Source organism: Tenebrio molitor, chromosome 4 (assembly GCF_963966145.1).
Source record: "Tenebrio molitor chromosome 4, icTenMoli1.1, whole genome shotgun sequence".
Lineage (NCBI taxonomy): Eukaryota > Metazoa > Arthropoda > Insecta > Coleoptera > Tenebrionidae > Tenebrio > Tenebrio molitor.
The window spans coordinates 24,672,029-24,740,183 of NC_091049.1; the positions used below are offsets into that span (position 1 = coordinate 24,672,029).

The following is a 68,155-nucleotide window of genomic DNA, read 5'->3' on the forward strand; positions in this document are numbered from 1 at the left end:
TTGGCAGTGAGTGCAACCGACCCCAGGAGAGGCACTTGCGACAAATTCAAGACGCATCAATCCCGCGAACTAAGAAGCAGCTCCAGAGCTTCTTAGGGCTCGCCAACTGGGTGCGAGAGTATGTGCCGCGATTTGCGGAAATCGCAGCACCATTGACCGACCTCCTTCACAAGGGAAAAACATTTAAATGCACCCCAGCGGTTCAGGAGGCGTTCGATAATTTAAAGGCTGCCATCGATAAACCTCTCATGCTGCACCGCCCGAATCCCGAACTCAACTTCGTCCTCCAGACCGACGCCAGTGGCGTGGGAATCGCGGCCGTGTTGTACCAGGAACAGCAGCATACACGCCGCATTATCTCGTATGCTAGTGCCCGCCTGAACGAGGCGCAGCGTCGATACCACATTAACGAACAAGAGTGTCTCGCCATCGTATGGGCCGTCAAGAAATAATGGCCGTATTTGGAAGAGGGGCCTTTTGTTCTAAGAACTGACAACAAAGCGCTTCTGTGGCTAAACACGGCCAAAGAGTCTAACGCCAAACTCACCCGCTGGGCACTTCATCTCCAAGAATTCAGTTTCACGGTAGAGCATTGCCCCGGGAAAGAGAATGAGCTTCCCGACCTGCTGTCGCGTCAACCCGACGAGAACGTCGTCGACACAGAAGATGAAGACGATGAGCGGATGTTGGTACCAAAGACGTGTCGGCTCCCCACTGAGGCCATCAACACCATCGACGTCCCAACACTCGTAGACGAAGTAAAGTCCGCCCAGTTGACCGACCCCGACTTCCCGGGAATCCTACAGCGGCTCAATCGAATCCAACGAGAAGGGGCCCGAGAACGAGGTGAGAAGACTTTCGCTGAAGTTTACTTCGTGGAATGTGGACATCTTTTCAAGAGGAATGGTCAAAAGAAACTTCTGTGGGTACCGGAGACTGTCAGGCCACGGATCCTTCATATATTTCACGATTCACCAGAAGCGGGACACCCCGGACAAGAAGAAACGTACCGATCTCTAAAAAAATTTTACGCCTGGCCCACGGCACAGAGAGACGTGAAGGCACATGTTCGCAATTGTCTGGTTTGTGCAACAACAAAGAGAGGATCCATACAAGCGGCGGCACCGCTGTGATGTCACAACCCCCAGCAGTCTTGGCAGACGATCGCACTGGATTACATGGGCCCATATGAGGGCCGGATGGTAACCGCTACCTGCTGGTCGTAACCGACCTATTTTCCAGGTGGGTTGAAGCGTTCCCTGTCAAATCGGCGACGGCCCGTGTGACGACCACCATCTTGGAAAAGGAGGTATTTAGCAGGTGGGGGTACCCGAGAGCCGTCATAACAGACAACGGGAGTCAGTTCAGAAGCGGCGTCTTCAGGCGGGCGTGTCACCGTTGGCAGGTGAATGATTGGCCGACCGCAAACTACCACCCTCGGGCCTCAGGAGATTAAGAAGATCCTCCGCATAACTCGTCAGACGTTCCCTGAACTACCCTGGGATCACCGGCTGACGAAGGGGCTCTTCAATCTCCGACGACGCAGTAACGCCGCCACCGGTCAAACACCCAGTCACCTACTCCTAGGCTTCGACCTCCGCGGCCCCGGCGAGTGGGAATGGGATGATGGTCCCGTCCAGGAGTCGACCAGCGAGCGTCACGAACAGGCCCGAAATCAACAAAAGCGATATCGGGAGCGGTACATCCGACCAGGCCCGCCACTCACAAAATTTCAACTGGGGGATCTGGTGCTAGTCCGGCACCACACGAGGCGCGGGTTCGAGCCCAAATGGGTAGGTCCCGTGAGGGTCATCGCCGATGCTCGTGGTAATTGTTACTGGGTCGAGCGAGGAACCTATGCAACTCGAGAGCACTTGGACAACCTGCGACTCGCACCCGGACAAGTCACACCTGATACCGAGACACCACAAGAGCCAGACGAAACCGGGGATGAAGAGGAAGCCCAGGAGCCCATCACTGTGGGACAATTTCTGCCGGATAAACCTCCTCCTAAGCAACCGAAATTGCGAAGACACCGACGCCGATAAATCGTCCGTCGACGAGCCAAGCGCTCCCGCCTGCCGACGCACCAACATTATCATCCTCTATTGGTGCCGATCCTGATGGCCAACAGGTCGGAGTCAGAGGCGTTTCGGACCTACAAGGGGATATAGAGTCCGAAGACGCCCAAGAGCAGGAGAGGGCTTTGTAGTGAATATTTGTATAGTGTTTTCTGATTTATTAACCGGTTATGTTTTGTTTTACTTTTGTTTAAATTTTAAATATATGTAACGGCTGAAGCCGGCGGTGGCCATAACGGAAGTTGGGCCTTCGGGCCGGGGGAGAGTGTTACTTCCGGACCGAGATAATTTGATCGGTTTTGATTTAAAAAAAAAAATAAAAAAATAAAAAGAGTGGGCGAAAAGGGAATGAGTGACGGAAGTTTTTTTTGGAGTTGTTGACTGAACGGTCCCAACTTACGGAAAATTGGCACCACCGTCCGCAAATCGGCCTTGTCTTGTGTTCGTTGTACCTAACCATTTAACTGATTTCCCCTCTAACAAGTAAGTGCACGACTTTTCAACCGCGTCAGTGTCCCCGAGCCGGGAACGATAAGAGACATCGCACCTATCACCGGTACCCACAGTGGTCCTAGCTCGACCACCAGAAGCCCCGGTGGTGATGTCCACGTCCCGGATGACACCGGGAGCCGTTCCCGTCGACCGAAGAGCGAAGCCGAAAAGAAGACGTCGTGGGTCAGCCGCTGCCCACAGTCGGTGCAGCCAGCTACCCATCGTATCCAGCTCCAGCTCGGAGCCAAGTCAGTCGCCCAAAGGGAGAGGAGGACCAACCACAACATCGGCATCACCGCCACACCAGCACCAGCAGGAGTCCAGGCAGCGTCCATCGCTGTCTCCGGTCGCCGTTCGTCCCGACAGCCAGCCCAGACATTCCCATCTAGGAGTTGGTGAGTCGCCGGACCACCGTCGAGACGCCTGGCTCCCTCAACCCCCAGCCTGCACGTCGAGGGAGGATCCGTGAGGACGCCACCGTCCCCCAGCCGTCGGTCATCCCCACAAGGACGTCTCCGGGACGGCTGAGTCCCCGAGCCCCCACAGCGTCACCGGATTCCACGTCCGCCCGAAGGAGCCAACGGTTGGAACCAAACGCCCACGGACATCGACTTTGACGTGACAGAGACAGGTGGGTGCCCAGTTTGTGCGCGAGTCGCGGTTCGTGTCGGTTTTCACGTGCCGTCCGGGCACAGCGACAGCCTCTCGACAAAAGCACCGAGCCGACGATCGGGGGGCCCGATCACGAGGAACCCTGTCGCTGCGCTTCCCGCATCGTCGCCCAACGCCATCGAGGAGGTTGTCCACCAGGCCAGCTCCAGCTCCCGGGACCTAGAGAGGCCCGTCGTGATGTCGGACAACCTGCAGCCCGCGACAGGCCCCACAAGATCGAGGACGACATGCCGCGACGCCCGAAGAATATCAGGGGCGCCAACGGGCCGGACGAAAAACATCGCGTCTGTGTTGTGTGTGCGTGAGTGTTGTTCCGTTGTTGTGTTAGTTGTAAGTTAGCTGTAAGTTCGTTCATTGTTTGTTCTAGTTTTAAGTTATTCATTAGTTTTAGGTTGTCATTTCATTTGTTTTTGTTGGTTTCGAGTTGTTGTCTTTTTGTATTTTGTGTGTGAAAATAAAAAAAGAGACGGCTGAAGCCGGCGTCACCGATTAGGGAAGTTGGGCCTCCGGAAGGTGGGAGAGTGTCACCGGGCACCGTTTGCGTTTCGGTTTTGCTAGTGAAGCTTAGTCCCAACTTCTCTAAAAAAATAGGCGGCGCCGGCCGAGAAAAGTCAAGTGGGTTTTTACACGCAAAAAAGTGCGTGTCATTTCACTCCTCTCCCCAAAAAAAACGAGACTGCGGTTCTTTTCAGAGCCTGGCTCTGGTAAAAGTGAGCTGGGCTACGAGACGGCGATCTTCTTCGACGGAAGAAGGCTTCGAGAGACGGGACGAATCGGCTCTTGTGGGAGTCGTTTCGACGAAACAGAGACATCGGTCAACAAAACGACACCGGTCCCGATCACACCTCGAGGGCCGGTGGTAACACGGTTAATGTAGCCTGCCATTCTCTTGCAAGATTGTCATCTAATTTGTCCACAATTATTACGACTAGAAGAGCGTGCCAAGTATCAATCGGTACTTCTAGCTGTCTTAACGCGGCAACATTTGAATCTAAAAAACACCTAAAAAACACCTAAGTGACGAATGCGAGGCTTTAATTACTTGAGGTGCTTTTGTGATGGCTATTATGTGATCGTGAACGATCAGCCGTTTGTTGCAGAACCGTTTCTTTAAGATATCCCACGCTACATTATAATTTTCTGATGACACCGTTAATGACTCGACTGCTCGCAAAGCTTCACCAGATAAACATGATGATCGCAAATATTAGAAACGTTGACAGTTGTTTAGCATGTTGTTTTCGTCTTCAATAATGGATTTAAATGAATTTTAAAATGACAACCATTCCTTATAGCAACCAGTGAAAGATTTTAAATTTAAAGTTGGCAGATTCAGTTTGATTGATTGATCACGATTAGAGCAATGTGAATTAGCACTGGAACAACTACCGTTACCGTTCGTCGTGGCCGCAGTGTGCGGTGGAGGCGTCATTTGTTCAATTTTTGTTTGAATTGATGATAATACATCGAAATATTTTGACTCAATTTCGACGCGGTCCTGAGTCTGTATTTCAACAGCTGTCGTTGAAGAATCAAGTAATTCAATTTCAGTCTATACCTCTTCATAATCTTTGAATGTCTGTTCGATGAATGTTTTTCTAAATTTTAGCGGATTTACATCGTTATCATTTGATTGAAAGTTAGCAACAAAGTTTTGAATACGCGTAATTTTTGTTTTTAATGAGGTTCTTTTCTTTTTTAAAGCCTCTAATTTGGCAATTGATTCGTCTAATAAGGATGTCTCGGGCATAATGATTGATTTGATTTACGTGGTCGAGATGAAAATTGGCGAAATTAGGAACAATAGAAAAAGTCGTACGTAGTAATGTAGTTTGGAAGGGAAATCGAATGGATTGAGAGCCACTAACCTTTGTTGATGTCTTAAATGATGATCGCTTCGCTGCTACCCAATTCGGTGACTATTCGTGCTGCCCTTTTGCCCTTGCTGAAGGTGACGAAATTGTTGCTGCCCTCTGGGTGTCGAAACTGCTTCTTGAATTGTTGATGTATGTATGTATTACACTTGTTATTGTTATTACACCAGACGACCGTCGTGTGATATGGATTTAATCATCCGGCTCGAAGGACCAAAATTATGTACGATTAATCACTGTTGGGTGGTGATATTAGCCGTACAAATGATATGGTCGTCTTTGTATAAATACTTAAAAACTTTATGGTATAAATGTATGCTAATGTATAAGTGTTAAGTACCAAGGATAGTGGTAGACTCTGGTTTTTACCGCTATATTCCGACTTAAATAAGGGTGTGTGATTTCACCCCTCTCACAAGAGAAAGTAGGCAGAACTACCTGCTACAGTACCTGTTTCTAACAATAACGTTCAAAACTACATTATTTTGTACAACAACTCTTTGGAAGGATTCAGTAGTAAACCCTGTTTGCAAAAATGTTTGTTCCTTGATGTATATCAATTCATTGTTCGGTTAACCCTATTTGTGCTATTTTGTTGTATATTTCAGCTAGTGTTGTGTTTAATGCCTTGTGCCTTTTCATCTCTTATAATAGTATATTAAAGAACGAGTTTTATAAGGCCAATGGCCTTATAAGACCAGTTTTTTATGTTATTTTTTAGAATTTGCACCCTTGTTTTAATTTTTAAATAAAAAAATTAAATTTTCAAATTCTAGAGAATTTTGTATTAATTGATAATTCAAGGTAACGGATGCAACTACATCTGCAACATATGTTAAAAAGTAGAGTTTGAACATTAATATTGGAAGTTTTTTGGTGGTCAGAATTTGAGAATTTTCTCCTACGTGAACGGATTTTGATAAATGTCACCACTTGTCCAAACGAAACGTCAAGCTAATTTTAAAGATTTTAAGCGATTTGCAACCTTTAAGGGACTTGTCCAACAAAAAAACGTTGTATTCAATTCGTTCGTGTGTAAATTGGGCTTTTTTGGCACGCGTGGGCCTTTAAAACGCTCGTTTCACTCGCATTTTAAACAATTTACACAGGAACTCGTCAAATAAACTACTATTTCTGAACTTCATGTTTCTTGCTGTCCCATTAGTTTTTATCTGAAAATATTTGTATCAATGTAATTAATTGAAAGGTCTGATTACCACTAGTTATCCCCAGGTATTTTACGCGTTTCTCTTACTGCCAAATGACCATTTCCTTCATTCTTCATTTCTATTGAGAATTGCATGAAGTGATTTTGAGGTTTTGACATCTGTACCTGTACCCACTTTTCAACAGACGTGATCACAGCATGAGACAGACGTTTTTAGTTTCTCCGACTATAAATATTAATTTCCGTTATTAATATTGATAAATACATTGAGATCATTGCTTTACCATCATTGTCAGTTTTGACATTTTCACATCAGGTTCACACCACACCAAATGGTCAACATCGGGAGCAAAAATTAAAAAATAAATCCAAATACTTGCCTTCTACAATTACTGCCGTCTTCTCAGCATTCAATCTTGGTTACCTTAGGCTCACTTATATGAATTAAATTTACTAACACTGACAAATATGAAATTAATGCTCAGTGCGCAAGCGCTAGGGCTCTTTCACAATCAACGATTCATAACAATAATTTTACCATTTTTTAGTCTGAAGTTACAGAACAGCAAATTTGTCTCCCAGATTTAAAGGCCTGTTAAAATCCGATCTATTAACGTACCTGTTACTTTTAACGTTCTCGATACAGAACCTAATAAACATCAAAAGTCTGTATTTTTCGATAGAAACTGCTGATACGTTCGCTTTTAGAGGTAAACAGACTGGCAAAATTTGTGAGGTTAGGTCAGGTCAGGTCAGGTCAGGTCAGGTCAGGTTTCGATGTTAAGTTTGATTTTCTTGAAGATGGTTTATTATATTGAACAAAAGGGAGATCAGACCATCATTTATACCCTGTATTATGATAATTTGTCCATTTTCTGCTTCAGATTTTGCTACTCAAATTTTTCTAATAGATGAAGTGTTGAAGCCATATAATTGAGAATTACTTACTAAATCCTACACTAATCTGTGAACTCACAATATTTGTCGTGTCTTTATCGTTTTTATATATGACTACTCCTGCAGCTCTGCACTGAGGTCACTTAAATTTGGCAACACAATGAAAACACAATGAACAATCAAAATTTGGAAGTGACAAGTGACACACAGTTGACGGTTTCTCGCTCGCTCCGCTAAACTCGACTCCCGAGATTTTAGCTTGTCGCGAACGTATCGTGCTACGACCGTGTCGTGCTGCTAACGATTTTAGCGTGTCGCATGGGACTAATTCACTGTCCGGGAATAAAATGTATGTGGTGCGCCTAAAGAAGTTTTCACTTCAAAAAATGACAATTAATGTCATACAACATGATGATTGGTTATACGAGTGTTTTACAATGGAGCATTTTAGATTGCGTCAAAGAATGACTTTGACGACCAAAATTTATTGCTCGCGACTGTACGTGAACTAAATTACCTTGCTAAAATATCCCGATCGTGTTTTAGTCCTTTATGGAAGTTTTAAACCATCCAGTATAATAAATTACATCCAAATGTTGTCTTTAACTTTGTAAGTGTTTGTAAGGTTAGAAAGATAAACGTCAAATATGTCACCTGCATTTGTGCGATGATAGTGCGCGTTTGTTTCATACGCGTCTACGTTTTTACATCTGCAGTCACCTTTAACACAGTTTTTTTTCTTTTTTCTTGCAAACCAGACGTCTTTGTAGGACGAGTTTCTCCTTACAGCAATTTTTATTGACGATAAATTTTTTGATATAAATCTTAAGTGATTCAACATTTTAAAAAGGCATGTAAATATTACGTTTTTAACTGTTTCACCGTCTAAAATATCTGCATTTTAAATTTCACAAAAATCCGTTGGAAAATAACTGAGATATTAGCCTCGAAAGTTTTAGCTGAGACACCCTGTATATTTACTAAAGAGAATACAAATATTTAAAAATTATTCAAATGTTAAAAATATAGAGATGTAGATAACGAAAATTATTGCACTTGAAATTACTACCATCATAAAGTGATATTTTTCAAAATAGATTTGAAAATATTATTTTCTACAGAAGCTACGACGTATCTCTTTATAAAAGTACTAGCTGACCCGGCGAACTTCGTACCGCCTCAGAATCAATAAATGTTGTGTTAACTTATTAGGTGAATTAAATTAAGTTTTTTTATTAAGATAAAATGAATAATTAAAATGAATAGAAATTTAATGATTTAATGCATACACAAACAAATTTAATACAGTTGGTTGCAAAAAAAAACAGGAAACGAAAATTTGTCTAATGTAAATTTGGTTTTGTCCATTTGTCAATTAATTGTCTACTCGATAATACCTATCAAATAATTTCTAAAAATGTCTGAATTTTGACTCTAATTCTAACCTATCTCTCGTAAAAATGTGTCAATTTTATTCTGACAGTTCCCGTTTTTTTTTCTTGCAACCAACTGTACCATAATTTAATGCTAAGCACTACGCCCTCAGACGGAGATTATTCATTCGTATTCACGTCACGTGATGTGCAATTTCTGCACGGATGTTGGCCTTCAGGTCTTGTAGGGTCCTTAGATGGTTGATATAAACGCGAGATTTCAAAAAAAACCCATAAACAAAATCGCAAGGGGCCAAATCTGAATGGCGCGCATTTCAAAAAAGGAAGTTATGTTGTTGCACCCTGTACAATGCAAAAATAGATAAGAGTAATACGTGTTGATCACCATTGATCACACTTGGTATCAAAACTCAGCTAACGTTAAATCTCAATTAAGTTCAAATTGTCAATGCGCGCACAATGACAGATGACATAACCTTTCAAAATGAATTTTCTTCATAATTTTTTTTTTTCGTTAGTTATTCGATGTTTTAATAGTTATTCTGCTAATCGGGGCGGAGACAAATCCAACAATGTGTAACACAATAAAAATGTGTGAGCTCGTGACACATGTCGAGTACTTTTGAGGTTATATGAAATCACTGAATTAACTGAACGATCAAGATATCGACCGGGGTTGAAAATTATTGAATTACTAATATCGCTATTAAAAAATAGGAGTTGATGGTAGAAGGGTGAAAATTTAAGGTTGTATGTATTTTTTAATGCCACAATATAAAAAAATAAAAATAAACAATTTTGTCCAAAAAATAAAAAAAATTTTTTTGGGGTGGACCACCCTTATTACTTAGGGGTATAAAAAATAGATAAAAACTTATTTTCAGACCTACTGAATATACATATAAAATTTCATCAAAATCGGTCGAGGCGTTTCGGAGGAGTATGATAACTAAAACTGTGACACGAGAATTTTATATATTAGAAGATATAAAAAAAAAAAATACCATAATATGCTTCCACTTAAGATAAGATAATCTGGCAGTTATTTGTAATTATTTATTTTTACATCATTTAGTACAATTTTACAATGAACACGCAACGCGAAAAAATGTTATTTTGGCTAATTATATATTGTTATTTATTTGTAAAATTAGTGTCGGCTGAAGTGATTACATTAATTAATGATTCAAATGTCACATGTGTAATAACTGAAAATTCAATTGCCTATTACAGTACATCACCGGATATTATAGGTAAATTTTTTTATTTCATCTTGTGTCAAATTTCAATATTTTACGTCATCAGTTTGAATCCGGGAAAACGCAAAAAACGGCCGGACGCCGGTTAAGTATTGCTATTGGAAACACAAAAGTAACAATCGCAATAACAATTATTCAGGTTTAAGAAATGTTTTATTCAAAACTAGATCTAAATACAAATTAACAATTTAACTATTTCGGCCACAAAGAAGATGATGCACTTACTTTCTCAGACCAAAAACATTAGTTTACAACCATTTAAACCAAATCTAAAAAATAGGCCAGCCAGCATAACTTCTTCCGTAATTTTCTTCACATTATTTTCTGATTTCCATTTACAAAAATGGCTGAATTGTTTTTGATATAGTGAAACCAGAAATACAGTGTTTTTATGGACTCTGGTCGATAATTTCTTTTACAATTTTGGGGTCACTTTTATTACCAACTTGAAGAGAGTTATAAATCTTCTATGACAGATGTTTTTGAGCCGTCTGAAAATGGACCATCGGAGACAAAGGTAGCTAGAGCCCAGTCGCGCGACAAATGCCAGAAGTTTATTGCCCTGCCATAACTGACCCTCTCAAGTTAATGCACTCCATCCCTCATAAAAACACTCTATTTCTGGTTCCACTTTACCTTTCACCAGACTTGCTACTCTTGCTAGGTATTAATTCAGCACAGGCTTCTGCAGATTTTCTTACAATTTCTGGAGGATTTGTTTTAGAAGTCATTTTGACGCACCAAATTATTTCAACAAAATCAACAAAATCAACAAAATAAACAATTGCCAAACAGCCGTTGCTAATCATGTTCCAAAAATGTGACTAGATTTGGAGCATTTGTTGAATTATTTTGAAATTAATTTCAATGTTTCTTTCAAACGAAATTTGAGGCAGGATGAAATAATAGTTATTTACACAATTAGTGGGATAAAAGCAATATTACAGGATTCGAGTGTGAAGATTGCAGATGACGAGGGCGTTAGCCCGAGTTCATCTGTAATCACACGAGTTTCCTGTAATATGCTTTAGCCCACGTGTTATGTACAAAATTTTATCTAAGACCGCCCCGAATTAAAAAAAGAGGTAAATCTTATTTATTTCCGCCAGTTTCATTACACCACTCAGTGGAATAATGACTTACTTATCCCACTGAGTGGGGTAATGAAGCTCACTTATGCCACTGAGTGGAGTAATGAAATGCGTCCAGTAATGAAGTTCCTTATTCCACTCAAATGAGTGGGATAAGTGTCATTTATCCCACGGGATTAGATAAAATACATAACGACATTCGTCCGTGAATTCTTTTTACAGTACTCGTTTCGAGTTTCAAGAGTCGGCTCCTTCGTCGCCTCGTTCTTAAACGTCTCACTTGTACTGTAAACTATGAGTTCCCGGACTTATAACGTTAATTACTATTCTTTAATCTCAAAATGTCGTTTAATTTACTATTCCTTATAAAAGTTAATCGCCAATCGAGTGACATTAACGTAACTTGGATTGATGATGACTGGAGAAATATATCTTCGAAACATTCCTCACATGGCCCTGTTACAGATAGGCGATGGAAGGGTAAGTAGCAGTCGCTTGTTATACAACAATTTTAGGATTCTAATTTTATCTGAAAGGATTTAGCACATGGAAACACGATGGAGTTAGATTGAATAAAAATGTGCATTGCTTTTCAATATATCCGAATGATGACAGTGGTAACGTGACACTTAAATTCATTTCTTCAGATAGAAAGGACAACTTCATCACATCAATTAATATAAAAGATGATGATGGTATCGATGCAAGTTTTAGATGAGGCTATATCTATACTAATATTATAAGTTTTTAATTTTTAGGAAAATATCAGAAAATCTTATTTTCATTGGTTGCATTACGCATTAATACGAGAAAACAATAGTATTAACATATCAACCAACGATAATGTAATTCGAAGGATTAATTTGAAATTTGTTCCACGTTTTCTCGTAATTTACAGTAATTATTTAATATTTCATGACTGTAAGTTGAATTTTTATGCTGGAACGATTAATATTCTTATATTTTTATATCAGTCTATATTAGGGTCTATAAATTCTGCACTTTGGTATAGCTTGCTAAACATTAATGCGATGTAATGCGTGATAAAATATAGATATTATTATTATGCTCCATCACTGCCGTCTTTATTTACAAGCCATGAACACGTAAAACTGGCAACAATGCGAAGTAGTCCGACTGGTAGTCTGTGGCTGGTAGAGTTCTTATGACCGATGTTGTGTAAGTGCTTGTTGGTTGTAATTTTTGAATTGATATTTCCATTCTCAGTGAATTTTGTTTGTATATTTGTTTCTGATTATTTAGAAATCTGCAAAATCAGTAAAGGAGTTACTCTTTATGTATGCGGTGTGCTAATTGCCACAGTATGGTAATAGTATATTAAAGAACGAGTTTTATAAGGGTTGATTTGGCGCACGAGTCCCAGGTGTAGAAAACGACCCGTAGGTGAGTTTTCTATGGGACGAGCGCGCCAGTACCCTTATAAATACGGTTTTTTATGTTATTTTTTAGAATTTGCACCCTTGTTTTAATTTAAAAAAAAAAACAATTTCAAATTCTAGTAATCTAATTGGTAATTCAAGGTAACGGACGCAATTACATCTGCAACAGATGTTAAAAAGTAGAGTTTGAACATTAATATTGGAAGTTTTTTGGTGTAATACACTGAAATATTGATAAAAATTTCATTAAAGTAGAGTGTACTTTCATAAAGCCATAAACGACTCCTACTGACTGACGTTTATAGACGTAATATAAACGCAAATTTTAAAAAGGACTTTAAAGTTGACAATTCTGGAGATACTTACTTTGCTAGTTTGCAAAGAGTTGGTTTATGTTTACCGTCAGATTTTGTTATACTTATCTTTCTTCATATGTACACATTTTTCAATATATTATTACATACTTAGTAACAGCGACCTACAAAATGTTTTTTCTACAACCGTAAAAAAAACGCGACATTTATGTATCATTATCAAGTCACTTTTTGATAGATCAAAAATAGTTGTCAAAAATTTTCCTTGGATATTTTAATATTTTTTTTCTATAATTGATTCAAAAAATTGAAATTCACGCATAGTTATCTGTGCCTGAAGTGGGTCATTTTCTAACGTGTATTTTTTTTTGCATTGTTAGTAAGATCGAAACCATAGAAACCACACAAAACAGGGTGTGAAATGCAATTTCACGCATACGACTATTTCTGTTTTTCATTTTAACGCACTGTTTTTTATTAGTTACCTAGCAACATGGTCACTGCATTGAAACTTCAGAGTTCCTTTAAAAATTTGAATTTTTAATTTCAATTTTTTGAATCAATTATAGAAAAAATATTGTTTATATTTCGTGCGCGAAGATGTTTTTGTGCATTCAAAGGCTTATACTGCCTCGACCTTCGTCTCGGCGTAAAAGACCTTTTCATGCACAAAAAACACTCTCTTCGCGCACTTAATATAGAAATAACTATTTTTTGTTCGACGCTGTCAGAATTTGAAAATTTTCTCCTGTGTGAACGGATTTTGATAAATGTCGCAACTTGTCAAAACAAAACGTCAAGCTAATTTTAAAGATTTTAAACGATTTGGAGCTTTTAAGGGGCTCGTCGAACCAAAAAACGTTGTATTCAACTCGTTCGTGTGTAAATTGGGCTCTCGTTTCACTCGCGTTTTAAAATGGCCCACTCGTACCAAAAAAGACCCAATTTACGCACGAACTCATTAAATAAACTACTATTTTCACTGTTCTTACGGTGAAAAAATAAATAAATAAAAACGCTGATTTGTTAATTGGACAAAATACTAAATGTAAAAAGAGAAAAATTTAAACTTATTCAAGATAAATATTTTATGTCTATTTTATCTTTATTTATTTTCTGCTCCACATGCGTAATTTTCTATCTGATGTAAGTAAGTAATTTCCAATGTAAGGCAAAGTAAGCGATGTCAAGATATAACAACTACATGGAAGACTAAAGTTACAAATCAGGTAGGTATATCTATACCTATTATCTTACTATCCCACCTCCACCCGGCGGCACGGCAATTTTGCCGGAGTACATACACTATTACGGATATTACTATCAAGTAATAGTGCAGTGCTTATCAACATAATTACCGGCGTCTCGCCTCCGCATTTTGACTTTGTTGTGTATTATGTTCTGTGTCAATGTTGAGGAACTTCCTCACGATGTGACATGAGTATAATAATATACCTTTTTGAATTTCAACTACCAATGTGTTATCTAAATCCAGAATTTTTAAATTTTTAAAAAGAGATTGCGGTACTATTCCCGTTGCTGAAATTACAAGTGGTAAAATCGAAATTTTTTCTAAACACCAAAGATTTCTCATAGCAACGGATAGCTCTAAATATTTATTAATTTTTGTGTTATATGTCTGTGTTATATTATGTGAATTTGGAACAGCTATATCTAAAAGATATGCTTGCTTTTGTTGTTTATTTAAAATTATAATGTCTGGTCTGTTATGTTTAATATGAATGTCAGTTAAAATTGTTCTATCAAAATATAACTTGTAACTGTCATTTTCCAAACAACTTTCTGGTGTATAACTATAATGTGGTTGTGTATTCTAAAATTTGTTACACAATCTAGGACTGGTTTACAAATCTATGAGGGGCATGGTGACCAACTCAATAGACCGGGACCAATGGCTTAACGTGACTTCCGAATCACGAGACAGAATATAGCCTTTTTTTATTATTTTAAATTTCTTATTAATAAATTGAGCTTTCGCTTGCCTCCTCGCAAATATTATCGGACTACTTCTAAAGTCTATTTTTTCCTGGTAGGCGCGTGCGTGCGCATCTCCGAAAGGTAGAATCACATAGCTAAGATTTTTAGCAGGATGCAGGAATTGTTAGTATTTTTGGTTGCATATTATCTAGGGGGATCAGTATTTGTGGTTGCATATTAAAATTCATGTTCATGATTTAATTTTTGTATAATATGTAAAATGTAAACAAAAAAGTTTATGAATAAACTCGTGGAAAAATTGATAACAAATATTAAATGTACATTTTTTATTTTTATTTAATACATACAGGAGTTAAATTGGGTACAAAACAACTCCATACTTTTGGATTCAATCGTTAATTTCAAATAAAATAAAATAAAAAAATCCACCGCACTTTTCACCTAAAAATAATTACAGTGACATCGACAAAAATTGACAGTTCACATGAAAGCGGCAAAAATTTCATAACATGGACATGGGCTGCTTCGACTACAATCATTTATAATAACCATGTATCTTGCAAGAGAAAAGGAAAAGGCTTAATTTACACAGTATCAATTGTAGGAATTCTGTTTGCAGAGAAAAATGAGTGCACTGTTTTTCGAATGAGATATTTTTGATGTTCATCCAATTGAATCATACATTTCCTATCAGGTTTCTTCGGTGCCTGTAATTGCCCACACTTCTTTTCTTCCGCCAAGTATCGTTGAATGGTTCTAAATCCACAACCTTCAACACAAAGTAATTAAGCTGTGATACAACAAAAAAAAAATCAGAAAACAATACCAGTATAATCTGCAGTTTTTTCCATTTGAGCCGTCTTGGTTAACTCGGCAAAATCCTTGGAAATCCCACGAAATACTTTAACGATCATTTCTTTCTCGGCTTGTGAGAAATTTGCTATAAATACGCATTAATAAAAAACTGTTACTTGCTGTTAGCATAAATCCAACTTACGCCGTTTATTTGGTGATCGAAATTGACACATCTTGTTGACATATAAGAACTTCTTAACCTCTAAGAACTGTTTTTTTAATAAATAAATGGACACAACACAAAATAAACAAAAAAACACACACAAAACACGAAAGGAAAATTAAGACACGATGAAACAAAAATGGCAGCTTGGACCTGATTGACAGTACAGAACACTGCAATATTGCACATTTCTCTAGTGTAAGTAGAAAAATAAAATAGCCAATAGGAAAGTCGCATTTCGTTGCAGGATTTTGTAAATGCGCACGCACGCGCCTACCAGGAAAAAATAGACTATAGTGGAAGATGCGGTGTTGCCGATGTGCATGGCACGGCTTGTTAAATAGAGACGGCAGTGGCTCCATCCAAAATATTTTTAAAGTGTAAACTGTTTTAGCATCAAATTCCCAAGTTTATTCTATATTGATTTTTGACATTTTTAGAGATTAAATTGTAGAAAATTAACCGTTCTAGTGTTTTCTAAGTTGCAAAAATTCTGGGTGATACCTGACATGTATTACAGATTATTTCAAATATTCTGACACAATCACCACCACCAAAAATCTTTCAAGTTATTTAATTTTTGATACTGCTAAAAATATGTGTCTATCTTTCTTTACATCTGTGGATAAAAACTGTTATCTGGATGTAATTGTTTATGTCAACAAAAGGAATGTTTTTAACCAAACAGTTAAAGGTTTTAATGAAGATAATTTGAAGAGTTGGAAAGAAATTGAAATAAAAACTAATTTAACTGGAAAGGGAAAAATGATATTTTTTCGGAGGCGGTTAGATAATCATACCACAGGGTATTGGGCAATAGATGATATCCGTTTCTGTAATAAAAACATAGGTAATACACGCAATTTGTGTACTGTATTTGGTGGTTGTACAATAATTTTCAGAAATTATTTCCAACGATTTTTCTCATAAAAGTGACAATAAAGTTTTATGTAAAAGTCTAAACGCAGAATATCAACCAGGTGTTAACACGTTTTGTAATAAGATTGGATATTTAGGAAAAAACTGCAGTTTAAGCTGTGAACAATTGCTAGGAAAATCATACTCGAACTGTGAAAATCATACAGTATGTTTAGAAAATGAATTATGTTATTGTGCTTCGGGATATACCGGCGCATCTTGTGAAAGAAGTAGGTATTGTAAGGGTTAAAAGTAGAAATTAAACGTAATTACACATTTTTAGCTTGTAATCCGGGCTACTGGGGAATAAATTGTAGTTCATTGTGTAGTTCTGGATGTGAAATTTGTGATCAGACGAATCATTGCACAAAATGTAAAAGCAAATTTTTTGGAAAAGAATGCTCAGGTTCGGGATCTTTGTTATGTTAATATTTCCTAAAAAGCAAATTTTTAGAAAAACTGCCAGTTGTATTGGAACCTCCCAAACTTACTTCTATAACAGACGAATCAGTAACTATTGAAATTACGAACTTGAAATATAATGATGATGAAGCACAACTGGACCATTATCAAATCCAATATAAGCAGGTAGGATATCTTGATAGAACATATAAAAGTAATTAATATTATTGATGTTTTAGGTTGACGAAGAAATTTACAAGAACTTTTCAGATCCAAAATTGGCTACATTGAGTACCATTTACAGAAGTCATATTTATAAGATTAGTAATTTGACAACAAAAACACATGCGTACAACATAAGAGTGATATTGATGGTTCAAAATAAATCCTTCACAGTTGGTATACCGGAGTTAACAACATTTAGAAGTATGTAGCAATAATTTTTAAATCCACGAGAATAATGCATTATATTTACTTATGGTGCTTAAGTAATTGAAAGTTTTTTAAAATATAAATTAAATATTTTTCTATTTACTACATAAAATGGAAATTTTGTATTTTCTCATCATTCATCTGCTTTAGAAACTCTGCAAGCAACTAGGAATAATTCTGGTGTGTTATTAAGATGGATAAGCATCGAAGAAGGAAGATCCTTTAATTATTTCATAAATCATAACGTAAGTATTAAAAAAAAAAATCCGAAACGCTTGATGCAGCTTCCTTTTAAGTAATGTAAAAAATTAACGGCTCGTCTGTTGAAGCGAACGAAACCCTGCATCAGCTAGAATTTCTTATTAAATATTTTTCCACTATAAATACTGATACTGATTAATAAATAAAAATTACATTTCAAATGAAGTAAATTCGATGAAGAAGACATTTTTTACACTAAATTAAAGAAAACATCAGATTTTGCGGCTCCGGGATACCCTTTCTTTCCATCATGGATAGAATCTGATTCACCCGTTCACCGGCCGCCTGTGTTTTAACCTGAATAAATATTCACAAAACTTCGTAATTAACAATTATAATTTGACTTTTATTTTGTCAAGTTTAACTAAAAAATTATTTGTCTTTTTGCAACAACTTATCTTTACTTTTTAGTGCACTGGAAAATATCATTCAAACGAAATAATGATAAACTATAAATCAACAAACGAAGTAACAGCCAGAATTGAAAATAAATTAACGCTCCAAACTTGTGAGATACAATTATGGGTCAGAATAAGAAACAGCACCGAACTAATTGACAGTATTTTAATTGAACCATCGAAGCTTCCTGAAGCGACAACAACGGAACATGATTTTTCAAAAGAACCAGAATCCAAAGAGTTTGCAAAAGTTGTGGTCCCCGAATTGAAAAATAGTACTCAATTGGAATCTTCAACCGTTGAAGTACCGTTAACTACAGAAAATGTAGATACAATTTTAAAGAAATATGGAACTCACTACAAACAAATAACTCTGACTTCGAAGTTGAAAACGACACTTAAAGGTGAGTGTGTATGTTTTAATCTCTAATAAATAATAAACAGACTTTATAGGAAAGCGTCACATCCAACATCACGAAGTTAAAAGCAATCTTACCAATAAGAGCATCTTATTTCTTATATCAGGATTAATTTTAATATTGGCAATAATTATAATTTCCTTATTAAGTATTTATGCATTGAGAAAAGGTGACCCCCAAGAGACTGTTATGCTGGAGGAAATAGTGCCTATAACTAGTGAACATGATCAAGCACATAACACAAACATAAAAGTAGCTGATTTTGAAGATGCTGTAAGAAAAATAATTTTCACAAATAAACTGGAAAATGAGCTTCACGTATGTATTGTAAAATTCGTGATATATAGCAACTAATTAAAATTTTCTAGTCCATACCTCACACAACAAGGACAACATGTCACATTGGCTTAGAAAGTAAGAATATTAATAGGAACAAAGATCGGTTTCACATTCCATGTGCGAAAGAAAATTTATTAATAAGGTTACCTTTAAAATTGATATAAATGCATTTTTCAGATGACTGTACTCGGGTTGTACTAAAGCCATTACCGGGGCTAGGAACTCATGATTATATAAACGCCAGTTACATAAACGTAAGAAGATAATGGAGCAAGTATGATTTGTTTAATTCGTTGTTTCAGGGTTACGACAAACCTAAAGCTTATATTGCTTGTCAGGGACCTAAATTTTATACGGTGAAAGATTTTTGGAGGTTAATTTGGCAAGAGAAAGTCGAAACAATCGTAATGGCCACTAACTTGTTGGAAAATAAAAAAGTCAGTTACCTACTAACCATACAACCAAAAAAATGTGCATATTTTACTTTTCATTTCTAGAGAATGTGCGCCGAATACTGGCCACAAAAACTCAATGCTTTGTACGAATGTGGGAATATGACAATTAAACTAATTAAAGAAGAAAACTTCGAGTACCATGACATTCGGGTACTTGAAATATGTTACGATATCTACACAAGAAAAATTCAACATCTCCATCTGAAATGGCATTCCAGTGACGAAATTCCATTTTATCCAAACGCTTTGGTACCAGTAGTAAAACACATAAGAAAAATTAACAGAAACAGTGAAGTCCCAATTGTGATTCATTCAGGGTATATACAGGGTGTTCCAGAGTTGCGAAAAAGCTCCATAACTTCTATATTATTAGAGATATTAACTTTTTCTTTTTACTATGATAGCTACACTTCTACTGCACATTCGAAAAATATTGCGGTATGTATACAGAGTGTCCCAATACATATTAAAAAAACACAAAAATTATGTTTTTTTAAATGAAACCTACCCAGTTTGATTTCATTTTTGGTTTCTATGCTAAATTGTGAATCAAATATATACAGGTCATTTTTACTTATCTGCCATCGTTTTTGATCTGTGGCGCTTTTTTTACTAGAATTTCGAATTACAGGGGTCCGTTGGAAAATTCGTACCTTTCAAATCGTTGCACATAAATTAAAATAATTGACGCTGTTTGATTTCTGAATGTTTCCCGTATCTGCTGAGTGTTTACTCAACAACCTACTCAGTCGCATATGCCTACTGCGATTTTTTAAACATAACAAACTAAAAATGTCAAACACTCATTTCTTTCAAATGGTACCCCGTATTTATATTGCTCAGGTCGAAAGTTTTTTGACAAGGTTTCCAACGGTATAGGGTTTGTATAGTCGAATGTGAAAATCTAGGGTAGGTACTATCCTAAAATCACTAAATTGGAGCAACTTTTCCGTTAAAGACAATACAAAAATCTAAGAGGCCCAACAAAAGATAATCACATAATATGGTCACTCCATAAAGATAAATCAACCAATAAAACAATGTTTAGTGATTTTGGGATAGCACCCTAGATTTTCACATTCGACTATACAAACCATACATCGTTGGAAAGCCTGTCAAAAAAGCTTTGGACCAGTGTAATAATAAATACGAGGTGCTATTTGAAAAAAATTAGTTTTCGACATTTTTAATTTGTTATCTTTAACAAATCGCAGTAGGCATATGCTACTGAGCAAGTTGTTGAGTAAACACTCAGCAGATGCGGCAAACATTATTATTTTAATTAATTAATTAATAGGTACGAATTTTCGAATGGATCCCTGGAATTAAAAATTCTGGTAAAAAAGCGCCACTGATCAAAAACGATGGCAGATAAGTAAAAACCACTTCTATAGATTTGATTCATAATTTAGCATAGAATCCAAAAATTAAATCAAACTGGATAGGTTCCATTTAAAAAAACATAACTTTAGTTGTTTGTACAATATTGGGACACTCTGTATATATACCGCAATATTTTTCGAATGGGCAGTAGAAGCGTAGCTCTCATCTAAAAAAAACGAAAAGTTGATATCTTTAATAACAAGCAAATTATGGAGCCTTTTCGCAACTCTGGGACACCTGTATGTATACACATACCTTTGCGTAACAGATTTGTAAGTATCACTTTATCGACTCTATTTTTCCAGATTTGGGGTAAATAGAACAGGAACTTTAATTTTATGCGATCTAGCTTTAGCAATGTCTAAATCAACAAGTGAAATTGACATTTATAATTTAACAAAAAGTTTAAGAGAGCAAAGACCTTGTGTGGTAAACAAAATGGTAAAATTTAATGTTTTCCCTGAAACTACATTTATGAAACATAAAATTCTAGAAGAACTATGTACTAGCACATCTGGTTGTTTTGGAAGTTTTGTTAGAAATGGAAAATCCATTTAAAAAACGTCTCCAGGAAAATTTAGATAAAAATATTATCAATCAGCAACTTAGCTATCTAAAAAGGTTATGTTGGAATGACAGGGCTATTGAATCCCGGATATCTCAATGTGCAACTACTACCAGTGGACTGCACCCTAGTTTTGGTTGGTTTAACTAAAATTCAAAGCTAACTATTTGTAACAATGACATGTTTTTAAGTGGACGGTTATGGAACAAGAAAAAACTACATTATTATACAACAACCAAACGAGCAAACTGTTGCAAAATTTTGGAAATTAATTGTAACAGAAAAAATTACTCATATTTTATTTTTGAAAAACCTTAATGTAAGTTGTACAAAATTTTAAACTCACTTTCATTTATGATGCTTAAAAAACGTATGATCTCAACTAATATTTATTCGGCGTTCTAATAAGGGTTGCACTGTCTCTTTGATGTTTCGGAAATTAAACAAACTCATGCTGATTTTTATGTTAGCCGGAAATAAATAATTTATTTCAATATTTAGAAAAAAATTCCGCTGTGGCCCCACAGGAATGTTGGTTCTACTGAGATAATTTTAGTGAGATTCTTGGAGAAAATCAGAAAATCCTATGGCACGATAAATTACTTACACGTGCGAAGATTCAATAAGACGACTGGACAAGTAAGTTTTACATTATTTTAAACTAATTGGTGACAAATATAATGTTATATTTGCAGATCATTTACGATACCAATATTTGTTTGTTTATGCTGAAGAGTTGGAATGAGCAAAAACAATCACCAAATTCTGTTGACAACTTCCTAGAAATTACATTAGAATTTAATAAGCTTGGTAAAGGCCAAGAACCTTGTTTAATCGCGTGTAAGTAAGTCCTACAAATTGTATAGTGAATTTTATTTTCTAAGTCGTTGATTTTGTTGAAAGTGATGGAATCGGCGCTTCTGGTTTATTTGTGGTTTTGTCTTATATTTTAAATAAGTACGAAATGGAATTGAAAATCGATGTGTGCAACGCTATACGTACTGCCAGGAGAAATGGAACACAGTTTATACACAATTCGGTAAGAAAATAAAAAGAGTTAAGGTAACTCTTCTCAAAACAGAATTTAAAAAACTCAAATATTTACAACAAAATAATCCAGATAAATTACGAATCCTATTAATTTGTACTTTGGCGTCCAATATTAATTATAAATAATAGTTATTTATGGTATAAGTGGGTAATACTTAACAACCCACAACGTTTTATCTAATATTCCAAAATTTTTAGATAATAACATTAGGTATTAATGAAAATCTGCTCCCGATGAGTTATGGATGTTAATAACCCACGGTGCTAATGGCAACGTGGGTTATAACAACAGACTAGTTATAGTACAGTTTACTTAATTAAAACTAACTATCGGGTGTTCATTTATATTCTGGTAGCATTACCTATGGAAATATTTTGTTTTTGTTAAGGCATGTCGTAAAATTAGAGTAGAACTGTCATATTTTGACATTTGCGTTCAGACCCAGAGATGTTTACTGTTTGCTGGTGTTCCCGTTGTAGCAGAAAACGTTTTTGTTTTTGATTGAAAGTTATTATTTTCGCAATGGTTTGAAAGTGAATAGTTCATGGACCTACTACATACAAAACTGCTTAGAAGAGTTTATCGCCGAATTTCCCAATGTTATTGTTGACCGTAAAACCTTCGCAGACAACCTGAGCCGGTGTATAAAGTTGTTTACCGAAGAAAAACCACAGGCGGCCTCTAAAACCCACTGCTGCAGTTATTGAAACTGCAAGAGAAATAATGCAAAATGCTCGCCACACTCCACACTTCAATACGCCAGTTATCGCCACGCAACAGACTGAACCTTGTGTAGGAATGTAGGAACGTGCCACAAATTGTTACGAAAAGAAGAAGGTAGACATTTCCAGCACCTCATTTAATAAATTGATTAATTTGTGCGTGAATTGTAATTGTGTTACTTTTTTATCATAATTCTTGTCATGCTGTTAGTTTATAGTGAGGTTATGTCGTATTTTAACGCTGCGACATCCGTTTTTCAAAACAAAAGATTTCCATAGGTGATTGCACCAGACTATTAAATGAACACCCATTAGTAAAACACGATATTACTATTGAAAATCGCATTCATGAATCTACCGAGGGACTATAAATGATTGAAAATTATTTTGTTATGTTGGTAACACGTTTGAAATCTTTAGTTGACAACATCGTTGGCATGACACACGCAATTTTAAAAATTGAAATAAACGTCAAAAAAAATCTAAACCGACAGTTGCAAACTTTATTTTAAAAAATGGTTTTTACAATAGAGCACAACACATTTAATTAGTGCGATTCTATTTCAAAATTTAGCAATATTGTTATTGAACAACATTGATTTTTCATAGATACAACCAATCAACAGCTTCATATCATAGCAACTACAACCTTGTTATATAGCCATATTGGTAAATTTTAAAACAGAATCGCACCAATTGTAATGGCCTATTTTCGCAGTGGATTGCAAAATGAAAATGGCCATTGGCTGTATTCACAGCAGTCAGCTTATGAACAATTTGTTGAAACCTATCCCGAAGAACAAATCGAATATCCTAATTTTGCACAACATTGTGAGCGAATAGTTGAACGCTTTATAAGCACTAGTAATGTGGGAAAAGGCAAATCTACTGGTCGTCCCACTGTTGCTACACCTGATGTGCAAAATGTTGAAGAAATTGTCGAGGAACATCCTCACATTTCGATACGTCGTTTATCCTAACAAATAGGTTCCCATTGACAAATGACCTGTCCTCTTAACATTTCCTACATTTTCCCTCTTTTTAGGACTTTGTTATGAATCCTCTCGAAAGATCCTGAAAAAATCCTTGCATTTACGCCCATACAGATTTACAATGGTCCAACAACTTCACCCTCCTGATTATCTCCAAAGAATCCAGTTTTATAATTGGTATAACAACAATTTGCTTGATAATATTGACGAGCAAGATATCACTTTCTTTTCCGATGAGGCATGGTTCCATTTGTCTGGGTTCATAAACTCACAAAATTACAGAACATGTCTGCTCACAATCTACATAATGTAATTCAAGTGCCACTGCACCCACTTAAAATCGAGCGTATGGGTTGCAATGTCGCGAAGGCGAATTATTGGGCCGATATTTTTTCACGAAACAATTAATGCGGAAAAATACCAAAGACTTCTTGTAGACCAATTTTTAAATCAACTGGACGACATCGAACTCACAAACGGCTATTATCAGCAAGACTCTGCCACTGCATATACTGCACGGGGCACAATAAATTATTTAGAAGAATTTTTCCCAGGACGTTTAATTAGCTCAGGTTTGTGGCCAAGTAGGTCACCCGACATGACCCCATTGGACTTCTTTTTGTTTCCATATCTAAAGGATGTTGTGTTTCGCAATCCCATTAGGAATTTGGAAGAATTGCAATATGCGATTGAAGAAGCAATAGGAAACGTGGGGTCTGAAATGTTAATTAATGTTTCCAATAATTTATCAAACAGAGTTCAACGTTGCTTACAGCAAGGAGGTCAACACTTTGAACATCTTCTTTAGCTGCATTTTTGTAATATCTAGTAAAGTTTGTTGATTGTTTTGTAATCTTTTTTTCAACGCCAATGTACAGTTAATTTCAAAATTATAGAGTACCTACACCTAATTTTCTACAGTGTGAAATGCACTTACATTTTTTGTCAATGATCAATGTCAATTTTGACAAACAAAATGCTTAATCTAACAGAAAACGCGAAGGTGCTCATTCTTTCCAAGTTAGAAGAAGGGTGGTCGATCCGGAGGGTAGCCCAGTATTATAACATCGCGAAGAGCACCGTGCAGAGGATAAAACAGACAATGTTATGGTGTTTTAAAATATCAGCGACATCTTATGTTGTCAAACTTACCTAACTTATATAAACAAGATGACGCTCAAATTTCAAAAAGGCATCTTTACATGGGGAAAAAGCTGTAATAAATCGACTTCTTGATTTTTGAGGTATGCTCGATAATTTTGAAATTAACTGTAGTTCGTGACTTAACCTAACATAAATAGAAATGATTGTCAGATTCATCAGTGTTGCCAATCCACTATTTTCCTTTAATCATTTATGATTACTCGGTACTATCCAATGAGAAAGCTACGTTTATTGTTATTACCGTGGATACATAAAATATTTCCGGAAAGTGGAAAGAAAAATATTAATATAATTGCAACATTTTTATTTAAATTACTACATTTTTATAAATAGAAGTTTAATTTGTTGAGGAGTTAAAATTCTACAGTCTTGGTATGTATTTATAAAAAACTTTAGAAAAAATTTTTGTCGTTCACTGATGGTTAATGTATTTATGTGATTTTCTTGCCGAATATTCTTCTGCATAGATTCATATCCTGAAAATTTTATTTTCGTGCATTGCTGGCCAAGCTATTAATCGCCCGAGTCGAAGACGGGGGCGATTAATAACTTTGTCAGCAATGCACTCAAAAAAATTTCGGAAAGATTCCATGCATCGGGATATTATAAGTGAATATTGGATAAACAAAATTAAAAGTGTTTTCAGAAGTTAAATTTAAGTTCATCTAAATTTGCAACACTGCAACTACATTTATATGCTTGCATTAGATATAATTGCGTCATATGAAAAATACTTACTTTAGTACTTTAAATTTCATGTTTGCAAACCACGTTCTCATTTGAGGTTTTCGATATTGGACACACTTTGATAGCATTGTATGTAAACTAAATTAGGGTCAAGATGTAATCCATCGAGGCGAAGCTGGTGAACAGTTAGTATTAGATACATTTTTGGATATGTTTTAATATTAATCACCTATCACGACTTTCCAACTATCTAAATTTCTAATTTACTATTTCGTTAAAGCAGTATTTTTTTTCAGAAACAGTTGAAAATGGTGTATACGTACATTCTGTCTTATCTCCGCAACCATGCAAATTATCAGCATGTCGAGGAATAAACGAGGAAAGAATATTTTTCACGGATTTCCAAGAATGTCACAGTAACTAGTGGTATCGGAACTTTTCTTAGAGTTATACAGTAATATCCGATATAATTTATTATTCTGTAGACTGTAAATTTAAGAATTTGATATTTTACATTTGATCAACAAATAAACAAGATTGATTAAAAAAAAAGGATGAAGCATCATTTTTCAATTCCTATCCACGAAGAGCGAGCGAGTTTATGAAACGTTCACATTTTCACAAAGATAATAAATCAGGCGGCGCAGACGAGTTCCTCCCGGCGGTTAAAAATTTTGGAGTTTTGTAGCAGCAGTGGACGGTAGGGATTAGCGGTGACGATAAGAATTATCTGGTAATTAGGAATTACATTGCCTTTCCTTGGACATTATATTTTAAGATTTCTTGGTAATTATGCGGATGTCTGAAGACTTCTTGCAATCAATGGTTAAAATGGTACCGTAAATTCCAGAATTTAGGTTTAGCTAAATTTTATATTGACAGGCAGTCCAAACTGGGAGAATGTAAAAAACATATTTTTTGTTTGCCATACTTATCTCCAGAAGATGTTGGGGACTGCTTTTTAAAATTAATGGAAAGATATTGGTATTCCCATTAAAGAAAATTTAACAAAATTTTCAAATTATTTAGTAGATAATTACATATAAGTTTCAATCCTCAAATGTGGGCTGCTTTTTCAGCGAGTACAACTCGAATCACAAAAGCCTATGAAAGCTTTCATTCTCATTTTAAAAATAATTTTTAAGGCAGTCATCCTTCTATTTATACAAGATGATTCACGAGTATAGTCCGTACGCCGATACAGTGCACGTTTTTACATTCTAGTTCCAAAACATAACGCAGTGAAAAATACTAAACTCTCCATCTCAATCATTTCACGTTATGTAGAAAACCGTTGTAGCCTTGCAAATTAATTTCCACCACACTTGTCTCTGTGTCTTTCTTCTGTCAAAAAACGTGCAATCTATCAGCACACAATACATTTGGAACGTAAAACTGGATATGGACACGGTAAATATCCAGTAGGTACTGTATTATTACATGAGATTGTACACATTTAGGAATAATAATTTGATTATGTACTCCTATTGTAAAGGTGATATTGATAAATTAACTCAAGATATACAAGGTGTGGCACAACTCACGCCCCAGAGGAAACTGACTTGTGCCGACAGCAATAACATTACTAGAAAGACTGATTCTTTTTTCTTATCTGCTTTTTTAATCGAGTTAGAAGCATATCAAATCCACCAATCCCATTAGTCAAGCGCGGAAAAACTAGGAAAGAACAGAATGAATGAGGGCGTTGCTTGGTTTCCAAAAATATTATCATTCTACTCAAAATAAGTTTTGGTCGACTGTATTTTATTGTCAAATTTAGCACATTATTGCGCTGTCAAAAAATTTAGGTTAAGAATAATGTCAATAAATTTAATAAAAGTTGTCATCGTATAGCCCGCAACTATCAATACAAATTTATTATTGGGAGGAAGTCGTAACGCAAACAACAAATGGTGGTTCTAAAAAGAACCGAACCGAAAAAGGAACCCGAACTACTTAAGATCATCGACTCGTTTGAGAGTAATCACGACCAGTGGCGGTTTTTCAATAAGGGCTGCAGAGCTGCAGCACCGGCTCTTAATTTGAAAAAATAATTTATGTTATTATTGTATTTTTTAATTTAAGATTTGCCAAAAGGAAATAATATCTGCATTTTTCCGAGCATTTTTTATTCACTCGTCAGACTCGGCTGCAATCTATCAACATTCACTATTTTGTATTATATCGGCAATCCACAATACATTCGTTACTCCGTCTCCTGCCTCGTGACGTCAACTAGTCGTTGACGTTTCAATGCATTTCAGAGCCTGAATATCATACTTGGCCTTGAGTTGACCAATGAACGCCAAGTATTATATGCATGTTTTGCATGGGCTCGGAGCAGTGACGTGGGAAATAGAATAGACGGAGCGTAAGATACACTGCTTTGATTCCCACCTGTACATTTTATAGCAAGCATGTAAAACTTTACTGGCTAGCCAGTAAAATTTTACACCCGTGCTCATATGAGTGATGTGCGTTTCCAAAGCAATACGTGTAAAGCTCATAGGATTCTTTTGAAGTGAAACTTTTTATGGGAGGGGTTTGAAATTCTGATCGGCAACCTTTTTGTGTGACGAAAAGTGGTGGGGGTAAACACTGTCTCGCACAACGGTTGCCCCAATATTTCCATCTCACTTAATTTAGAGTTTATGTATAATGCATTCATTTTTGTAATGACGAACTAACTGGAACTTTTTTTTTGTTAGATTTTTTTACAAAATAACTGAAAATTCGACAGTTGGCAATCATTTAAATTGTCATATTATTGTCACTGCCAAAATGAATGAATTTCCAAAACGGAGTAAAGCATGAATAAACAAGCAGACGAATCAGCACATTTTAAAGGCTTTCAACAAAATAAAAGTAATTACTCATGGAGATAATGGAAACGTAAATACGTAAAGTGCAAAATTGTAGAAGCAGTGGCGGATGTTTTTTCGGTAAATCCTAATCTAAACTAAAACTCTCCCTAAGTGCTGTACAGGCTTCAGTCCCAGAAGTATGTACAAAATTTTAAATGAAGAACAAGAACAAGGCTTATGGGAAACTTTAGCATCCATGACATATCCCCAATTATTGTTAATTTGGTTGAAGATTCCGATTCGGACTTATAGTGGAGTAACGTTAGGTTTTTATTTCGGAACCGGTAGCAAGAGCTCGGATTTGAACGAAATTTTTTTAATGTGTTATAAATAAAACATATTAAAACCTTTATAGGTTAAAAATTGCCGCTCATTGTTTGTTTCATTAATTTATTGTTTATTTATAAGAACTGAAATTTTCCAGTTAGAAATCGTTATTTTCGCAAGAAAAATACTAGAGAACAATATAGAATGACTTTAGGAAGAGTATATTGTTATATTGAAACTTGTTTGGAATTAATTGTATGTGGAAAAAGAAGAACTATAGGCAGATGTTCGGTAGCCCGGTGTTGACCGACTCAGATAGAAACACGTTCAATTTGTCTTCTAGAGTCGCATAGTTAGCATTTTTTGAAGCAGATATATAATTATTTTTAATGGTTTTTAACAAAAAAGTGTTTAGTAATACCATGCGATCGAAAATAAAAAAAATCCAGAGGTCCGTGAGTAATACGCTTCAGTTGGCAACACGTAAAAATGTAATTCAAATGTCATCAGATGTCATTACAATGGAGAACTGTCATTATTAATTATTGACTATTAAAATTGCTATTGCAATATGTTCACTTCAGAACAAAAAATTTTCATTGTGCAGTGTTACTTCAGAAATAGCGAATCGTCCTATTCAACACCTCTAGTTTTCGAGGAATGTCAACAAAAGTTTCCGGACTTTCAAGGCACTTACAGTGGAGAGTAAAAAAAAACAGACATAATTTTTGACATAACAGTCATAAGTGTGAAACCGCCCTTCCTACATTTAAATTTATTTAGACTGATTGTGACAGTTTAGTTAATAACTGTGCTACAATCGTGTCAAAAATAAATTTAGGGATATTCGATACTAGGTTGGTTAGGTTGGGGGCTATGTGGTTTCTGGTGGCAGACAAAAGATATCTCAAAAATGTAAGGCTGTGGCTAATTCCTTCTCACAGTTGCAAATTAATGACTAATGCCTCGCTAAGTGATAGATGATTTTTCGTTTCACAATCAATTTTGGTTTCTGTCGGCATATTTAATTGAACTTAATCCCTCAATTCATAGTAACCAACCTTAGGCATTCAAAATTACTTCTGAAAATTCTAGTTACACAACATGAAAAACGTTATTTCTCTAAAAGTTCGAAATATAGGGAGTAATTTATTTTTGACAAGGTAGTAGGTACGTCTGATCAATTTTTCAAATGTTCCAGTTGTCATAAACTGTCACATTGACAATAAAGAATGGGTTATATTGAATATTTGAAAATGTCACAATTTTGACGTCCGTGTTTTTTACTCCCAACTGTACCAACAACTTGCCTTGATTATTTTGTTTTTCCATTCCTGAAAAACAACGCGTTCAAAAATAGGCCACTGTAATTGCCCACCTTCAAAAATTTAAATGAAAATGACATAGAAGAGGATGAAACCGGGGAAAATATTTGATTTTTATAATACACTCTTAATAAATTTTTACTTTCAGCATCTCTTGTATATTTTTTACCAATACTCGTCACAATGATCGTTTGAAGAGTTCTACTCACTTTGAATTTTAAGTAATTCAGTGTCTTAGAATTTTTTTTTGGTATCATGTTGTATTGGTAGGTGGTTCTTTGCCAAAGAATATCCGAGAAACAAAACATTAAACACAGGAAATAAGATTTTAATGAAAAATGATATAAGTTATTTTTTAGAAAAAAAATGTATGTTATAAAAAATTGTCAAAATTTAAACAGTATTTTGAATTAGTATCTCGTATTGTCAAATTAAACATTTTAACACGTAAAACAACCGACAAAAACACAATATGGAAGTAGCGCAAACTTTTCAATAATTTATTTAAACAAAACAATTCGGTTTCCATGGTGACCATAGCACTCCCGACCTTTGAAAATATCCCAATTTAACTATTATAAAAAAAATAAGCTATCGGAAACTATTTGCGAAGATTGACCTCAAAGCTAGCCTGTTTTCAAAGTCGAAATATTGTAAATTCGTATTTATCTCCACACCAACTTGGAGTTGCAACTAAACTAGGATGCGAAGCAGCAATTCATACCACACGAACCTTTGTTAATAACGATCAAAACCGTGGCAAAGTTCTTCTTAAATTAGATTTCAAAAACGCCTTTAACTCAGTCGAACGGGATTGTATTCTGAAAGAAGTCCAATGTCATACCCCACTTCTGTACCCTTATCTTTTTCAATGCTATAGAAATCCTTCAACTTTATTTTTCGGTAATCATTTAATTTCTTCTTCTGTTGGAGCCCAGCAAGGAGATCCCTGCGGTCCCATGATTTTTAGTCTTGCCATTCAACCAATTATTTTATCTTTGGATTCTCAAATGAATATATGGTATTTAGATGATGGAACCTTAGCTGATTACCCAGAAGTAGTTTTATCCGACTTTAAGAAAGTTATAAATTTATCTCAGGAAATTGGCCTTGAATTAAACTTTAACAAATGCGAGATCTTTTGCTGTTCTGGAGACACAGATTTAAAAGTCATAAAGGAATTTCAAAATTTAGCACCAGACATTAAAATCTGTGACCGAGAAAGTTTATCTCTTTTAGGCTCTCCAATCTTTGACCAAGGTTTCAAAAACACCGTCGAAAAAACTATAATTACAGTTGAAAATCTTTTAAACAAAGCTGAACTCCTTAGCAGACACGTGGCTTATACTTTAATCAAAAATTTTTTATTAAGAACAACTCCATTTTGGAAATTTTCTAATTATGTTAATTCAATTGATTCTTCTTTAAAGTCTTGTTTAGAGAGAATACTTAATTTACGTTTAACTGATTTACAATGGCGTCAGTCCACTTTACCGATTAGATTTGGTGGTCTGGGAATTCGTCGCATTTCCGATATTTGCCTCCCTGCTTTCCTATCTTCAATTAATGAGGTTAAAAAGCTTGTTTCTTTATTACTAAACTCAAATGATAATGAGCTTAATATTCACCATTATGATGAAGCTTTAGCAGTCTGGGGTGTAGCAAATGAGAACGAAATACCAACAATTCCACAATTTCAGAAGAATTGGGATAATATTAATATCAAAGGAATAATTGCCAATGACTTAATTTTTAATTCACCTAGAGACTTGGCTCGTGTTAAAGCTTTGCAATGCAGAGAATCAGGATCTTGGTTACATGCAATACCTTCTCCTAATATTGGTACTCTTTTAGATAACACTTCCTTCCAAGTTTGTATTGGTTTAAGATTGGGTTGTAATCTTTGTACACCTCATATTTGCAAATGCAATGCGAAAGTTGACGAAATTGGCACCCACGGTCTAAGTTGTTTCAAAAGCAGTGGTAGATTTTCAAGACACACTGAAATTAATTCCATTATCAATCGGTCTTTAACTTCAATTCATGTGAATTCAATTTTAGAACCAAACGGACTGTCTCGGGATGACGGAAAACGCCCAGATGGGATGACTTTAGTACCGTGGATTAAAGGTCAACCTTTGGTTTGGGACGTTACTGTTGTAGATACACTTGCAGACAGTTACGTATTGAAATCATCTGAAGTCTCAGGTTTTGCCGCTGAAATGGCTTGCAAACGCAAACATAGCAAATATAGTTCAATCATTTCGTCAAACTACGTGTTTAAAGGTTTAGCATTTGAAACCTTAGGCCCTTGGTGCCATCGATTTCATTAATGTCATCGGAAACCGACTTATCGCGGAATCAGGCTATTCAAAATCAAATAAATTCCTTTTCGAGAGGATTTCCCTTGCCATTCAACGTGGAAACGCTGCAAGCATTCGGGGCACTTTTCCAGATTCCGCAATATTATCGGAAATTTTTGTATTATAAAACAAAAATGTTTATGTAATTATGTTATTAATATAAGCACAAATATAATTTCAAGATTATTTATTAAAGAAATCATAATGAGTCGCTTTTTGTGCGGGTGAGTGTATTTCCCACTATGAGCGTCAATTTTTAACCTATAAAGGTTTATGGCCGTTTGCACCGCAATGCTTAAGTACTGCTTAACTTTAAGTTCTGCTTAAAATTGGAAATTTCGTTGCGCCGTCGCCTAAGCAATGCTTATATCTGTTTAAGCAGTACTTAGTTTAAGCAGGCAAAATCGAGGGCTTAAATATTTTAAGCAATGCTAAGCGCAAAACATAATCACATTTTTATCGGCGGCGGCGCGGCGTTCAATGTTGGGTATTTAATTCAATGAGAAATAGAAACAATTAAATGAATGTTTAAAATAAAGAGCAAAATATACATATTTAAAGGCGATTTGAACTGGATCTGAATATTCTACAAATAATTTAACTTGAATTTCATGGTGGAAGACACAAAAAGGACGAGTCCATAGCTTCTTTATTTTTCAACGAATTTAAACAAGTGATACATGAAATCAAATCGTTGAACAATACGACGGTTGATTGGCAAGTTTCCGGAATAACAGTGAAAACATCAATTTTATTTAAATTATATTTTATTTTTCGACATAATCCCCTCGAAGCTTAACACACTTGGTCCAACGTTTCTCCAGCTTTTCGATTCCCTCCCGGAAGTGTCTTTCTTCGAGATCTTCAAAATAAGTGTTAGCCGCATCGATCTCCTCATTCGACCGAAATCTCCAGCTAAATTTTTTTCAGTTTTGGAAAGAGATGAAAGTCCGAGGGAGCCAAATCAGGCGAACACGGTAATGCGCAAGAAGTTCAAACGTCAATTCCGTTATTTTTTGTTGGGCAACTGCCCTTGAATGAACAGGTGCATTGTCGTGGTAGAATAACACTTTTTTCTTGGTCATTACTGCATTTTTCCTGAAATGCTGTTTTCATCTTCTTGTGTCGTATTGGCCATTAATTGATTTCCCCCTCTCAAGATAATCAATTAGCAAAATTTCTCATCCATTTTAATTGTTGACAAGAAATCGCTAAACATTTTGACATTCAAATGGCCCGCGTTCTCAATTTCATCAAAATTTCCCAAATATTAGTGGATTTTTACACTGTTGCCGCTATGCGCAATTCTTAAATTCAGCTTAACTAAGGTTTCTTAAATTGTTGACGGTGCAACGGTGAACTTTTTAAGCACCACTTAAAATTTAAGCAGTGCTTATCTATTCCCTGCTTAACGCCACAACGGTGCAATCGGCCATTAGTATTTTGTATTCATGACATAAAAAAAATAAATTAAGTATTACAATCGGAACTCTTGCTACCGGTTCCGAAATAACGCCGTATTTTTGTCTATCGTTACTCCACTATTAGAAAACAGACGAGGATGAGTAGCAAAATGCAAAATTATTTCATTGTTACGTTCAACTGCCTTTTCGTATTTGTTTAGTGCAACTTTGCTTTTTTTTCAAAATAATTAATAAACAAATTTAATTTCACTATACTTTGATTGGGACCAGTTTTGACAGAACAAATGACGTGACCCATAACCTAACTTTTTAAAAGCCCAAATTCACGGTAAAAAGATGTGTTCACAAGACAAAAGTTACTAAATTTAGTAACTCTGGTTCGTCATTACAAGAGTGAATTGATTATAAGTTAATCTGTTTGACACGATACAAACATCCCTTAAAATTGTGTATACTTCTGTCTTTGTCACACTCACGGGATTTATCGATAATGTCCTCTCTTTTAATTTGGAGGCTTAAAAATGAACAATGAATTACGCATTTCGATATTGTTTAGTGTTGTCGTTAAAATATACAATTTTGTTGTAAATATGCCTAAGTCAGGCGCAGAAAGAACAAGAGCGTGGCGTGGGAGAAAACGTACGAGTGAAGTGACAGTTCAGAATGTGAAAAGAAACCGTGCGAGTGAAGTGACAGTTCAGAATGTTAAAAAAAACGGTGTAAATAATAAAGACAATGAACCAGCAACTAGCACCTCGGCTCAGCCACCTCCTCTTGCACCTATCAGTGATAATTTACAATATTCTGATTTCCCTGTAATACAAAAGTTTCACTTGTATCGAGCGTCTTTACGACACACTCTCTTTTTTTCCAAATACCGGAATTTTTAATACAGCGTGATCAACAATGACTGAGTCTGTTGGCAATGAAACAATTGAAAATACTGGTGATTTTTGTCTAGTAATTGGCACTGACCACGCACTGACCGGATTTTTTAACTTGAGATGACATTAAAAACATTCTTGGTTATGCAGGTTATGTTTATACTATTACAAAAATGAACCTTCGTTGGTAAATTTTAAATTTGCCAAATTTCATTGTTACCAACAGACTCAGTCATTCTTGATCACCCCGTAGTTTGTAAGGGGTGACTATTAAAATTTTCACTTGGAGTTGGCTTTGAACGAGTTTTTATTTTTTCTGTTACTTTAGACACACGCAAGAACGAACGACAAATGTCAGTCAGTACAATTGAAACATAACCTATAATGTTAATTATAATGTCAAACTTGTCAGTGTCTAAGGAGCAACGGAAAACAAAGAATGATCCATAGCCAACCCTAAGTGAAAATTTTAATAGTCACCCGTTATAATTGTTTACAATGATGAACAAATAAAATATTCAACAATACACGCATGGTAACGGGTTTTACTGGCTTCAGAAGGTGACTGGCTCGCCTTTGGCTCTCCAGTCATATCCTTCTGTCGCTAGTAAAAAGCCTTTTTACCATGCTAGTATGTAATGTTAAATACTATGTACAGGGTTATTATAAATGTTTGTAGTCAACGAGCCCATGAAAACAAATGAATTTTTTTCTTTTGCCGTTCCATAGTTCAATACGAAAATGATACGAAGTAGATTATTATTCTTGACATTTGGAGGTTATGTTTACCTTCAAAAAATTCTTTGAATTATAAACCACAACAGTGAAGATTCGTTTAAAGAGATTGTTCCAACGTTTTAATACCGTGAGTAACAGTGACTTAAATCCATCAAGACGGGATTTGTTATCAAAGTGAACTTTAAAGTTCATATGGTTCAATCCATCTCATACGGACAATAAAATTTAATTTTCTCTATTTCAGTTTTGTAAACTTATCCACTGGTGTTTAACCACAGGTGTGTAGAACTGAATTCAATGGGTACTGAATCATTTTTGTTTTAAAAGTTTCAAGGAAACAATGTTAAGTACCACAAGATTCCAAAACTGTTGATGGAAAATGAGAGAATGAAATCATTGTAAATAGACATTTTATTTATGTGTTATATGGCAACAAATTAAAGCTATTTAACTGTCCAGCAAGGTTTTATTGTTGTTAATGTGCATTAAATGATTTCCAATGTTATAATGTGGAGGAGCAGGATACACAAGATGGGCGACGTCAGACAGGTGCATGTGTTGATCCAATCTGGAATAGTTGTTAATGAAATCAGCAACAAATATGGAAGAGGAGGTATACTTATTACTTCTAACGTCTCCTTGAGTACAATCAGGTTATGAACTTACAGCAGGACCACAAGGGCGTAGTAAAGGGGGAGGCCCGGTGGGCCCGGCCCACCCCAGAATCCTTCTGACCCACTCCAGAATAAAAGTAAAACACATTAAAAACAAGATACATCTTGTTACGCCACTTTCGACCGCGGACTAGCTCAAGCCGAGAAGGTCGGGGTTCGGGGGGTGGGATCAATTAAATTTATACGTGTCCCTGGAGAACATTCAGCCTTTATTAAAAAAACAAGAGAAACAAAAAAAATGATTCTAAACAAAATGAAATGGAAGATAAAAAAAAATGGAAACTTAAATTAAAGGTACATTAAGGCTGGTGGCCTGTGGAGACGTGAGTCCTTGAACAAAAATAACAAAAAAAAACACAGAGAATGGGGCACACTCGTGAGCCAAGGGGGGGGGGGGGGTGTCGTTCGCCACACCAGAAGATGTCGTTCGCCGCCACACGAAAGGATGTCGGAAGTTACCCCTTCAGACGGGGACTTACCTCACAGGGGTCGATGAATCCCGGCAGAGCTCCGCGATGGTCCAGTGCGCACTGTCCTCGAGGAGTCCCGGCGATGAAAATGACTCCGCTGCAGGCGTCAAACCTGAAACAAGAGGATAACCTCCGACCGAAAAAAGTGGGCAACACAGTGAACGATACGACAGAAAAAGGCGGTCTGTTCGGGTTTTTTTTCTTCCTAGCTGCCGATGACCTCGTGGCTGATCCGCTTCCGCGTGTTCGGTCCTAGCGAGTCCAGAGCACCACGTCCAAATCCGTCCACCGAAGGAAACGACGACGACACTCAGCCCGGGAACACTCCAGCACGGCTTGCACTATAAAGGTCGGGTCTCCAGGGAGCGTGGGGTAGACTCGGAGGAGCAGCACACGGGATGTCTCGGCAAAAACTAGTACCGATCACCCAAAACGGAATGCCCGGTGGCGCCTTCCGGTACCTACCACGCAAGTGCCGCAGGTACTGTCAAAACGTCATCCCATTGGTCTCATGGAAACGGATGGCCCGAACGTCCACAGAGATACTCGAAAATGAGTGATGAAATTTCACAACCGTATCAATCTGCAATATCTATCTATCATCTGTCTAGTTTAAAGTCTGGCCCACCCCAGCAAAAAATCATTGCTACGCCCTTGCAGGACCATGCCTTGTTGGAAAAGAATGACAAATCCAAAGTTCTGTTATCATTTAGGTTGTTTAAAAACCAGCTGCAATATGCAACACGACGTGGATAATCTGCTGGTTTCAGTTCTTGAAACAATGACATTTTATAAGGGTGCAAATTTAATCTTTTCTTCACAATTTTCTGACATGTGCTCTGTGCTACACCTGACTGTGCTGACAGCAATGATGTTCTGGGATTTTGTTCCATTCTCTCTCTCAAAACTTCACCAACTTGAAGCCTTCTCGATGACTTTTCCTTTGAAGCATCTCTAGTTTTGTCTATTCACAATCCATCGAATGTGGGTCATTACAGATTGTTCCTCTATCTCTAAATTAGGAAACTTTGCGAGATATTGATCCTTACATGATTGCATTCTGTTTTCATCTTGTACACCATTTTAATAAAATGAAATAATAATGAAAGTAGTCTGTTCCACGGTGTACCCCATTGCAATCCTAAAAATCCTTTTTATCCTAAAAAAATGTGTTTAGGAGAAACTTTTAATTAGAAGAGAGAATTTGGAAGAGAACAGTTAACCTGAAAATAAATTTACTTGAAACTTACAGAATTTTACTAACCTAACCTTGATCACTGTTGTATACTCATCGTCGTCGTCTGTGGTCTTAACACTCTTACTCTTAACTTTTACTAAAGACTTATTTTGATTCGAAGGAAAAAATGCGGTAATCAAGTGATTTGACATTAACAGCGACTTTTACCGTTTCAGTTGGTCAGGAGCTCACTCATACCAATATTCCACTAGATACAGTGCAGAATCGAAACAAGGCGGCACCAATTCATGGCCTACTTGGACTACAAACATTTATAATAACCCTGTATAATATCGCGCGTTCGAATGAAATCCTGGGCTGAGTAGGCGTTGGAAAAATTAAACCGTTCAGAACAGTGTAAAGTTTGAATTTCCCGCCGTTTGATACGAATGACATTTGTTTATGTTTATTGGGACATAGAGGTATTTTCATATTTGGTGGCGGAAACAAAAGATTGAGAAATGTCACAAAAATGTATTGTCAGTGTCAAATTTGTCATAAACGCCGTAAAAAGGAATGTCTAGGTAAATTTAAACTTTCGCTAAATTGATTGAAAAAATAAATTCTAAGGAAACCAATTTTTGTCAGTGGTTCAAAAGGAAAAGTTATTCTCGTATAATCAAACGGATTACAAATTTTGTCTCTAATTCGACGATGAATAACTTTCTTATTGCCAATTTGCTGCATTTATGTCGAAATCACGAACGTCTTTGAGAAATTTGACACTGACAATACAAATTTGTGACATTTCTCAGTCTTTTGTTTCCGCCATCAAATATGAAAATATCTCTAATTGAATATGTTTGTTTTCAGCAAAGGGTGCTCTTAGATATTTGCTTCGAGAATTGGAATCCTTAAGCTATTCTATTTTTAATGTAAAACATTGCAGAGAAAAAAAAACAAAGATTTTTTTGGCTTTAAATTTTAGGTTAGCTGTCAACAATCTCTGATTAATCTACGCTTTAAAAAAGCACAACAGTTGACGGTTTCCAACGCCTTTCCAGCCCAGGATTTCATTTTAACGCGCGATACATCGTCACCGCCTTTTAATCATTTTACACGGTCATCGTCAGAGAATTCGTCCCAAAAAGGAAAACCCACCAAAAATAATTGTAACGCGTGAAAACGAAACCACAGCCTTATACGTTCAAATAAATTTACTTGAAGGTGAATAAACCGGGCCTTAGTGAGAGAATATAATGAACGCTATACTACATTTGCTTAGCAGGAAGAAACCAGGTTTACACAGCAGAAATTATAAATCGGGTAGCAGGATTGCAGGAGAAAAATGGCGCGAATATTTGAAAATGCCGAATATAAATCTCAATTAAATTATTATCGCAGAATGTTATTCAATTCAAAAAATTGCATTATGTAGTAATCTTTTCTTCTAAATCACTAAAAGATTCAATTTGAAAAGAGGTAAAGCCTGTTTATATAAAAATTTTATTATAAATTCATATTCAAAATGTTGAGAGGTCTAGAAAAAATAACAAATACAAACAAAATATGTATAATAATAAAAATGCGGAGGCGAGACGCCGGTAATTATGTTGATAAGCACTGCACTATTACTTGATAGTAATATCCGTAATAGTGTATGTACTCCGGCAAAATTGCCGTGCCGCTGGGTCAGTATAAGAATATATTTGTCTTTGAAAAAATTGTAATTCTTTTAGCACTTTATGCAACTTTGATCGGCCCATCTTAGGAATTTCAGGATTAAGTTTAGTCTCCTCATTTACAGCATCAATTGTTGGCGGAATTTGTTTAAAAAAAAAAATCATGCACAGTTTTCCTAATTAGATAGTTAGCATGATCATATAATATTATTCTTTCTTCATGCTTCGCTTTTTTTGCTGGGCTGACATGTCCATTTGAGTGTACTTCACCGAGAAGAGTATAAATTGTAGACAAAGAGAAACCTGTGAATAATTATATGTTAAAGAATTTTTGTTTTTAGCAAAATCACAGTAATACCAGTATATGAAGCTGTCTTCTTTTTCTGTTCAGTTGCTCCAATATCTGAGAAGTCCTTTACAATGTTTTGGTGAACATTATGTATGACAGTTTTTTTCTCGAAGTGTCAAATGACCTATATGGAACAAAATTAATCATAACATGCAATTTTCATCACTATAATTAATTATACCTGTTGGTAATTTTCCTCTTCTGGCATTTACTGTAGCAGAATTTGCAGCTGGTGCCTCCATGATACGAGGAAATAGGTCCACAAGACTGGTTCTTCGAAATCTTGAAATATATACAACAGTATATCATTTTGTTTTCTCATTGATACAACTTACCACGAAAACTGTAAACACAGCAAGGATTAGTTCTGACAAAAACTGGTTTTTAATAGACAAATAAAACGAACACAGGAGAACCAAAAGATAATCAAACCACGCCAATCTCAAAAACGAATACCAATGACAGTTGATGACAGTTGTCAAGTGTCAAATGCTCAAATGATTCCCTCTGCACTGTTGTCAGTTTCATATCCTGCAAAATCCTGCGGATAATATTATTTATAATGGGTAAAAAAAAATATTAACTTACTAAAATATAATACATACTTACTAAATTTGGTGAACGCATGAACGCATGAAGAGTTTTATCCATTTCGATGTGAACAATTATATAATTTTTCTTACTTTACACGAACACAATCTGGCAACAACGCTTAAAATCTCATTTTATGCGATTTTATTAAAAATATCTCAAAATTTTTGAAACTGTAGATACCTACCAATTCCATTAAGCTTTAAGAATATTACATTATAGTTTCTTTTTTTTTCAGTCATAATTTAGAAGTTTTTATTTTACATCATGAACCCTAAACTTTGCTCGTGTAAACGCGCCTCGCTGTTAGCCAATCAAATTTAAATACTCCCTACCACGATTTCCATCTAACAACAGGATATACTATAACAGAAAATAAATTTTTAAAAATATCAAAAATTTTACACGATCTGTAACAGTAAATAATTACAGTTACAGGATACTCAATTCAACATTTTTTGGAGTTTTCTTCTAATTAACTTTCGAATCTCTTCCTCGCTAGCATCTCCCCATCGATGGTGATCTACCGAACTACTGGTTGAAACGTTTTCTGGTTAACAGCACTATTTTCTGACTTCGACACGTCAATTGAATCTTTCTCTCAATTTGACATTAACCAATTTTTATTCGTTAAAAACAAGTGACAGTCAACATGCGGTGATAAAATTATCATCGATTTGATAGCTTCTTCTGCGTCTTTGTTTCTGTATTTTAACATTTTTAACCTATGAAATTAATAAAAAATGTACCATGTGACACGTGAATTATATTCTCAAGGGGGATCAACGACGTTATCCAAAATTATCACCAAGTTGGGATTTGAACTGAAACGTTTCGACTCCTTGACTTTTCCTCGATGAAACTTTCCTCCCTTATTGGGTGTATTGTTGGTTGCCGCATTCCCTCGGATGAAATTTTTGCGAAAAAATACGAAACAAAAATAATGAGAAAAGAAATATTTATGGATCCTACGTTGTGTTTTATTTTTCATTTTGTTTAATTAGGTTCTAACGAGAGGCCGTACCTTCGGAAGGTTTTTCAAAAAATGGAATTAAAACGATTCAGCACAGTTCACTTAAATTTTACTTAACAAATAATCGAGTGTGGTGGCGTTTGGTCCCAACAAATGGTAGGAATAAATAAATGAGTTCAATAACAGAAGTTGGTGGACATTTGACTCGCGAATTGAGATTTGACTCATGAATAAATGACAAGCTGGGCAAATACAGAAGTTTCTGGAGCGAACAGCATTATACGAGTTTGAGATGCGAACTATGTGATCCGATTTAGATTTGAATTATTTCCCCAATTAAATTGAACCCGACGTGATGCCCTGGAATCTCATAGATCACCCTGGTCTACTCCGGTGGTTGAAAATAAAAGGGAAAAATGTTCTAACAGACATACCGGGTGTCCCAGAATTAACGCCCTTCCCATGAAGGAGTCTGTAGGGCAGGTAGCCACCGACCCCCGCGCCAAGGCGTGAGAAAACCCACCTGACCACTGGTCGAGGCGGCAGTTATTTGTATTATTGTATTTCTTATTTCAAGGTAGTCTGTAAGCTAGAATGTAAGAGAGAGGTTGAACGTTGAAATAAACAAGTAAAACCCATGTTCGGATGTAAGGCTATTGTGGAGTGTCCATAATTTTCAGTTTTCGTGAATAGGCAACCGTTGCCTTAAAGACACCAAAGTGTTCGCGGTTGCAACCTGAAAAACAAGAATTTGCATCCCACTGGGTGTGTTAATCCTCAGAACAAAACCTCTATTGTATGCGGATTTAAGAAGGGCTACGGGCGGCTTCATTTACCTGACAGCCAGATACGAAATGTATATTTTCTATGTAGTTACCAACAGTTTCAACCATTTTCTTCAGTTGCATTTTTTTAATAAGTAGATACTTGTTTGTGTTGTAATATTAAATTTATATTTGATATTAATTAGTGAGCGGTTGTTATAAAAACAAATGAATGTTATAAATAGTTTTGAATAAAACATATAAGCAGAAAGTCTGTCAATAGTTTATTGAATTAAACGGATTCTTCTAATAATACTACAAAGGGTTATGGGCCCAGGAAAATATTAAAAGAAAGAAGATTTAATAGAAGAAGATGAGTGGAAATGTAATAAGAATTGAACCACTGGGAAAAGAAAATTATGATACATGGAAACTTCAGATGGAGGCAGTTCTCGTAAAGAACGAAATGTGGGGATATGTAAATGGATCTATTGAGAAACCAAATAATGAAGAAAATACGATTTGGGAAGAAAACGACAAAAAGGCAAGAGCAGATTTAATCTTAGCGATAAATCCCAATGAACTAAGGCAAATAAAAAATTGTGTAACTTCAAATGGAATATGGAAAAAATTAAAGGAGCTTTATGAATCAAAAGGTCCTGCAAGAAAAGCGACGTTGTTAAAACAACTAATAATGTCCAAAATGAATGAAGGAGAAACGATGAAAAATCACTTGAATAATTTCTTTAATATCATCGATAAATTAGAAGAAATGGAACTAAAAATTGTAGATGATCTCGTAACAATATTGTTACTGTATAGCATTCCAGATTCATATGAAAATTTCCGGATCGCAATAGAATCTCGTGATGAGTTACCGAAGCCAGAAACACTGAAAATAAAGCTTACGGAAGAATATGAAGCAAGAAAAAGTAGAGAAAATCAAAATTCTCCGGGTGCTCTATTAATTAAAAAATGTTATAAGAAAGAAGATGGACCAAAATCATCAAAGGAAAATTTAAGAAAAAATAATTTCAAAGAAGCATTCAAATTTAAATGTCATTATTGCAAGAAAATAGGACACAAAGCTGAAAATTGTTGGTCAAAAACCAAAGCAAGAAATGAAATTTCAAAAAAGGCAGAAGTTACCGAAACAGTTCTTCAAATCAATGGAGCCAAATCAGAAAGCCAATGGTGGTGTGTGGACTCAGGAGCGTCTTCGCACATGTGTTCATCAAAAGATCAATTTCAAAATATCGCTCAAAATGATCAAGTTCTAAATTTGGCAAATCACAGTTTCACAAAAATAAGAGGAACGGGAAATGTGAAAATAAAAGTGTCAAATGAAAATAATTTACGATCTGTCAATTTGAATAATGTCATGTATGTTCCTGATTTACGTTCAAATTTGTTATCTGTCGGAAAAATCACGGATAAAGGTTCAACGGTGATATTTGAAAACAACAAAGTCTACATCCTTGATAAAGATGGAAAAGAAATTATGATTGGTCAAAAAAGAAATCATCTTTACTATGTTCGCGAAATTCTAGATAAAAAGGGAGAGACAGCAGCTGCAAGTATGAACATTTCAAGAACAAACATACAAGAGTGGCATGAAAAATTTGGACATATTAATGAACAACAATTACAACAACTTGCAAGAAGTAACGAAGTGTATGGTTTGAATATTGGATGCAATGAACATTTAATAAATTGTTCAATTTGTTTGAAAGCAAAACAAACTAGAAAATCTTTTTCAAGAAATGAATCACATAAAAAAGAAACATTATTGGAATTAATTCACACCGATATATGTGGACCAATGAGAGTAAACTCGATTGGTGGATCAAGATATTTTATTACGTTTATTGATGATAAGTCAGGTTGGTGCGAAATTTACTTTATCAAGAAGAAAAGTGAAGCTGCCAGTGCATTTTTTAAATACAAGGCAATGGTTGAAAATCAGCTAGGAAAAAGAATAAAATGTCTTCGATCGGATAATGGAACTGAATATTTATGTAACGAACTTGAAAGTTATTTGGAGAAACATGGAATAAAACATGAAATGACGGTGGCATATACACCAGAACAAAATGGCGTTGCAGAACGAAGAAATCGCACTTTAGTAGAAATGGCAAGATGTATGATGATACAATCGCAATTGTCGCCCTCATTTTGGGCAGAAGCAATTTCTACAGCAAATTATTTAAGAAATAGATGTCCATCTAGAAGTATAAATGGACAAACACCGCACAAATTATGGACGGGAAAGGATTTTAGCGTGAAACACTTTCAAATTTTTGGAACGAAAGGTTACAGGTTAGATAAAACTCCAAATAAAGGAAAATTTGATCCAAGAAGTAAGAAATGTATTTTCGTGGGTTATTCAACAGAAAGAAGAGCGTATCGAGTGTGGTGCCCCGATTCTAAAAGAATTTATGCAACGAGAGATGTAAAATTTGTAAATAATTTTGAAGTAAAAGAACAACCCATGCAGGAAGAATTTACTTCTGAAGATATTATGAAGAAAGAAAAAGAAGTTGAAATATACTTGAACAATTATAGAAAACTTGAAAATGAAAATGAATCAATAGAAAATCAACCAGAAAATGAAGAAACAGAACGTGAAGCTAGTAATAATGAGAATCAATTAGAAGATCAAACAGAAATAGACAACTTGCAAGAAAATTACAATGAAAGAGGAGAAGTAGAAACAAGAGAAAAGCGAAAACCTGGAAGACCAAAATTTCTTTATACAGGGAAGAAAGGAAGACCTAAGAAATTATACGTACAAGCATGTGAAGAAGAAATAACAGAGAAAGAAGGTTCAAGAACAAATGAAATGACTGAAGAAGATCCAAAAACAATTAAAGAAGCATTTTTACGTCAAGAATCCGAAGAATGGAGAGAAGCGATGAAAAATGAATTTAATTCTTTAAAGAAAAATAAAACATGGGAATTAGTTGATCGCCCAAGTGATCGAAAAGTAATAGGCTGTAAATGGGTTCTGAAAACAAAATTTAATTCGGATGGTACGATCGCTCGTCGAAAAGCAAGATTAGTTGCAAAAGGTTATGCCCAATTGCCAGGAATAGATTTCCAAGAAACTTTTGCACCTGTTTCAAGATTATGTTCTGTAAGACTAATAATGGCCATCGCAGCACAATACAATCTAATAGTTCATCAGTTGGATTTTGTAACAGCATACCTGAATGGGGATATCGATGAGGAAATTTACATGGAATTACCTGAAGGAATAAATGAAATTGGAGAAGAAGTCGTGTTCAAAAACAAAGTTTGTTTATTAAAAAAAGCATTATATGGATTGAAGCAGTCAGGTCGTCAATGGTACAAAAAATTAGATGAGAACCTACAGAAGTTGAATTTAAGACCCCTCAGCACAGACAAATGCATCTATATGAGAAAAACAAGAAGAGGAAACGAAGAAAACATGGTTTTAATAGCAGTGTATGTAGATGATATAATAATAGCGTCTAACAGCATGGAAGAAATTAAGAATCTGAAAGAAAATCTTGCGAAAATTTTTCAGATGAAAGATATGGGAAAGATAAAATATTGAAAATAATGAACGATAATCAAGGTGCAAGGAGCCTCGTACAAAACCCAATTCAACATTCCAGAACCAAGCACATAGATATCAGGCATCATTTTATACGAGAAATATTGCAAAGAAAAGAAATAGAAATTAAATACATACAGACGAGTGAAATGGTCGCCGATTTTTTAACGAAGCCCCTATCAAAATTCAAACATAACTATTGCTTAGAAAATTCCGGCATTAAGAATATAGAATAAAGAAAAAATAAATTTAAGGGGGGCTGTTGTAATATTAAATTTATATTTGATATTAATTAGTGAGCGGTTGTTATAAAAACAAATGAATGTTATAAATAGTTTTGAATAAAACATATAAGCAGAAAGTCTGTCAATAGTTTATTGAATTAAACGGATTCTTCTAATAATACTACAGTTTGTGAAGTCAAAACTAATTATAGCTTTTTCCTTACACTAACCATGAGATACCAAAAATATCACCATAATAAGAAAGGATCCGAAAAAAAAACTAAAAAACTTTTGTATAATTTTATTTCAAATAAAATAAGTAAACTAAATTTAAAAAATAACAGTTTCCTGTGAACAATAGTATATATTGCTTTACTAGGATTACAACTGAAATTTTTTGACAAGCAAATAAAATATACTCGCAATCAATATTTGAAAGCGTAGTGTTGAAGTCATTTTTACGTTACTTACTTGCTCTGAAGATTTTTTATAAACTTCTTCTTATTTTGACGACGAGCGCCACATGTCAATCTCTTCTTACTGCACAAACCCATTTTTTATTCTAAATCACAGGGATAACTCAAAATAACACTTTATCGCTCACTTTCACGTCAAGGCAACTATGAAAGCAATAATGATCAGTAGAACAATTTTGTTTATTTGACTTCACTTATTACCTCCCCCCCTCTCATTAGCCTGGATTCTGAGCCCTTCTTGGAAATTGGGATACATTGGCAAACATGCAAGTAGAGTCGAATTTTTCAACTACCCACTTCTAAATATGTGCTTGTGATGAAACAGGTAAATTATTTGGGTCTGCATAAATTCCGCATTATTAAAATGTCTAAGTACCACACCCTTTATTTTATAAGAATTCGGCACCATGTCATAGCTTAGTCATGGAAGATTATACCTGATAATAATTACTGCTCCTTCTAGTCCCTAACAACCTTCCTGTTCATATTTTTGTAAGTGTTTTTGATATTTTTTCCTGAAAGTGGGTACTTGATTTGTCTTGTGCTCACAATGATCAATGAGATGTCATCTACCTACCCCTGACACAAAAAATTTATCATTTTAAAAAAAATCAGAAAAGGCTGAAAATGTTGGCGGATTTCTAAAAGAGCGCCATTAATTAATAAGAGTTTATATGTGCGACTCGATCCAAGTCCCCATGAATCATTTGGCAAAAATCATGGTTTTTAAAAAAAATTGCAAATATTACTTTAATAAGTAGATTATCATAATATAATAAGAACAATGCTGTCTATTGTATACCTTTGTAACACTGCACCGACAACCCTACTAATAGGGTACCCTTTAATCCCTAAGCTCTAAATTGCTAACCGTATTGTGTGTTGCCTATTTGCTGAAAATATACATAAAATTTATTTCCTTTTTTAATGAAATATACAAAAAAGGTTTGAAATAAAGAAAAATTCACTTCCAAGGCGACCTGTAGATTTGCTTCCTCTATCCATTAACCTCAAGTTTAGGCCAAAATTGTTTACAATAGTGGATATATTGTGCAATAAAAAATTTTGGATTTTATTTTTTTACTAAAAAGCTTATAAATTTAACCGAAAAGCAATCCCAGAGCGACCTAGAGATACACATTAGGATTAGTTAAGTGTATCGTTAATCGCTTCAAATATCTTTATGAAGCTATAATTTTGCAATAAAAAATCAGAATTTTGCAGCCCCTGTATAGAATAGCCTTAAATGAAATATTCCGTCCTCATAAATGTAACAACAACACGACAGAGTCATAGTTTATTAACAATTAAATCAGAATCTTCAAAAAAAATTGGCCACGCTATCATAAAGTCCATTCACGTTGGATTTTCCTAGTCAAGGTCAAATAATTCAATATTGTGGCGGTGTGATTTTTAGTTCAAAAATGCTTTAGCTGTGTATGTCACCAATACGGGCTGATAAAGTAACCAAGTCATTCGTAGACTGTAGAGGTTATGTTATTCGCTGTCAGCAAAGAAACAGTCATTTTTCAAATATTGTTATTAAACTTTTTAGAGGATAACAATAGGTAATAATACATCCATTTTGTTATCATTTGCACTAAAAATAGTGTCAGTTGTTAATCGGTATGATAGGATTAGGAACATACAATAGGTACCTAACTCCTACCTACTGGTGTTGTATTTTTCTGTTTGCGTTGTTGATTAAGTCAAAAAACCCTTAATGACTACATTTACTTAACCTTCTGCGACTAACATGATGAGTGATGAGGAACCAGACTAAGTTATAGAAAATGAACCCAATAGGAAATTGTGTGAAGTTTCTTTCATTGGAAACGATGAAAGTAAGGAATGCATCTAAATGATGGAACAAATTTGGCAATAAAATTTCAGTTATTCAGAGACACTTATACGTTTTGATTGTGGTTGTGACGTTTCAAGAATGTATTGTTACAATTGCATAACACAAAAGAAATGTGTATTTTGATTTTTAATGATTTTTTTCTAATTTAAGTTTTTTCGATGTACGGTCGATGAACAAATAAAAGTGGGACACTTAAAATTTAATCGATGTAAATCAGGCTATTGAATTGTCAATATATTTGACATCCCTACCATTATATCCGAATTCAACATCTACGAGAGGAAGACTATCCTTGAAGAGTACACTTTTGTCGATGGTTATTGAATCAAAACATTTTGAACAACAATTTTTCTAAACACATTTTGTTTACCGATGAATGCTCTTTTTCCCGTGAAGGAGTGAAGTAACTAGCATTTTTCGGCACACGAAAATTAAAATCTTCTTAGGGAAAGTGCAAATCAGGAAAGATTTTGTATTAATTTATGGGCTGGAATCGTTGGAAATACAGCGTGATCAACAAGGACTGAAGCTGTTGGCAGCAAATGACAGCAAAATATTCCCAAAGTATGAAATGTTTTTGTGCGTTGTGAATGTCAAAAAATTTAGGTTATGTTACGAGTTGGTAGTTTTAAAACACGATACGTACAAAACGACCAAAAACAGTATAAAACTTAATTAGCGGTACTTAATAATGGCCCACTGTTTCGATATTCATAAAAGCGACAGACCGTGCCCGCATGCCCCTCCTGAGAAACAGAAACATGTTTTATGCGTTATTATATTCGAGCTGAAAGTCTGCGGGATGCAGGGATTAGATCCGGGAAAATTTGTAAGGGTGGAACTTTAATTTCTTCTTTAAAATGGTTGTAAAGTAAGGAAAAGGAATGACGGGATTTTTAATGGTAAGGATTATTAGGCCCTGCATTAAACGTGCCCAACAAAGAACTTTGGATGCGTGTGTTTTACATAAGAATCACGCCTGTTTGGAGTGAAAGCTTTCGCACTGACTTTCGAGGGTTTTGTTCCATTCGACTTCGAACATTCTCAACTACATCTTCTGTAAGTATAGATGTTCTACCAGTAGGTTTTGCCTTTTTCACATCACCTGTTTGTAGGTAACGTTGCACCAATCTCGTGCAATGCTGCCTAAACGCGACTAAGGTACCGGGCCGCCCAATGTACCAACTGGCTCAGGGAACATTTGTTGAAATTAGTGCAATGTATCGTCCGTGCTCCGTGGAATACTGCCAACCGTTAGCAGCATCAAAATTTCCAGTCCGAAAGTACGCCATACCAATAAAAATGTCTTGCTCTAGTGTAAAAACCATTTCCATTAATAAATTGATACAAAAATGACACTTGATTTTGAAGTTTAAATTTGCCCGTCAAAATTGACAACTGAAAATGTAATGCTACCAACTTCACTGAAATTTTCATCATGTTGTCATTGTTGCCAACAGCTTCAGTCCTTGTTGATCACTCTGTACTTTGGTAAATTCAAATATACTCAATAAAAATTATAAATTCTGGAATGATAGAAACATTTTTATTCAAGTGGGCCCGTTTAAACTTTCTGCTCGGTTAAATGGTGATGAATATGCGTTTTTTTTTAAATGAAGAACTTCCCGGTTTATGGAATCAATTCAAAGATTATATTTACCAGAAGTCCATAGACACTCCGCAAGAGTTAGACGATAAATTTCATGAAGCTATTGTCACTATCACACCAGAGATGTTAGGAAATGTCCAACAAAATTTAATTCGGCGAGCCACCACTTGCATTGAATCAAATGGGGGGCATTTCGAACATCGCATTTAAAAAATAATACATAAATAATTGTGAAAAATCAATCTATTTACCTATCTCCTCTATTTTTTAATATAATTAGTCAACTTAAGTACTATTTCGAGCAAAAAAAGTGGGACATTAACGTCATTGTCTTGACTTTTAATGTGAAATAACCCTTATCTGATTCTAACCCTACTTTGAGTTGATTGACGTTGTCATTAAGTATTGTAGGTTGTAGGGTATGATTGTAAGTAAGCACGTAGCTTTATCAAAAGAAAAGGGCACTTGGAAAAGGAAAATGGGAGTATAAAATAAATTTTTAAACTGTCAGCTAGAATAGTGTCAAATTTCTATGACAATCAAAGGCAAAATGACAATAAAGCTTGAACTACATCGAATTTTTCAAAACTGACAGAAGTTTTTTTTTTGTTGCGTTTTGCTTTATTATACAGGGTGTTAGGGAATGGTTTCCCGAGAATTTCACGGTGAGTCTGCGAGAGAAAATGTGGTCGAAAACCTTAGTACAATTTTTTCCTAACATGAATGGTTTTCTCAAAAATAAAAATTTAAAACGGTGCCCCACTGTTTGGGAACTTTTGCACCATTTTATTGTTGTGATAATTAAATAAATAGTTAACGTTTTGTAATTAATGTTAATTGCTTAGCAACCAAAAACAACAATGACTCTATGTCAGATTTTATCGAATACCTACTGTCACAATGACATTTCGATTTTAAAAGTCCCCTTGGATAATATCTCATCAAAAATTCATGTTATTCTGTTTGAAATTTCCGCCAATTTCAAATGGCGCCGCCTCATGAGGAGGTGTCAGTAAGAAAGACTCCATCATCCATCTGTCAACAACAGATACGGGTGAACAAGATTAAATTTTCACTGATCTCAAAGAAAAATCTCTAGTAACAATAAAACCGCGCGGTCATGACAATAATCGGTTTTCTCAAGAGGGACTCATGTAAGTGCAAACAGTGGACATAAAAAGAATAGTGTAGTTACTGTTTAATTATAAATAAATTAAATTTTTACTACATATAAAATTGAGACTTCTAGCCACCTTCCTTTCCTTTACACCAATATCTTAGTATATTCAAAATATTTATCTGTATTTACCACAGCCTTGAGGTAAGTCCTCTTTTATTGCTACAAAGAACTGAAATTATTTCTACAGCTTCATTTGTGATACAACATCCAGGTACCTTAAACTATAATGAGATTCGTTAATTTCTGTATAAACTATTTATTTGTATTGAAAAAAATAAAAAACTCATAGTAAATGTTCAAAATGTCCCCCGTTTGCCCTAATACAAGCATTAGCACGTCTTAATAATGACCTGCTAACCCGTGGTAACTCATCTTGATCGTTGCGAATTCGTTCTGCAGCCAACATGATTCTGTTTAAAAGATCGTCTTGAGTATTTACTGCAGTTCTATACACCATAGATTTCATATAACCCCATAAATAAAAGTCGCAATTGTTGAGATCAGGGGAACGAGGAGGCCACGCAGTTGGTCCGCCTCGTCCAATCCATTGGGGTCCGTATGAAACGTTTAAAAAATGTCTTACATTTAAAGTAAAATGCGCCGAAGTACCGTCATGCGTGAACCACATGGCCCTCCGAATCTCCAAAGCAATTTCCTCCAAAAGACCTGGCAGATCAACATTTAAGAAATTTAAATAATTTTCTCCTGTTAATCTTGCTGGTAACACAAACGGTCCTATCAGATGTGTTCCAATAATCCCGGCCCAAACATTTATGGAAAAACGATGCTGGAAACGGCCTTGGTGAATGACGTGAGGATTGACGTCGGCCCAATGGTGAGTATTGTGAAAATTTTGAATACCGTCCCTCGTAAAGCAGCATTCATCAGTCATAAGAATTTGGTTATGGAATAAAGGATCTTGGTTAAACTTTTGCAATAACCATTCGCAAAACCTTTGCCTTTGAGGAAAGTCATGTGTGCTTAGGCTTTGAACTCGTTGGAAATGATACGGATAAAGAAGAGATTCCTTCAAAGTTCTCCACACCGTCCAATCACTAACTCCAAATTCCCTAGCAATTTGTCTGGTACTTATTGAGGAATCTTCAACAACTCGATGCAAAATTTCCTCTTCCACATTCACCATTCCTGCATTCCGTCCTCTACCTACGTCTTGATTTTTGGGTAACGCAGAACCGGTTGTACGCAAACGTTGTGCTACACTAAGAATGGTTTTACTGTCTGGGACTCTCCGCTGAGGAAAACGTTCCTCATACCTTCGGACAGCAGCATTGGCATTTCCGCTACATTCCCCATACACAAAATGCATATCTGCATACTCCTTGATGGAGTATTCGGGCATTATAAACGATTGTAATGATTGTTGGTTGAGTGAAGTGTAGACTTTGACAGTAGTAAATTTCGAAGCAATCATTTTTAAATCGAAACATACAAGATTTTTTCGTGCACAAAGCAATATTTCAGCAGTCCCAAAACAGCAGGGAACAATTTCATTTTCAGAAAACGGTTCAGTTTATCCAAAAACGGTATAAAGGTTTTCGACCACATTTTCCCTGATAAACTCACCCTGAAATTCTCGGGAGACCATTCCCTAACACCCTGTATAAAAATGCATAATTAATCGAATATTTGTAAAGACGACAAACTTCCTATTGGTCTAGTAGGGCGGTCCAGTAGGTGGTTTCTTCAATGCCCTAAACGACTTAGAATTGGACGCTCGAAGCTGGAGAGTCAAGCCCATGTTCCTTTGTACCATTCTTTTTTTGTGATCCTTTAGTTTCCTATTGTTATTTCTATTTTTGTGTGCCGTGCTGTTCGCAGGCGATGAAGTGGACAATCCAATCGCTAGGCTTTTAGTGCCCATTCGTCTAATTTTCTGTCCCCCCTTGGGAGACGTAGTACTTTCCGTTTCATTTTAGAGGTTATCTTCGAAAATCGTCTAAAGATATCAATTTGGTACCGATTTCGCTGGAAATTGCTCCCTTACTTTCAACATGATGGGTCGATAGCCCGTCTCAATCCATCAGAAATGTCGTTCACTCTAATTAATTCAATCTTACCATCACTTGGTCAAAGGTAAACAAAAAAACACCTGAATGACACTTAATACTTAATTGACAGAACCGGTAGTACCGACCTTGATGTATCCCTTTCCTCGCGCGCGAAATTCAAATTAGATCAATTACGAACGAGTCCTTCGATTTTGGCTGATAACCACCCCTTCCTACATCGGTTCAAAAAGCAGGCACTTCCGTCAGCGATTCGAGTACAACCTGTTGTTGGTGGAAATAGCGGGGAATGTTGGTTTCGAAAATTACCTGATTACAAGGGATTCATCCTCTTCTATTTAAATCAATTTTGTCCTCTTCGGCTGGGAATCGACCCTTCCACATCGATATTGAGGCAAAATTTCCTTCGGGAATTATTTCAACACCAACCTCACGAGTTATCGAAGGTAAAAACCCACTTTATTTCATCATTCGGTTAGTTTGGTACTAATGTACGTACGATCGTACGTGTACATTAGGGTGATTTTGGGAGACTAAAATTTGGGGGCAATCCGATCAAGGACCTCGTAGTTCCGTCTTAGCAACCCGGAGTCGAACATACACCGTTACCGGAGTTTCTCCACTTCATCGCACGCCAGCCGCTTCCTGGGCCGGAAAACCAAAAGGGAAATAGCCGTCCAGAGTGTGCACATTCCTCAAGTGAAATCTGCCAACTTTTCGACAATTTGGGGAGTCCAGTTAAAATCAGGGAATAATTGAATCAATGAATTTGATGTTAGCAGGTTTCAAATTGAGAGAAACACAAAATCAATGTTCATTAGGTTAATTTACTTTTTTAGCATTCTCAAATTTGTGGCATATTTATAATTAAAGGGCGAGAATTGGAAATTAGAAACAGAGCGCTTTATCGTAGAAAATAACTAGAATCGTTTGCACTTTTAGTTAGACAAGTAACAAAGCAAAGTGGAAAGGGAGTCGGTAGAAAACAGGGACAACACGGTAACGGTAAAGCCAGGTAGTCGTAGAAATCAGACGTGCGAGTGAGAGAGAGAGAATGAAATTTACGAAGTAATTATTAATTAGAACGGTTTTGGGGAATCAAACCAATGTAGAACAATTTTTAGAAGTAGCAGATCAACGGAATTTAGTTGCATGACATGACACTTACGTAACAGCGTTTCAAGCCCAATTTAGGTTTCAAAATAATGTTAATTTGTTTCATTTTAATTCTGTTTGGTTCATTTTAATTCAGTTTAATTCTTGGTGTTGATTTTTATTATTGTATACAGTATGTTATTGAAATGCGTTAAGAAAATTTAAACGGTGATAGAACTCATCAAAACAAATTACTTTTCTATTTACCATTTTTTCGAAAAATCCTTTTAAACTCAGATAAAATTTTAATTATTTTGATCGTAATTTCTAGTACCCGCCAATGTCTCCCTGCGTACATTAAAAGCGAAAGAAGATAAAAACTTACACAGTCAAGCAAAAACCAATTCTTTATTCGTAGTAAGTGAGAATGACATTGAAGTTACGCAGCACACTCGATCAAGGGCACTAACCTTTAAATTAAATGTTCGAAATGACGCCCTCCGTAATCGATGCACGCTCTTGTGTGCCCTTCGAGCCACAGAAGCTTGAGTTCTCTTCAACATGTCAGAATTTTATCGAATTGCCTCGGTGTCAACTGGAGTCTCATACACAATCTGTTTTAAATGGCCCCATAAAAAAAGTCACAAGGGTTTAAGTCCGGTGAACGAGCTGGCGATAAAACTGGTCAATTACGACCTATTGAAGAAGCCATTGACAAAATGCAATTCGACGTGATGGATCTTCTGATTTTAAGTGTTGGACGCGTTGAAGATGATACGGATGTAATCCCTGTTCGTGCAGCATTCTCCAAATTGTAAAACTGGAAACGTCAATTCGTAATGCAAGTCGTCGGCAACTAACATTCGGTTCTTCGTCAACAGGACAGGACAGGACTAAAAGTCCCTTAATGCCTTAAATGCTGGACAACATTCACAAAGGTACGTGGACAGGGAACTTGGCGACCAGGAAATCTCTTCATGAGTTCATGTACCTACATACAAACGCCTGGTTGCATCAGCATTTAATAAAGCTTCCCCGTAGATGAGCACCATGTCTGTTAACTCCGGATTAGTGTACTTCACCATTTTTAACGATAATTACGGAAAATTCACTTTCTAATAAATTGTAAACACGGCCGCATGCAGGTAAAGGGGGTAACTAAATTGTGTCAGTAAGTTTTTGCAAGACCTATCCGCCTGGGTTTTTGCCGTATTTAACGTTTATCGTACAAGGCCGTGTTCTTTCATCGTCCCATTCATAAACCACTCGATGACACGGAATACGGTGAAAATAAATTCGAGCATAAATATCAGTTTTCGAAAAAATGGTAAATAGAAAAGTAATTTGTTTTGATGAGTTCTATCACCGTTTAAATTTTCTTAATGCATTTTAATAACACGTTGTAGAGTAGGTAATTCAGTGTTCCTGTTTAATTCTGTTGGTTCCATTTTTAATTGTGTTTGTTTCTTGATCTTGAGGTTTATTATTGTATTGAGTCAGTAATTTAATGTTCCTTTTCAGAGTTCTAATTCAACAACAAATTATGTACATTCGGTCTCGTCCTAACAAAAGTCTAAATTTAAACATTTAAAATAATGGTGGAAAACGGAAACTGTAATTTCAAAAGTTCTAGAGATATCGAAAAGGTGTCACGATCGGCGTAAAGTAAAACCGAGCTGATTGGTCACTTTGGTCAAGTAGGGGTTGCGAAAGTGGGGTGCGCCAGAAATGATAAAACCTATGGCCCCTACAACTATAGTTGCATTTTTTTAATAAACAATTGTCAAAACGTTGTCTTGTTGGTATGAGCCAAACTGTGATTTTCATGATAATACGATTGGTCACATTGAGTGTCAACATTTTTTTGTGTAACTGAGCCTGCGCCCTAACGAGCGAGAGTTTATTTCAAATTCGAAAAGGTTTCTCCTGATTTCTCATTAAATTTGTTTTGAAAATGAATTCACGGAAGAAAGGTACGGGAAGTGACGTGAACATAACCTTAACCATGATTTGGTTATACAGCTGGTCCATATGACCAAATTTTAGGGTGGTACAGTATGGTTTTTTACTTCATTTTGACACTGACAATTGTTTATTAAAAAAATTTCCCTATAGGTTATGGTACCGACATCTGGCTGGCCCAGAATATGGTTGGTAGCGCTGAAGTCACTATATCATCAATAAAGGCGGCTATTATTTAAATTTGAAAACTTGTTGTCACTTCATACTATCATTGCGTTAAATAATTATTGTAATAAAACGACTTGTAAATAAAAATGCCCAGTTGTTTCATTACTAGCTGTAAAAATAGAAATGAGAAAGGATTTACGTTATACAGAATCCCGAAAATTCCTCAGCGTCGTGCTAAGTGGTTAGAACTAATAAGACCACATATGGAAATTACAGAAACAAATTTAAATCTATCTAATATATAAAATTCTCGTGTCACAGTTTTAGTTATCATACTCCTCCGAAATGGCTTAACCGATTTTGATGAAATTTTATATGTATATTCAGTAGGTCTGAGAATAGGTTGTTATCTATTTTTTATACCCCTAAGTGATAAGGGTGGTCCACCCCAAAAAAATTTTTTTTATTTTGTGGACAAAATTGTTTTATTTTTATTTTTTTATGACGTGGCATTAAAAAATACTTACAACCCTAAATTTTCACCCTTCTACCATCAACCCCTATTTTTTAATAGCGATGTTAGTAATTCAATAATTTTCAACACCGGTCGATAACTTGATCGTTCAGTTAATTCAGTGATTTCATATAACCTCAAAAGTACTCGACATGTGTCACGAGCTCACACCAATGATTTTTATTGTGTTACACAGTGTTGGATTTGTCTCCGCCCCGATTAGCAGAATAACTATTAAAACATCGAATAACTAACGAAAAAAAATTTATGAAGAAAATTCATTTTGTAAGGTTATGTCATCTGTCATTGTGCGCGCATTGACAATTTGAACTTAATTGAGTTTTAACGTCAGCTGAGTTTTGACACCAAGTGTGATCAATGGTGGTCAACACGTATTACTCTTGCCTATTTTTGCATTGTACAGGGTGCGACAACATAACTTCCTTATTTGAAATGCGCGCCATTCAGACTGTAACGGGGCGGGAGTGGTCTCATTCGGAAGCCGTGGTCCCGTGGTTTTAAAGATTTGTTCCCTATCTCTGTCAGCTGCCATCATGCGTTGTCAGGAAAGAGCACTATTTGAAAAAAGCGTAAATGCCGTGTAAATGCGCACTGCCATAAAGTGGTACTAAATGCAGAGCGCACCATGTGGAAAGATCCCAGCAGTGTCACTAACGCTTGCGCGTAGTTTGAGAAGAGTCATAAAGTGGTACCAGAGAGTGCCCGACTGATACCGCATCTAAAGCATTGACGGTATAGGGCTATAGGGAATGCTCCCTCCTGTTAATACTACCTCCATGGTTGGAAGAGTGGAGATGGAGACCCTGCGTTTGCCGTCGAGGTCTACTTTTCAAACTGATATTCTGTGATCGCAACCCTTCCGAAATGGCTTCAATGTTGGGTGTGTCCGGAACCAGAAATCAATTGTTACATGGGTCACTACGTTCAGACAAACCGGGAGTGCGACAAGACGAAGAACTGGAGATTCACTTCAATAAGGGGCAATTTGTAGTAGAGAACTCGCTCGCCAGATTTGGCCCCTTGCGATTTTGTTTATGGGTTTTTTTGAAATCTCGCGTTTATATCAACCATCTAAGGACCGTACAAGACCTGAAGGCCAACATCCGTGCAGAAATTGCACATCACGTGACGTGAATACGAATGAATTATCTCCGTCGGAGGGCGTAGTGCTTAGCATTAAATTAAGGTACAGTTGGTTGCAAAAAAAAAACGGGAACTGTCGGAATAAAATTGACACATTTTTACAATTTTTTCATAGTGTGAGTTACGAGAGATAGGTTAGAATTAGAGTCAAAATTCAGACATTTTTAGAAATTATTTGATAGGTATTGTCGAGTAGACAATTAATTGACAAATTGACAAAACCGAATTAGAAAAATTTTCGTTTCCCGTTTTTTTTTTGCAACCAACTGTATTAAATTTGTTTGTGTATGCATTAAATCATTAAATTTCAATTCATTTCAATTATTCATTTTATCTTAATAAAAAAACTTAATTTAATTCACCTAATAAGTTAACACATTTATTGATTCTGAGGCGGTACGAAGTTCGCCGGGTCAGCTAGTAATAATATAAGAATATGCGAGGTAAGTGTTCAAGACAATATTTTAAGAAAATGATAATTTCAAATTGGTCATAGATACCTTTTTCTGGAGAGCAATTTCAATCAGCAAGTTCGAAATTGCTTAGATGTGATGCAATTCCAGATCTTTTAAGAAACAACTTAAATTTTAATTATGTAAGTTTATGTCTGTAAATTACATAATATACATCATTAGATTTTGTAATAATTTTAGACAAATTTTAAAAATGCTGAGCCGAACGTCCCCACAGATAACGGTCAAGAAGTACACGAAAAAGTGGCAAATGATTTTGGCAATATTAATAAGAACCTAAGGAATCAAATTAGAGATTTGAAAAGGCAATTACAGCAACAGCATAATGAAATAACGTCTTTAAAAGAAAAATAAATTATTAACAAGTGGATTTTCTCAGATTTTTACTGAAGATCAAATGATATTTGTAAAAAATAATGGCAGTTTAAGGGGACTTTCTTCTTGATCCAATATATCAATACATAAAGCCTTAAAATTAAATATCTCTTGTGGAACGTCAGGATACGAAGAAATTTTGCGTCAAGGGCTGCCTTTTCCTACCATAAGAACAATTCAGCGCCATATTCAAGATTTAAAATTTAAACCGGGAATTTTAACAGAAATTATTGATTTGTTGAAAGTTAAGGTAGACAAAAAGTATTTTTCTATAATTAATTCAAAAAATTGAAATTCACGCATAGTTATCTGTGCCTGAAGTGGGTCATTTTCTAACGTGTATTTCTTTTTGCATTGTTAGTAAGATCGAAACCATAGAAACCATACAAAACAGTGTGTGAAATGCGATTTCACGCACACGACTATTTCTGTGTTTCACTTCACGCACTGTATTTTATTAGTTACCTAGCAACATGGTCACTGCATTGAAACTTCAGAGTTCCTTCAAAAATTTGAATTTTTAATTTCAATTTTTTGAATCAATTATAGAAAAAATATTGTTTATATTTCGTGCGTGAAGATGTTTTTGTGCATTCAAAGGCACTTAATATAAAAATAACTATTTTGGTTTAGTAGTGTATTTAAAAAATTTGTTAACATTTTTCTTCGATCTCGTTTGTATTTTCTTTTAAAAAAACACAATACTTCTATTAAGGCAAGTACTTGTTATAGTAGTGTCTCTACGAATAAAAAGAATTGATTTATTTTATTTACATACACCGTAGCTGTAGAGGCCATTATGGACCATAATGCGACAAAGAGCATTCTTATTTGTAAATGTCCATTAAAATTATTTTTTAAATGCACATGTATGCAACCAACTATACACTGCTGGTTACTTTTTAAATGTCATGTTTGGGCCACGATGTCGGTACCATAAAACCGAATGCGGCACGCGAAACAGGACTTTTTTGATTCACTCGGGGTTTGATCTCCAAAGTAGCCGAAGGTACGTTCAGTACTTCCAGCAGCCATTTTGTGACCACGTGCTTTACATTTACAAGGTAAATTATTTTTCTAATTCTTGTACTTAAATTGTAGTCGCGGTTTCCCACAACATTAGTTCACTATCGTGTTAAAATAAAAATTATATTATTTTCTTTGAGCATTAGATGACCACGTGACTCTTTAGATTCTTGAATTAATTTCTTTATCGCGAAGTATGTGATCTTCTTGCATTTACCAATTGGGGAAACGTGCTCTCGACAAGGCGATCTAGTTTAAATTATTATAAAAAGGGGATATCTTAATTTATTATTCGTCGCTTTGGGACTTTCTCTCGGTCGAGGGAAGCTACCGCCAGTGTCCATCGTTCTCAATTAGCTGTTGGTCCGGCGTAGAGCACAAAGAGCCATCGCCAAATTTAGTTGGATAGTGACCCTTTAGGTACAGCTGACACGTGAAGAGAGGTACCCTTGTAAGTCTGTTAGAACCTTTGCCCCTTTTATTTTACCCTTTATTAGAGCAGGCTAGACTGAGAGGTTCCAGGGCATCGCGTCGGGTTCAATTTAATTGGGGAAACAAGTCAAATCTAAATCGGATCACATAGTTCGCATCTCAAACTCGTATAATGCTATTCGCGCCAGGAACTTCTGTACGAGTATTTGCCCAGCGTAGTCATTTATTCATGAGTCAGATCTCAATTCGTAGGCCGCGAGTTAAATTTCATTGGGTCAAGTTTCCACCAACTTCTGTTATTAAATTCATTTATTTATTTCTATCATTTGTTGGCACCATACACCACCACACTCGATTATTTGTTAAATAAAATTTAAGTGAAATGTACTCAATTCATCTTTGAAAAACCTTCCGAAGGTATGGCCTCTCGTTAGAACCTAATTAAGTTAAATAATAAATAAAACACAACGTAGGATCCATAAATATTTCTTTTCTCATTATTTTTGTTTCGTATTTTTTCCGCAAAAATTTCATCCGAGGGAGTGCGGCAACCAACAATACACCAAATGAGGGAGGAAAGTTTCTTCGAGGAAAAGTCAAGGAAGTCGAAACGTTACAATACCACAGCAACTATAACATTGTTATATAGCAATATTGGTAAATTTTAAAACAGAATCGCACCAATTGTCAGAAACATCAAGTTAAAGTTCAGTCCAGTATTTTATACAGGTGGTCCCGATATAACCTGCCAGAAGAAATCCAGTAATAGATGACGATGAGTAGAACTCATACACAAAAAGTGTTTCCAATAAAAGTCTTTTCATTTTCGAGATAAAAATATAATACATTCATTTTTGTTTTAGACCAGAGTAGGCTATTTTAATTTTTTTAAATGTTGGTATCGGGGTTATGTCAAAATAACAAAATCAAAATTGTTCGAACTGCCAGTGTCAAATTTGACATTATTATTAAGTATTAAGGTAAAGTCCATTCATTTTGTATTGAACTTTTCAAGGTCAAATAATTTAAATTTTGGCACTGTAATTATGTTTTGTAAATAGTGACATGCATATAACCAACATAATGTGATTTAGCAATGCTCAATTCAACGTTTACGGTGTTTACCTGCATGTCACTATTTACAAAACATAATTACAAAGCCAAAAAATTAAATTATTTGACCTTGAAAAATTCAATACAAAATGAATGGACTTTAAATTAGTTTTAAATTTGTGCAATATTTACATTTATCACTAAATACACACATTGAATCCTCGAAACTATGTAGTTAATTGGAAAATGATAATGTTTGGCTACATGGTCATGAATTTTGACAAGAAAGTGTAACCTCAAATATTATACATGACGTATATTGTTATTCAGCCACAGTCTTACCATACAACTCGCCAAATTTCCATAGCCTACTCTGGTCTAAAACAAAAGCGAATGGACTGTAATTGAAAATTTGGTCAAAATTTGCTGTACGCTAATGAGTTAATCGGTTTTAAAAAGGTAATTCTGGTTACTTGGCTGCAATTTATTTAGCAACGGTACCTGTAACGCCTGACATTTGTCAAATTTAATTTTAAATTTGCGAATTCTTCAAAAAGTTATGAAATTCACAAAACAAGAATACGCCGATTTGCATTTACTCTGGCGAAACATGTGGTAATTCAAGACTGGCAAGGCGACCATACGGCGAGCCTTTTCCTGAAGGAGTCGAGTCCTTCCGTCCCGTTGTACTTTTGTGGAGCTACATCTGCATTTATGTGAGTTTGGTTCTGACTGATTCCAATACGATGGCGTCCCCGATCCTCCATTTAACCCCTCTGGATTTTAATTTTTGGGGCCACACGAAAGATTTGGTATACGAAGTAGAAATAAATACAAAAGGCCAACTCCAGACCCCGCGGACCAGATTCGTAAAAACTCAGAAATCTTGAATTCTGTTTATGAAAATTGGTACCGGTGTACTCAAATGCCAACGGAAGGCACACAGAACTTTTATTATAAAATAATTTATTTTTCACTTTAGTATAATTGCATGATAACTCCTAGGATACAACATGTCCATAACAACCGGGGAATAAAACAGGGCGTAATAAGAATAAGCGGGCGTAATGAATTCATAACGCCCTCATCAATTCATAATTGCAAAGATGCCAATTTTTTTTTTTTTTTAAAGAACACGTATAGTGAAAAATAAAATCTTGTATGCACCACGGCGTCACCGAAGGATTACGCCCATCGAACGATATCCATCTTTCGGACTAAAGCCCTCGAGCTGGATTCATCGTTCTCCGGGCGTAATCATCGGTGTAACGCCCTTGGTGCATAAATAGCTATTTTCTAGTCTAGTTTACCTTTCATTAGTTAGTAGATATTCTCAGTTAGAGTTAAAAGTACGAATATGTAAAGTGTAAATAAATTTATTCAATACATTATTTTGGCTATTTAAACACAATTAAGACGATACTCTTATTACACAGTTCTTCCACAATTTTGCACACACTAGCTCTACATTTATTTACACATTGAGGAACACCACTTTATTTATTACCTACTCATTCATCTCAGTCTACAAAATCAGCTTTTGTACCTTAATCAGCCGGTGAATTAACGCACACAGTGTAGAGCGTTTTCAATAAATGTCATTAATTTGATTTACGGGTCTACTTTGTAACTCTGAACAATCATCATTACTCAAGGATCCCTCGTTAGTTAGTGATTAATTGGAATATAGTGATCAAATGGTATTTTGTAAGTTTTGCTTCTCGCTAAATAACGTAAATTGACGTCAGCTGTCATCGTTAAATAGTTTATGCATTTTTACTATCCACTATATTTCGTTCGTGTTGATTTGTCTTACTTATTAAAACTTGCTCTTGCGAGTTTTTCTAGCGATGAACAGAGACATATTGATACAAGTAGTGCCAGAATTGAAAAAGAGTTCTTATAAACTATTATTAACTGATCGGTAGAAAACACAGAGATCGTGATCGATTGTTAAATCAAAATTTAAGAGATGTAACTGATCCGCTTTTTACAAGAAAAGAAAATTTCAGAAAACACTAGCCACTTAGTAGGGAGGCTGGACAAGATTTGTTTCTAGAAATTTTACCTTACGTAGATAACGACAGAGTAAAAAAATTCCTGCTGTGATAAAATTTGTAGTAGCCCTGAGTTTTATGGCTCACGGCAGTTACCAAAAGCCTGTAGGAAGCAATAAGCAATGTCGCAGTCCACAGTCTTTATGAAATTGTACAAATTATGGTAAAACACTTGCCCCAAATTTTTTGTTTGTTTTTGAAGTGAAACTTTTTATGGGAGGGTTTTGAAATTCTGATCGGCAACCTTTTTGTGTGACGAAAAGGGGTGGGGGTAAACACTGTCGGGTCGAGTGGGAGCAGTGTCTCGCACAACGGTTGCGCCAATTCCATCTTACTTAAATGTAAGTTAATCTGTTTGACACGATACAAACATCCCTTAAAATTGTGTATACTTCTGTCTTTGTCACACTCACGGCATTTATCTATAATGTTCTCTGTTTTAATTTGGAGGCTTAAAAATTAACAATGAGTTACGCATTTCGATATTGTTTAGTGTTATCGTTGTTTATAATTTATTTTCTTCATTAAAATATAGAATTTTGTTGTGAATATGCTATTTAAAAGTGATTGATGAATAATTACAATGTTTCCCTGTAATACAAAAGTTTCACTTCTATCGTGCGTCTTTACGACACACTGTTTTTTTTTAACTTTTATTACATATTTTTATTATTCCTGAAGAACGTATTTGCTGCGATTCTGTTTTAAAATTTACCAATATTGCTATATAACAAGGTTGTAGTTGCTATGATATGAAGCTGTTGATTGGTTTGATCTATGCAAAATCAATGTTGTTCAATAACAATATTGCTAAATTTTGAAACAGAATCGCACTAATTGTTTTCTAATTCGTCAAGATAGAGCCGATACTGTTGCTGAGTCGTTTTGCATTTACGCTTGAGCATTGTTTTTATACCGGGTGATTCAATTTGGTATTTGCGGCTCTACATCTTTTTTGTCTTAAGGAAAAAGTATAGCAAACCATATATATTTGTAAATCGCTTGTGAAACTACAATAGATGATGTCAAATCTTCTCTACGATGAAATATGTCAAAGTTAAGACAGTCAACTTTTTTTTTTTTAATAGTACACTATACATTTCTTAGCCTATTCTTGTAAAGCTTTTTTTTCTACATTTGAATGTGTACAAAAAGTTGACACTTACATCAGAAAAAAATCGAGAAAAATAATAAAATATGATTTAATTTATTCGAAAGCGTTATTTTCTAAAAAGAGCTAGTAAACCAAACATTTGTAAATTCGCATTATGTTGTTTCCCTGCATGTCACTATTTACAAGACAACCACGTAGCAAAAAAATAAAATGATTTGACCTTGTTTGTTTTCAAGCCTCGGGGTAAGCCTCGGCCAGAAAACTGAGACTCGGACGAAATACCAAATCCATACTGAATTTACTATGCTAAATTCGCGTTATGTTGGTTCCCTGCATCTCACTATTTTAAGAATTACATAGCCAAAAAATAAAATTATTTGACAGTGAAATACCCGATCCATCCTGAATTTAGTTTATTCGAATATTAGAATTTACACTTATTCGAATTTTACATGGTCACTTATTCAAATATTCGAATAATTGGAATACGATTCCCAAGACTCATCATGTCATTCATGCACTATCAAAATTCAACTACATATTTTCATCGTGTATGCATTCAAAGCGGTATAGTCAGGAAGAAGTTAGGTTTCGAAGCCAGATGTTATATCATATATCATTTATTTAAATGTAGGTTATAACATAGCTATTTATTTAAATGTAGGTACTATCGGTGGACATAAAAAACTGGGACAAACATCAAATTTGTATAAAGTCAAAATTCAAAAATATACATTGTGTAAATTTGGCTTTTTACAAATAAGGTTATGAAAATTATGACATATTGTCAAAAACATCAAGTTAAAGTTCAGTTCTTTAATGACAATTTTAATTTTGAGTGACAATTCAAAAGTCTGAGACACAATGAGCAAATTTTGGATGTCCCAGCTTTTAATGTCCACCGATAGTACGTTAATAATTGACGCTATTAATGTCAAAATTCAATTGTCTCCATGGCTAACTAGCTCTTTTTAGAAAATAAGACTTTCGAATAAATTAAATCATATTTTATTTTTTTCTCGATTTTTCCTATTGCAAGTGTCAACTTTTTTTACACATTCAAATGTAGAAAAAAAAGCTTTACAAGAATAGACTAAGAAATGTATAATGTACTATTAAAAAAAAAAGTTGACTGTCTTAACTTTGACATATGTCATCGTAGAGAAGATTTGACAACGTCATCTATTGTAGTTTCATAAGCGATTTACAAATATATATGGTTTGCTATACTTTCTTCTTAAAATAAAAAAGATATAGGGGCGCGAATACCAATCTGAATGACCCGGTATAACTTTACACAGTCGCAAAATTTTCTTGCCGCTTTCGTATCAGTTATTATGTTATTAATGATTGTGATCAGTGTTATTTACTTATTGCATTTTCAACATTTGCGCGGTAGTGACAGTAAAAAACATAAAAATTACATTAACTGTCATGATCATGAACATGTAGTTGGCCGTTGTGCTACTATCCAACCTAAAATTGTAAACTTTTGCCATAACGATGGTTATCGAATTATAATGATAACGATAGGATTTAAGAGGAGTAGATACCAATGTTGACCTTGAAATTTCCACAACACCGGCTCGGCTGTCAGAGTAAGCAATAAACCCGGCAAACCAACGCCTGCTTATTGTAATGATGATTTACATGATTTACAATAGGGTCTTTCACAGGCATGTATTATTTTGACGCTTTGGGTGCTGGTTCAAATAAAAGTATCGATATTTTCTTGTTAGATATTTAAAAATGAAACACATTTTTTTATTTAGTTATTTGCTTTGATCGTAAATCTAATAAAGCAATCTATTACAAAAAATAAAACTGAACTTTCAATTATTTTTAAATATTTCATTTAATATCTATTATTGGCATATTTCTTGATGTTCTAGGATCAATTAATTCAGGTAGATAACACTTCATACAGAGTGTCCCCAAAAAAAAACTCCTCTTAAGAAATACCAAATATAATCCATTTTTTTATTATAGTCCGATGAGCTTAGTCCGAATCAAGAAGTCCACATGACCTGCGTCTGCTTTCGATATTTGACAGCAGTGCATGGTTCTACCCATATTTGAAAATTTACTTAGGCAACATGAGACAGATATTTTGTTCTTTCGTGCTTTCTTGGTATTTCTGCAAATTCATTCCTCCGTTTTAATTTTATCTTTCAAAAAACCGCTCCCTTCAGAACGCTTTGATAACTATTTACATATCAACTAATATATAGGTCAGATATATTAAAAATTGTTGAAAACAGCATTAAACAACCACGTTTAGACTGTCTTTCTTTCTTCCTAGATTTTGTTTCGGCAACGCCATGAACACAAAACAACTCTCTATGAATTAGTTTACCCCCTTACCTGTTAACTTCCAGTCTTGCAAGTTTCCGCGCAATTCCAATATTATTTTTGCAATTTACAAATTCTGTAAAAGGATCTGTCCACATGCTTTTCGTTGGCATCATACGGAGGACATTTCAAGCAAAATTAAACAAAATTATCACAAATAACGTGGTTAAAATGTAACCTAAAAATTTGACGTCGCTAGTGGAATAAACGTACAATTCGCGTCTTGCTCTAATCGCACATGCTAAAGTGAGGTGCATAGTGGGACACGCTTAATACAATACGTACAAGAATTCAATAGTTTGTTTACATTATGTTGAAAAGAGATAGCAATATGACAGTTGTTCTGCTTTTTAATTGATACATCGGACTATAATTAAAAAATGGACTATATGCTGAAATCGTTGTAGTTCAATAGCGACCAATGCTTAACGAGCATCACTATCGGACGATAGTTGTTTAATGATAAGTTACACTGTATACATACAGTGATCGGCAAAAGTATGGAATAAATTCCTTAAAAATTAATAGTTATTTATTGTATAAGTGTTTTAGATAGCATTTTATCCACGCAAGAATTTTTAAACGCGAGTGCGAACGCACGAGCGTTTAATATTCTTAAGTGGATAAAATGCGACTAAAACACGAATGCAATATAACGTTTTATCCACAATTACAGCGATTTAAAATCAGAATCGCCAAAATTTCATCTCACGTCATCAAAAAATGATTTGACATTACACTCTGACAGCGGATGTCACCTCAAAAATCATTGAAATTAACTAAAAAACATGGGAGGTGTTGAATAGTCGCTATTTATTTTTGATTGTTTATCGACTCCATTTGTACAAAACGCTGTGCAAGTTGGTGAAAATGGAAGAAAGTGATCCTGTTCGATTGATTTAAGATTGTATTTTTTCATTATTCCACTTGTGGAATAAAGTGATTTCATTATTCCACTAGTGGATAAAGTGTTACTTTATACGGTTCATAAGTGTGGATAAAACTTCAATTATAAGGTAATTGTGGATAAACAAATTTGTTTTCCAAAAAATCTTTGG

General features: G+C 35.3%; 1 protein-coding gene and 5 long non-coding RNA genes across 12 annotated transcripts; 3 read left to right on the forward strand and 3 right to left on the reverse strand.

Moving 5' to 3' along the window:
- Positions 1-9,635: 9,635 nt before the first annotated feature.
- On the forward strand, positions 9,636-26,359 carry LOC138128685 (uncharacterized). 6 transcript variants are annotated; one of them, XR_011158848.1, is made up of 23 exons: positions 9,636-9,831; positions 11,301-11,408; positions 11,465-11,631; positions 11,687-11,849; positions 16,140-16,469; positions 16,522-16,767; positions 16,821-16,943; positions 16,992-17,125; positions 17,179-17,365; positions 17,522-17,616; positions 18,044-18,434; positions 18,475-18,767; positions 18,818-18,905; positions 18,966-19,042; positions 19,091-19,225; positions 19,286-19,560; positions 20,932-21,067; positions 21,120-21,327; positions 21,383-21,510; positions 21,693-21,830; positions 21,887-22,031; positions 22,095-22,230; positions 26,104-26,359. XR_011158848.1 is itself a non-coding variant. In XM_069044889.1 (23 exons), the coding sequence occupies exons 1-23, from the start codon at positions 9,666-9,668 to the stop codon at positions 26,179-26,181; spliced, it is 3,951 nt and encodes a 1,316-aa protein (XP_068900990.1). In that variant the 5' UTR covers positions 9,636-9,665; the 3' UTR covers positions 26,182-26,359. The 6 variants fall into 6 exon arrangements, 4 of the variants coding, with proteins under 4 accessions (XP_068900990.1, XP_068900991.1, XP_068900993.1 ...); XR_011158849.1 differs by having other exon boundaries at positions 26,110-26,359; XM_069044889.1 differs by having other exon boundaries at positions 21,887-22,035.
- On the reverse strand, positions 14,913-15,912 carry LOC138128686 (uncharacterized). The gene is made up of 3 exons (XR_011158850.1): positions 15,599-15,912; positions 15,428-15,541; positions 14,913-15,370 (listed from the first exon to the last, which is right to left on the reverse strand). It is a non-coding gene; the product is annotated as an uncharacterized lncRNA (long non-coding RNA).
- A 9,226-nt stretch (positions 26,360-35,585) lies between the features above and the next one.
- LOC138129147 (uncharacterized) lies at positions 35,586-36,128 on the forward strand. Its single transcript, XR_011159114.1, has 2 exons — positions 35,586-35,799; positions 35,917-36,128. It is a non-coding gene; the product is annotated as an uncharacterized lncRNA (long non-coding RNA).
- On the reverse strand, positions 36,066-38,477 carry LOC138129146 (uncharacterized). Its single transcript, XR_011159113.1, has 2 exons — positions 36,826-38,477; positions 36,066-36,537 (listed from the first exon to the last, which is right to left on the reverse strand). It is a non-coding gene; the product is annotated as an uncharacterized lncRNA (long non-coding RNA).
- A 1,004-nt stretch (positions 38,478-39,481) lies between these two features.
- On the reverse strand, positions 39,482-40,631 carry LOC138129210 (uncharacterized). 2 transcript variants are annotated; one of them, XR_011159155.1, is made up of 4 exons: positions 40,360-40,631; positions 40,206-40,306; positions 40,034-40,148; positions 39,482-39,978 (listed from the first exon to the last, which is right to left on the reverse strand). It is a non-coding gene; the product is annotated as an uncharacterized lncRNA (long non-coding RNA). The 2 variants fall into 2 exon arrangements; XR_011159154.1 differs by having other exon boundaries at positions 40,206-40,631.
- An 8,466-nt stretch (positions 40,632-49,097) lies between these two features.
- Positions 49,098-49,986, forward strand: LOC138129803 (uncharacterized). Its single transcript, XR_011159390.1, has 2 exons — positions 49,098-49,555; positions 49,612-49,986. It is a non-coding gene; the product is annotated as an uncharacterized lncRNA (long non-coding RNA).
- The last annotated feature ends 18,169 nt before the right edge of the window (positions 49,987-68,155 follow it).

Bases quoted from the DNA above. Each gene is read 5' to 3' on its own strand.
- LOC138128685 (XM_069044889.1), top strand. From the start codon at position 9,666: ATGAACACGCAACGCGAAAAAATGTTATTTTGGCTAATTATATATTGT. The intron at 16,470-16,521 runs GTAATACACGCA...AATAATTTTCAG, and splicing joins TTTCTGTAATAAAAACATAG to AAATTATTTCCAACGATTTT. The intron at 17,366-17,521 runs GTATGTAGCAAT...CATCTGCTTTAG, and splicing joins GGAGTTAACAACATTTAGAA to AAACTCTGCAAGCAACTAGG.